Source organism: Phyllostomus discolor, chromosome 15 (assembly GCF_004126475.2).
Source record: "Phyllostomus discolor isolate MPI-MPIP mPhyDis1 chromosome 15, mPhyDis1.pri.v3, whole genome shotgun sequence".
NCBI lineage: Eukaryota > Metazoa > Chordata > Mammalia > Chiroptera > Phyllostomidae > Phyllostomus > Phyllostomus discolor.
Window position 1 is genome coordinate 25,124,681 of NC_040917.2, and position 71,115 is coordinate 25,195,795.

A 71,115-nucleotide genomic window follows, 5' to 3' on the forward strand; every position below is an offset into this window, starting at 1 on the left:
AGCAAAAGACTCCCAGACGATAAAGATACAAACGGGCAGAAGACCTGAGCATTCTCCCGAAGACCACACAGCCGGCCAGCCGGTGCAGGAAAGGGCGCCCGGCATCCTTAAGTACCAGGGAAATGCAAATTAAAACCACAGCGAGCTAACACCTCGCAGCTGCTAGCATGACTCATCAAAAAGGCAACACGTACCAAGGGTTGGTGAGACAAGGGAAAAAAGGGACCTTTTGCAATGTTCATAAGAATGTAAACTGGTGCAACTACTTAAAAAAAAAACAGTTTGGAGGGTCCTCAAAAAAACTAAAAATAGAAATGACCGTGTGATCCAGCCATTCCATTTCTGGGTATTTATCTAAAAAACAACAAACACAAAACCAAACCAGAAAGTCCTCTAATTTGAAGAGCTGTCTCCACCCCAGATTCATTACAGCATTACTTGCAGCAGCCAGGAAATGAAAACAACCTATCGACGAATGAATGGATAAAAAAAGAAGTGCTATAGATAAGCAATGAAATATTTCTCAGCCATGAAAAGAACGAAGTCTACCTGGCTGGTGTAGCTCAGTCAATTGAGCGCGGGCTGCGAACCAAAGTGTCGCAGGTTCGATTCCCAGTCAGGGTACATGCCTGGGTTGCAGGCCATGACCCCCAGCAACCACACATTGATGTTTCTCTCTCTCTCTTTCTCCCTCCTTCCCTCTCTAAAAATAAATAAATAAAATCTAAAAAAAAAAGAATGAAGTCTTTCCATTTGCAACAGCATAGTTGGACCTCAAGGATATTGTGTGAAGATAGTCAGCCAGAAAGAGAATACTGTACGATGTCTCTTTTATGTGGAATCTAAAAACAGAATCAAGTCCCAGCGCACAGGTGGAGGGTAGCAAGAAGCAGGGAGTGGGCGGGGGGTGGCAGGGAAGCACAGGACTGCTTCACAAGAAAACAAAGGAGGAGGATTCGATGTGGTAGATGGGCAGACCCGTGTCCGACGCCCACGACCCTGGCTGCAGAAACTGGGTGGGGGGTGCCACCATTCCCGGAGCCTCCCCCCCAGGACCTCGGACGTCAGAGCTCAGACGGGCATGACGACATGTGCATCACACCTCCCAGTGGGTCCACAGGCTGCCACATAAACGAGACTGGAACTCAGAGGTGGGGTTTGGGCTGGACCAAACCAGCAGCACCTCTACCACCGAGAAAACCATGAGACCCCCCACCCCCACCCGCGGGTTCACCAGGAGTCTGTGGCCAGGACGCCCTGCCCAGCCTCTCCCCCTCCCACTGCCTTCTCGCCCGAGTCCAGCTGGCGGTAAAAATAGGAATTTCTGAATTTTCCAGAGGCTGCCTCTGCCTCTGTCCCTGACCTTCGGTTGCTCTTCAAGGACGTGGCTGCTGCGGCCTCTGTCCCCAGGCAGCGCCTGGTGAGGATACAGCTCCAATTTCACATGTAGCACAGACTGAGTCTCGCTGCCCAAGGCTTGATCCGTTTTATCAGAGCGCAGTATTGGGAGAGGCCAGGCAGACGGAAATACGCCCAAGTCAGCAAAAGCTTACACTCAGCAGCCTGGAGCACTGACACTATAAACCACGTGTTCTCCCTTCCTGAAGCACTCCGTTAGCCTGGAAAGGGGGCCCAGGCCGACAGGGACCCCACCTGCCCGTCCTAAGAGGCACAGTGTGGGGGAGCTTCGTCCACCGAGCCCCCCGGCCACCACGGATGGGAATAAGTCTACCAAGATATGATCTGCTTGGGGAGGAAAGGTGGCTGATCTCTTGAAGGAGAAGGACCAGGAGCCTTTTCCTCAATGGCTTTTATTGGGTTCGTTTGCACAGGAATTCAGGTAAAGCTCATTACTCATTGCTGGGAAGTAAGGATCAAATAACAAGGAAGTCTGAGGGCCTATTTTGAGTCAGGGTCAAAGAGCTGTAAAAAACTTTAAGGAACAAACTTACTTCTTCCTTGGACCCTTATCATTTCATTGAGAGCATTCCAAACAAAGCAGGCTTCACAGGATTTTACATGTTCTTTCTTAGGCCTGATCACTGGGGAACCTGCCCTTTCCAGCACAGGGCTGCACCACCCTCCGTCATTGTTTCAGGTTTAAGGCATTGCTTTAGGATTAAGACAAGCAGGGGAAGTAAGGCAGTCAAGAGATTAGGAGATTTTCCCATAGACGACTCAGGCTATGTCAAAGACGAGGGGCGAGGGTCCATCACCCCCTTTTGCTGTAGCCCCCAAAGTCCTGCCCTAGGGCCTCCCATGTGACCATGCCTGTCTTAGGTCGTTCCCCCCTTGGGGAATTGTACCCGTCATTGGCTAGCCGACCAAGCATTGGGGGCCAGTTATGGATGAAGTAGCAGAAGCAGCGCTCCTGCCAGGGAGATAAGCCTGTCTCCTTGGTGGTTTGTGGTTCCAAGGTCATTCCCTCAGCCTTAGCCTTGGCAGGGGTTACGGCTTCTGATACCAGGCAGGGCAGTTCCCAACAGCACAGCCTTCCCGCCCTGGCCTTCTGGAGCCTCCAGGGCTGGCGACTCGGACCGTTCCAGACCCGGCTGGAACCCGAGCCCTCAGCGCCCGCCTCCGGGAGCCGGAGCCTCTGTCCCTCGCTCTTGCACCCACTCGCCTGCCTGGCTGTCGCCGCTGCCATTTCGCCTGTGGATGTGGGAAGTCACCTCCTAACCGCAGGGACCCTGGCCCCTTCCAGTCCACCCCGACCCACACTCTCATCTCTGGAAGACGGAGTTCCCATCAGGTCCAGATACGCCACCGGTCCCTCCCGGACCCGGGGCCGAGTCTCCAAGTGGTCACCACGGTCTGAAGTCATGAAACTCCTCCCTGACAGTTTCATCTCCCCTCCCTTCCCGGCCGCCCCCGGCTCCGCTCAGCCCTGCAAATGGGCTGTCCTCCCTGCCACCCGGGGCTTCCCTCCGCCGTCCTCTTTGTCTGGACCTCCCCCTCCGTCAGCCGTCCCCTGGGCGGCCTCCGTTGCCTCTCGGTGTCTCCGGCCAAAACCCTCACCCAGCCGAGCCTCGCCCTTGCAGGGCACTCACCACCTGCACACCGGCGTTTGATTGACAGGGTGAGGGGGAGGTGCCCGCCCCACAGTGGGTGCGTTTCCAGGAGCGGGGGAAATGCCCCGGATGTAGTGGCCACTTAACAGTATGTTTGGCTTGCAGCTATTGTCTGCAGTAGTCCCCATAGTGCTCAGGTTTCACGGTGACTATCTGTTCCCAGGAAGCGTCTGCTGAAGGATGACGATCAGCTGAAGGCGGGGGGGGGGGGGGGGGGGGGGGTCAGCAGGGAAAGTGAAGGGCGGGGAGGGAGATGAGGGTATTGGTGCGAGGAGCAGCAGCAGGAGCAAGCCAGTGAAAGGTGCCTGCACAAGACAGAACACTTAACAGAGGAGAAAGTGCAAGAAGGAATGCTGACCAGAAAGTGTGTGTGTGGGTGGGGGGAATCTAAAGAGCAAGAAAAATCCTTGGACACACGGACTAAATTCACCTTAGTGTCTCTTGCTTCCTCTGCCCAGGAACTGGCCCAGAAATCGGCTGGCGCTCCAGGCCGCTAACCAGAGCTGCCGGGGCTCGTGTCTGGCATTGCCCGACCCCCCAGGCTGGACGCCCAGGTCTGAGAAGCTCTCCCGGGCTGCTCCGAGGTTCATCGGGCGCGACACGTGGGCGGCTCTCTGGGGGTCTCCAGGCCAATGTGCACAGCAGCCCAGTCCAGCTGACAGGGTGCTCCTGGCTCGGTCGGCACGGTGGGCTCCGGCCCCACGTGGTCCCACAGGGGACCGTCCCTCTCACACGGGGTCTCTCAGTTCCCGTCGTGGTCTGTGGCACGCCTGTGTGTGGACTTGGGGACCTCAAGCCTGTACTAGGGGTTATGTGGGTGACCGCACGGGAAGACAGACAGCCCCGTTGTCTAGCGGGCCACAGTGCTCTGCCTGTCCCTTCCCACTGGGCCCGGGGTCTACTTCCACTGATTCCGCCCCAGCCCGGAGGCTCGGCGGGGCACACGGAAGTCCTTCTTGCCTTTGTTTTGTCAGAATAAGAAGCTGAGAGGCGGCAGTAGGAGGGGACTCGGTGGCTCAACGCTGTCCTGACCCAGGAGACTCTCGGTCCAACCAGCGAAGGGGGTCCAAACGGTGGCTCTTGTACTTCCCAACGGAAAACGGCAGCTCTGTGACCAGAAAGTGGGTTTATACGCAAGTATCACAAAGCAAGGCACAACAGAAAGAGACTCCCAGGCACAGAAAGCAAACGGATGTCGCCCGAGGGGAGGGGCGGGGGATGGACGGGACAGGTGAAGGGGAATCGGAGGGACGAGCCTCTCGTTATAAAAGAGATCAGTCACCGGGATGCAGTGTATGACATAGGAAATACAGTTAATAACAGTGTGACGACCGGCACAGTGGCAGATGGTGGCTACACTTAGCAAGGCGGCCACTTCGTAAGATACATAAAGGTTGTACCCCTGAAACTCATACAATCTTAAAGGTCAGGGCACTTTAATAAAAAAATAACAATTAGTAGAAACGGCATGTACAACTGACCCCTTGACCTCGAACCCGGGTGGCTCTCCCCAGGCCCTGCAAACGGAGGCCACGAGCCGCCCTTGTTAGAGCTGTGACAACGGCCGCCAACCCGAGCTCCGGGGGAAAAGCCCCTCCTTGCCCACCACACAGGAAGCTTAGGCCGACTTTGGGCCAGAAAAGCGAGAGCAATTCACGGATTTTGGGGAATGGCTTATTGGCGGTTCTCAATGCAAACACATTTGTGCTGTTGACGTTCTTTAAAATCATTTCTCGAGAGTGGTTTACTGATGACTCTGCTTAAAGTCGATGAAGATGCACTTTTAAGAACAGAGTTTGAGGAGCGGGGAAGGAACTAAGCCAAGTTCTCACTGACTGGCTCAGTAACAGCCATGTTTGGGTCTTAGTGGAAAGTAGCCATTGAGCAAACTCGGGGGAGAAGGTTTCTCATTTACAGGGAACCGTGACTTCACAGAGTCTAATAAAGCATTGCCCCCCCACACACACACACACATAGGAAAATCCTCAAGGCCCCACCCCCTGGCCTGCGAGTGGAACCCTGGGCCCTGGAGGGCCCCCACAGACCTCGAAGTCACGGGCTCCGGCCTAGGCACGAAACCTGGGCGCAAACACCACCCCGAGAGCCTCTCGGACTCACACTCCCTCCCTTCCGGTTTCCCACCGCTGCTTCCGAGGGCTTCAGGTCCCTCTAAGGGTGATCAACTGTCCGAGCCTCCCCACAGGCTAGGCTCCATGTTCATGTCAGACGGCCTGTATTTAACTTCGCCGCACCCCCCGGGGGTTAGCGCCAGCGCCGCCTGTTGTCCAGCAGAGTGCAAAGAGCTTGCACGAGTTTGCTGGAACTTGAGGCTGATACGGGAGCTCTAAGGGCTGACACCACTGTGTGTGTGTGGGGGAGGGAAGGGAGGACCCCCCACCTCCTGTGTCCTGGGACCCTTCTTTCTAAGGACCGTGGTCCTCTCCGCCCCGGGACCCTGCGCTCTATCTGGTGTTCCCCAGGCCCGGCAGCACACACACGGGCACCCGGACTCTCTCGGGTCCGCCTCCTTCCCTCCGGGCCTCCCCGTGACCACGCGGCTCATTGCAGAAACGTGTGGGAGGGCTCACACGCCGTTTGCAGGGGCGGGGCTCAGAACTCCCCGCTCTGCACGCACCTGCCCTCACACCGGAAGCGTCTTCACCTGAGCCAAGCGCTGGGAAACGTAGGCTCTGTAAGGGGATGGGTGGGGACTGAACCCAGGCCTGACTTGGCTGATCTCAAGCCTCATGCACCATTGGAAGGAGCATCCCTGCTACCTGCGAGGGGCACGTCCCGAAACACAACGTGAAAACCGCTCCGCTGATGTCCCCTGCGAGTCCACTGCCTTCCAGGGTGACGGGGATGTTTCCTGTATCCGCAGGGACCCGGCAGCACCTCCTCCCGCCTCTCTTCTGGACAACGGTCCTTCCCACGCTCCCAGTGGTGGGATTTCAGTGGAGCAGTCCTGGAGTTCCAGGACTCTGCCCCCTAGCCAATCAGCAGTCGTGGAGTTCCAGGATCTGTCTCCTAACCAATCAGCAGTCATGGATTCACAGGACTCTGCCCCCTAGCCAATCAGCAGTCGTGGAGTTCCAGGACTCTGTCCCCTGGCCAATCAGCAGTCATAGACTCACAGGACTCTGACTCCTTAGCCAATCAGGTTGTGATTGTTGATTGGCCTGTGAGGACTGATCCCACCAGGGTCCTGTCCGGAGACTTTGTTGGAATTTGGGCACATTGTGAGTCACTCCCAGTCCGGCTCTGTTTGCAGCGCTGGGACAGGTGTGTCCTGGCAGCTCCAAGGTCTTAACGCTCCCTGTGCAGAGGGCTCCTGGCTGTGCCAGCAAAGTCAGTGGGGGAAGGGACCCTGCCGCGGGGGACCCGCTGGGTTCTGACAGCTGGCAAACTCCCGGGCCGCCTCCCTCTCGCCACCCTGCGAGTGGGAAGCCAATGGGCAGCCAGGGCTCCACACGTGCCCCGGAGAGTGCCCTGCTGGACCCAGGACACTCCCTGGGTCTCTGGAACCCTCTCAGAAACGCCTGGGGAGGGGGAGGGGAGATTCCCGGAGCTGCAGCCCCACTGTGTGCAGCAGGTGAGCCCCCCCATGTGTTGTGTCTGCCCACAGAGCCTCCTGACTCGGTCGTCATCACACGTCACCAACGAGACGCTGAAAGGCCTTCCTCTCCTCATCTCCCCACGTGGAGCCCTCTCCGCTCCGTCTGGAGGAGCCTCTGCTCTGACAGGCACCACCGGGCTCTCACTGACAGTCACTGGACGTCAGTAAGACGGGAAGGGCACCGTCTAGGACTTGGAGTTTGTGTGTTCTGCAAAGGTCCCGAATTTGCCAAAGCGGCTACCCCCGCTGAGCCGTGAGTTGTCCACAAACACACCACGTCCTTATCCTTCGCTCCTCCGTCACCCTCAAGCCCACTCACACACACAAACCGTTCACGTGTCCCGGGATGCCCGTCGGCACACGGGTTTCTGCAGAAAGCAACACGTTGAGAAAACAGGCGGTGAGGACAGTGGAAAGGAGTGCACGCTGCACAAGTGTGAAGAGCGCGATGGGGTTTTTGTGTTTTGGAGTCCTAGTGACCTAGGAAGGGTGACCGGCTTCCCCAGCATGCTCCGCACGTCAGGCACGCACACCTGTGTCACTGGCCGCCCCGAACGTGAGCACCTGAAAAACCAGAGACTTCCTGCCTGGCGGTTGCTCTGGGGCTTGGCCGGGCTGCCCCTGGCTCAGCGTCTCCTGGGCCGCAAGCAACGTGCTGGTCGGCTCCACCTGCCGCTCAGAGGGGCTGTGGGCGGGCCCGAGTCCCTGTCCTTGTGCCCATTACACACAACTGACCTCGCGTGGCACGGCAGGGTTCCCCACACGGTGTGACGCAGGAGAGCACAAGAGAGAACCGCCAGGACTTGAAAACTTGGGCTTGCTCGAGTGACCGGGTCTTGGGGGGGCACTGTCACCTCGACCCCTCCAGTGTGTGAGAACCGCGCTGCCAGGTTCCGCCCTCACAGAGGAGGAGGAGGAGGCCGGACCAGTGTCCATCCAGGAGGACGTGGAGCCCGCCCATCAGGGAGGTGGCCAACCGCGGTCTCCAGGATGGAGAACTCCGGGCGGAGGGTACAGCGCAATGACCGACCAGCTGCTCCGGCATGTGGGTGGTCTCGTTACCCTCCCTCCCCACTCGGCCCCCGTGCTCATCCTGAAACCGCCCAGACTCGCAGGGGGGCCGCCTGCCTGTTGGTAACTCGGTCACCTCCGCTCTGACCAGCAAGCGCCTCCTGGACACTCCACTGCAGCTCAGCCTGCAAACGCCTCACTCCGTCCTGCACCGTCGTCGCCAAAGTGAGGTTTGGAGAACACAGAGCAGGACCCCCCTGCCCGCCAGCCCCCACTCCCACCTTCCGTTTTAAAGTCCTGCTGCGGGTTCCCACCGCTCCATGGGGCAGCAGACAACACTCTCAGCACGGCTCATCATCCGTTCTCACGCGACCTTGCACTGCAGCCACGCTGCGCGGTCCCCTCTCCTGTCCTCACACGGCCGTCCTCACCCCGGTTCTGGGGTCTGGTCACCGGGGTCCCTGTCCCCGGGCCGTCCTTGTCTCCTGCTCCCGCCCCCGTGTCCCCAACAACTTCACCGGTTACCATTTGCCTCTATAAATGGAAAATTCTCCGGCGCAGCCATGCTCGCCCAGACGGCACCAAAACTGAACTCCTCCAGCAGCTCTCCCCAGCCAAAGCGCATACAGACCTTGAACTTCAAGTGACTTCGGTGCACCCGACTCTCCCTGGATGCAACCACCAGACCCTCTACGGACCAACAGACTGAGTTTCACCCACCCGGGGGTAGGACTGGGACGCCCGATTGTCTCACCCAGAGCTACTTTTCCGTCCCCACAGAGCGCACCCCCAAGGACACCCCGTCTAGTACTAGACACCTGTCTCTCGTCCCCGCTGGGGGCCGGCTTAGCGAATTTGTCCACTGGTGTGTATCCCCTGGCCTTTCAAGCTGATACGACTCCTTTTGATTGTTTTTGTCATTTTTAAAGTTCTGGTGGTTTCTCTTTCCTTCTCTAGCCTTTCCCGTCTAATTACGCATCTGCGTGATGAACGTCTTCCTCCGCCGCCGGACTCCACGTTCCCGGGAGGCGGGGACGCCGCTCGCACGGTGCCCCCGGCACTTAGTGAACCCCAATAAATAAACAGGCTCCCGATGTATACTTGTCGAATGGAAGACTAAACTTTTCATTTTATTAGTTTATATTCCAAACCAAGAAAGGATGCATTGTGAGCTCCATCCCCCACTCCCCTCCCCCCACCCCCGGCTTCTGGCATCACCGGCCCGGCACTGGGCCAGCTGCGCGGTGCTGTCCGGGGCGCCGACGTGCCCTCCTGGAGCGCACAGGCGATCACGTCACACGCCGAAGCCTGAGATCCGCTCGCTGTTGCTATCGTCACCTGCAAAGTCACGCACGTCAATGGTGGCCATTGAGTTGCTGGACTTGGCTTTCCACAAGCCGCGGAGATCTGTCCCGGCTGCAAACCCCACGCGTTTTCACGGGGCTGCTCATCCTTCACCGGGTTCTGTGCGTCACGCTCGGAAAGGGAGTCTTGGCAGCACACGCAGACACGGAGCCCCAGGGCCCCGGGGGAGGGCCGTGCAAGTGCGAGGCTTGCGGCCGAGAGTGCGCGAGCATCGGCGAGCCCGGGCCGCCCCATCCGCCCCTCCTGCGCTCCGGCGTTTTTGCTGTGAGCCAGCAATTCCATTCTGCGCCTCGTGGGGGCCTCTACCCACACCCCTCCTGCCCTTGCAGCGCCCGCGTCAGCACATCCGGCGGGCGGGGCTGCCTGGGGTCAGGGCGCCCAGAGCACGGAGGCCAGGCATCTCGGAAACGGCTTCGCGTCACTTGGCGCCCTCGCTGGGGCTCCACGCGCGTGGTCCCCGCTGCCTGTCCAGGGCGTAGAGACTCCCGGCCGGTGAGCAGTGTGGAGTCTTTCAGTCTCATTACCTGGCGTGGATTTTCCAGGAAAATCTGCAAGTGGAAGAGCAGGTTGGAAGGACTCTGAGAGCACTCACGGTCTGCTTTCCTAGAGGGCGGGGGGGAGTGAGTGACCTTGTGCCCGGACGGGGAGTGACCTGGGCACCGTGGTGATTCAGATCCAGGACAGTTACGCTGGACCGTCCATGGCTCCATGAAAAGAGAAATGATTCGTGAAAACACATATTTGGCTGCTAAATGCATGGAGCCATTCTTACTGACCATAATTTACAATCTTAGGGAATAAGGAAAATCTGCTTATCGTGAGGAATTTTTCTTACCTTAAGGTTAGACTTCCAAGTCAGCATCTAAGACAAAACTTACAGCCCAAATCACCCCTGAACATCTTTCCAATGCTCGTGAGGTTCACACCGCACCTGCCCGCTGCGGTCCCTGGCAGGGACAAGAATTCAAGTCACCCCAAACCGTTCCATCGTTCCCCTCTGACGGGCATTACCTGTCCGGGTTGAACTGCATCCGTTGTTCACCACACGGCAGCGACCGGTCGCCGGCGGAGTTCCGGGAACAGATGCCGCGCCCGCCGACTCCGAGATGCCCCTTTCCTGCGTTCCCACATCCCCGACGCAGCAGTGCGTCTCGTCCGGACGGCACTGTAAGCTGGCCGCAGCCGGGGGTCCTGCTCTCATTCCTTCTCTTCTCACGGCTTCACGCAAGGATGGTCAGTCTCACCATTTAGGGTCCAGGAGACAGGAGCAAATATAGTCGTTGAAGTCCTACATGGTAAACATATATAAGTAAAAGTTAGGCTAGAAATAAATGCCACTGTGGTGCGTGTAGGTCTCTAAAAAGAAAACAAGAAAAACGGCACAAACGGAAAGCCTGCATTTGAAATAAGCCTCGACTGGGACTCAGAGCGCCTGGCCGGAAGCTCTGTTGCAGGGGTCAGGGGCTGGAGGTGCCCTGGCCGAGTGGACGCGCGTGCTCCGGACCCAGTCACTTGGCAGGTGCGCTGAGCTTGAACCGTGCTTTGGGCGTCACTCTCAGGGCCGGGCCCACGCTCCCGTCTTCAGAGGGCTGTCCCTGATCACAAAGGACAGGTTTCATTCACGTCACTGAACTCACACAGCCGTCCTTCTGAATGGGGAGACCGGGAGGGTGGATTTTGTCCCCAGACCATGTCTTTGTGTCTCACTGTGCTCCCGGGGAAAGTGAATTTGGACCGAGCTAATGTTTTGAAAAGAACATACCATTCTTCCTTTTCGTAGAAAGAGTTAACCAGTAAAGGCTAACTGCTCAGTTTGTGGACGTAAACGGGGCTGGATGGCTTGGGGCCATCAGCCCGTCCCTGCCGTAAAGGCAGCCCAGCCGACCTCCATCCGCATCCCCAAAACAGCTGTCCTTCCCCGGCGGCCCTTGGGAGGCCCCCAGGGGGCTGTGTCTACACCCCGTGCAAGTTTCACAAAGGAAATACCAATCCTACATACCTGTGTTTCTTTCTGCGGCCGAACAACAGCTAAGTATAATTCGGGGTGTGATTCCTTTTTTGAACCCAGACCTGGAGTCCTCTGGGACTGTAGGCGACTCTCGTCAGTTTGAAACAAAAACAAAGAAAAAGCAAACAAAAGAAGAAAACACTGACCAACATCCCAGCAACAAGGTAAACAGACACAGTAACTTTCACATCCCAGGATCCGGCCCAGGCCGGAGTTTACTACCACTGCTAAGTAGCTACAGAGTGTCAGGCATCACGGTCAAATGTGAATTGTTTCCCGAATCCTGGAAACAACAGTATCAAGTAGGGAATGTGACGCCAGCTGCAGGGGTGAGAAAACCGAAGGTTAGGAAGGTTAAACGTGTGTGTGGTAGACTCCACACAGACTCTACACACAAAGCATCATTCGCCTTTTCTTCGAAGCTTCTCTGTTTATAACACACAGACATGGAGAGCACTATCGTGCATGCCTGCTCACTCTATCGCCTCAAACCCACGCCACAGAGGGAGCCGATGAGCCTGGAAGACTAGAGGCCGGCATGTCGCTAGGAGCCAGGCTGGGGGGGCGGGGCAGAAGCCAGAGCGGGGCCACAGTGGCATTCATTGTTCAGCGAGCTTGTCCACACAGTTCAACCCACCGACAGCAATGAATGTTGATTGTGGCCTTCAAACAAACGCCCTCTCTGCTCGGGGAGGGCACGTCCCGGCCCGGCCGGCTCCGGGCTCCCGTCTCCAGCGCGCTCCGCAGTGGTGCCGTAGCTGGTGGTTAGCCACAGGGTACAATCAACGGTCGATGGTTTTGACTTTAATTCCAAACTCACCGACAGCGTTGAATGTTCACCGGAGCAACCTGGTTCTCGGAGTTCTGCCGACTGCATCGTCTCTGCAAGTGCCGGGAGGGGTTAGGGACAAACGACAGTACTTTCGGCTATATTTTTTTGTGCATTTTAAGCCATTTCTAAAAGCGTACGAATGGAGAAGCATGATTCTTCCAACCGAGAGCTTGGCAAACCTCCCTGTCACAATGTGGGGAAAGCAGGTCTGTTTCATTGAACTAAAAAAAAAAAAAGCTTCCCTTGGCTTGGTTCCAGAGCTGGAATTATCTCATGGTTAATGACAGAGAGAACGTGTTCTTCCGAGTAGCTGGAGGTACCCAATCAAAACAGTATCTTATCATTTAAATATTGCTATGCTTAGAGTAGGTAAACACGAAGCATTTAGAGACTACCAATTAAACAGAATTTTCTTAGATTTCCTAAAATCAAACGAATGTGAGTCGGTGTTACCCTCCAGTACTTGATATTTCTCTCTCAGAGAAGGTTATAGAGTGAGAATTTCCTAAGTATTCTTATTTAGAATCTCCTGAAAGCCAGTACGTGAAGGACCAGCCGGACACATTTTTCTTAGCTCACAGGGCAGAGGCGCCACGGGTGCTCGGAAAGGCAAAAGCCGTCTCTGAGTGTGACAGAGTCACATGAGCCCTGCTGTTTCGGATACAAACGCCCCTGCACCCGCCCCCCCATGCTTTGCCCATCCCCTTTCTCCCAGAGTGCTTCTCGACTGTTTATGTGTTAAATCATTACCAACTCGGTTGAACACATTTTGAGAACACTTGCAATAACTTCCTACCATGGATCCTAAACAAGTCACTTCGGATGTCCCCAAACCAAGACAGAAGGCCTCCCTCTCATACATGACCGGCATGCACTGGGGTCAGAACTGGGCTGCAGTAAGACCGCCCACAGCCACTCGGGACCCTGATCTGAAGGTGACCGTCACCTGTGCCAGCAAGGCAACTGTCCTCGATGTATGTATAAGGGACACTTTCACCTTCACAGGTTACGCATTCTAACATTCATTCAGAACATTTTTTATATCTGTATAATAATAAAATCTACGATTTTTAATGTGTTTTCAGTCACAATCTAGAAATTATTTAAGAAAGAAGTATCAAAATAGAAACAATAATTTTTTTTTCTTCCCAAAACACGAAATCAAGCATAGTGCTAAGAAACACAACCAAAAATTGTCTTTAACATTCACTAACCAGAATCTTCAGTAGCTGGCTTTGTAAAATGTTTGTAACAGTCACTGCGAATAATATTGCTACACTCAATAGGAACCTAATCAACAAAACAAACAAACAAGCAAAATATAACCAAAGACACTGAAACTGAGAACAGGCTGACAGCCACCAGAGGGGAGGGGATTACAGGGGAAAAGGTGAAGGGTTTGCAGGAACAACTATAAAGACACATGGACACTAACAAGCGGTGGGGGGGAAGAGGGGAGGGAGGCAGGCAGGGCTGGGGTGCGGGGAAGGGCAGAAAACTGTACTTGTGAACAATAAAAAATGTTAAGAAACGATATTACTAAATAAACATCTATGGCACTAAAAAAACCCAAAATGTGTCACTTATCAAAATACTTTTTTCAAGTGCTGTGAAGAGTATTTAAGCCTTGAGCATTCAGAATATTTTAACGTCACTAATTTTTAATGCTTTCTGGACACCGTTTACATGGAACCTGATTTTTTTTTTAAGGGAAAGACGTTTTAGGGGTCTACCGCGCATCCGCATGGAGTGCGGCGGCAAGTTGAGAATGCAGCTTCCTCTGCCTTTTGCTGCGTTTAAGTCTTTTGAACTGAGCGATTTTTCTCCCCCGCTGAATAGAACTCTCTAGAAGGCCCCCTTCTCCGTGGGCACTGCTGCGCCGCTGCCGGGGGAGCGTTACCCCGGACCGAGGACCGCGGAGGGCGCCTGGCGCCTGGCCGGCGTCCTGCCCACCGGGGGAGTGTCGGGTCGGCGCGCCGCCGCTTCCGGTCGTGCCCGCCCGCCGCCCGCCGCAGCTGCGAGCCTTGGCACGACCGGGCGCTGTGATGAGACACGAAACTGTGTATTGGCATCAACGCAAAGTAGGCATTTGGCCTCCTAACAGGCAAAGCGGGGGGGCACCGCAGAGCCGGGTTCCGATTTGTTCCCAAAATGCTTTCCTAGTTACGTCCTTTGCAGAACATGACTAACTGAAAGTTCTTGCGTATCAAAGGGTTCACTTAGGACAACAGGACAGCACGTTAACTGTCCCGGACGCGCCAAGTCGCAGCAGCCCGGACAGCGGCTCATTGCCGTCTCTCCTGGGACTGGACTGGGGGCGCGCTTCGCATAGGTGTCGTTCGTGGCAGGTAAACGCTCATCGATGGGCAGTTGAACCATTTTCCACAACGGAAATGCGTCCTCCGGGGCTCGGGCTTCTGCACACTCCAGGGTCAGGGAGCAGAGGCAACTGCAGGACCCCGTGTTCGCAAACACGGGTGTTCCGCCCACAGGAGTCCTTCTCCCGGCCGGGTCGGCTCGGGGTCCTGCCCATCCGTGTGCGCGCTTCCTCCCTCCGCATCCCGATCTCCGACTTCCGCCTCGGCGTTCCCAACCGACTCCCGGACCGCGAGCCGTGGGTCTCGGTGAGTGCCCAGTGCCGCGCGGTCCCGCTGGCCGCGAGGACGCGGGCGGGGCCGTTTTTAGGGACCGGCCCCGGTGCCAGGGGTCTAAGTCGATGGCAGCGGTCTTGCTCGCCGCATAGCTTCCGTGGAATGAGACGGGCCGCCAGCGAGAGGCCATTTAGGGATAGAGACCTCCCTCGCCCCGCCCTTCGCTTCGGAGGGGCGTGCCAGGAGGACGCCAGCAACTCGCGCCCCATCCAGATGCGTTTCGGCTTTGATTTCTCCTCCCTCGGCCGCGGAGCTCGGGCGGCATTTCGGCGTGGCTCATGGTTTGGGGATCATAAATAAACCCGAGTGATTTCTCCGCCTTGAGCGAGAGGGTCACAGATGCGCAAAAGCGCCTGCGTGAGCAGTGCCGCCAAGCTAACGGGGCCCGGCGCGGGCGCAAGGGGACATGGGGCGCGTGCCGCGTGAAAGGCCGCGGGGCTGCGGGCCGCGGGAGCGGTTTCCGGCACGATGTTCCGTCTGCTGACGACACGTGTTTACTTTAAGGGACGGCCTCCGCGGGGCAGGGGCATGAGCTGGGGCATCTGCGCGCCGCCCCCAGCCCCTCCCTCCGCCGGGCGCCTGGACCTACAGGGAGCGCATGGGCGCGGGCGTGGCCCGGCGAAAGGGGCTCAGCTGGAGGGGACCCTCCGCTCTGGTCAGTGCGAACATTTTAGGGGTGGCCAGAGCCGCGCATCTGTAGTTTAACCTGTGCCGTTTAATGTTGGTGGAAATGAGTCACGAGTCACGGAAAATAGCTGCCTTAGGAAAGGTGACCCGTGTGCGGGGTCCCAAGACCCCGTTTTGGCGTCCGTTTCTCCCTTCTCGAACGGTTTCTCCCGCTGCTCATGACGCAGACTCTCATGGAATGTTCCAGTGCCAGCCCGTTCCCCTACAGACGGTGTGGCTACCCCGCCTGTCGCAAAGGCCCATGCTGGGGCGTGGTCATGGCGAACGGGGGGACGCGCCACTCCAGCAGGAAGAGTAGGCGGTGGCGAGGACAGACCCTGCCCAGCCGTGCGGACATCTGAGGTGAATGGGGGCGTGCCCTTCCCTGAGCAGGCGGGGCCAGAGGACCCGGCCGCGGGTGCCAGACCCGACTACTCTGGGGCGACCGTCCCCATGGGCGGGGCCCTGAGCCGCGTCTTCGTGGGCACCCACAGGCTCGCTCCTGGGCGCAGCGAAGGGCCCGAAACACCGGGAACCAGTTGTGCGCAGCTCACTTTGGGAAAGGTCTCTGGGTTCGCTTTGGAGGGAGAACATTCCCAGCACGACCTTTGGACGATTTGGCCGTGGGGAAAACTGGCTGGTTTTTAATATGCGCATTAACTGGATTTAGACATAAAATCCATACCCTATATATTCCCCGAGAGACTGTGAGGGATTTGGAAGTATTTTTCGCAAACAAATCAGTCCAACTGGCACAGACTGAGCCCTTACGATTTTACAAGGAAATTGTATTTTCTGGAAAGATTTGGAAATCTACATTCTAGCCATCTTGGCGGGGTTTGTTCTTGGACATCGACACGCGTGTGCTGTTTGTTGAAAAACTATACAGTGCCCCCGATACTTAAGAGTTTATTCTAATGAAGGAGGGTTTTGTTTTCTTAAAAGAATCTTCGCAGGTCCAACATGAAGGTCGCTTTTAGGAAGAACCTGGCACCGCCGGTAGTGTGTTCGTGTATCCGCGATTTACTGTATCACAAGCTGAATGAACACTTTGGTTCTCCAGAGGGCGTCCGAACGAACTGGGACCACCCAGTGGGTGAAGGTTTCCGCGTGTGCGATTCGCAGCGGTTTCGAAGGCGCTGTTCTCCCGGGCCGCGCCGAGTAACAGCTAAACCAAGCAGCGGCGGCGGGCTGAGTCCGCGGACAGGACCACCACTCGCTGGCCGGGTTCCGCTCCCTCGCCCGTCCTCAATCTCCCGCATGACATGCGGGTCCTAAAACCACCCCCGCGGACACCCGTTTATCTTTCCCCTGAATAATCCTCCATAATGCGTATTCTGCCACGGACAGCATGAAACCCATTATGTAAGGGAGAGACTTAGGTCTCGAATCTAGGTAAAGTTAGATTTCTTTTCCAAAGTGCCTAGAAATATATCTTAAACCTAGAAAGAGAAACGCAGCAGCATCATGCTCCCAGGGAGTCCGGCGGCCCGCCGTGCCCTCTCTTACCTGGAGGGTGAACTGGCTGGCTGACTGACTGGCGGGCAGGCAGCTCTCTGGAAGTCAGGTGTGATGTCTCTACTCAGAAGGTGCAATGACTCCCCACCCCCTGAGCTCCGCAGCCCCCCTCCCCCATTACCTAAAGCAGCAACGCAGCCTTGGGGACTCTGGTGGACTCCGGACGGCTGTGGCTGATCCCCTTTCAAACCCGTTTCTCCTCCCTGAGCTTATGCCCTCAGTTATTTTAAATCAAACACCACGCCATTGGCTCGGCACAGAAGGAGACTAGTGTATCATCGCGTTCTTACACATCCATCAGCTCTCCATGTTTTTTTTTAATGTTGCAAGGGTTTGTCTACCAGAAAAACAGTTCGGTGTTCCTTTGCTTTCGAATTTAGACTTCTTCCTGAAGGAAAAAGAAAAGAAAATATATACATTACTACATCTTCCCCAAAGCCCACGGAGCTTATACTGAAGTTAAATGATATTGGTCTTTCAAAACCACTCCTTTATAAATAATCATTTAAAGAACCAATTTACAAGAAAAAGTCTGTTTTTTTTTATAAAAAAAGAAAAGAACCTTTTTGAATAGCAAAGGCCCCAAGGATAGCATGAAGTTTGGACTGAGGAAAATATAATGAAAAATTCAAGTCCTGGTTGGAGCTGGGTTTAAAAAAAAAACAACAAAAAGCACATTTTTCTACTGAAAAGCCACTCTGTCACCAGTGCTGCCACGGTGGCTTGCAGAAGCCGTGCCGGCCGCGGTCAGCAGGGTTTATTTTTAGGGAAGAAACGCAGCCTCCGCGCTCTGCGACTTCGCAGGAACGCCGGATCAGTCCCTCCGCGTGAGACGGACGGTCTCGCGGGCGGAGAGTCAAAACAGTTTCAGAACTAACCCACGGCACGGCTGCCACGTCGGTGCCGCAGCCGGCAGCCTTCTGCTGTGGTGATTAACCATGGACATGAACCTCGGACAATTAACAGTAACACGTGTGTAACAGAATATAGGCATTTTTTTTCCCTCAGAAAAAAATATATTTGTCTTTAAAACGACGGTAGAACTCTTGCTTACACAGACCTTAAAATCTGTCAGGGGGGAAGACCAGAAGTGCATCACAGAGAAACAGGGCTGGGGTCCTTCTAATTTTCACGTGAAACGATCAGCTGTGACTTTGTGATTACTGCATCACTCGCCATTACAGGCCGAGTGTCCTGGCCGTATTTTTAGAATATCGATAACATCTTTCAAACTTTCAACGCTCCATTCAAAATTCAGTCTCCAGCCCAGCTCTCCCGGGCCTTCGGACTTCATTCCCCACTAATGATGTCATTTGCATGCCTTGCTATTTTGGGGAGATGTTGTGAATGTGTATTCCTGGCCTCATAAATTATACAAGCATCTGTTCGTTCAGTCGACAGGACGGAATGTGTTTTGCACCAACCTGTGCGAAACAATGCATATAATGCAAGTTTATTTCCCCCGAGCTGTTCGTGAATACTGACTTGGTAATAAAACGAATGTCTGAGTGATCAGGATGGAGGAGGGAGGATGCAAAATAGCAAATAACGAGGGTGTTCCAAAGCCCCACCTGTAGGAATTTCAGGAAAAAACTTATGATACTGAGGCAGGTACGGTAACAGTCTAGGTTTCCAGTCCGCAGAGACGTTGCAAACCAGGTGAGAGCAGCGCAATGTGCCCAGTTTTTCTGAGGACGCAGCTGCGTGGCTCCCGAAAGCTCCTCCCTCCCGGCTTTACTCATATCAACCACTATTGCTGGAGGACAGGGAGGTTGCTAAGACCCCTGATACTGAGTTCCGCGGCCTGTTAGGTGGATGCTGGTTTCCTCCAGCCCAGTCCCCATTGGAAGGATGGACCTCGAAGTGAGTGTAATCTAAAAAGTGGGCTCAGCCAATCACGAGCCTTGCCTAGAGTGGGCGGGGTGGGGCCACGGTTCCCCCTACCCCGTGCTCCCTGCAGGAAACTGTGGGCTGAGATAGGGGTCCCAGACAAAATAGTCAAGGGGCCACTCCAGTTACGGACCACAGCACTCAGTACACCTCAGGGAAGGGAAATACTCCGGCATGCGGTCTTCATCCAACATGCACCGTGTGATGTGTATGGATTGTTTTAAGAATTTATGCATTGATTTTGAACCTTGATTAATGACCTTTACCAGACCCGAGAGTCTGTGATTTTTTTTAAAGTTTTCCTTCCTACGTTTAATTTCCTTAATCAAAGAGGATGATTCTATAGGGCTCAATTAGCATTTGCTTCATCCCTCATTCTAGCAAACACACAGGCCCAAACTCGGTACAACTGAGTTAGCAGCTCACGTGCGTTTTCTTTTATGCAATATTAATGGATCAGCTTGTTCCTTGAACAATAGGACCACGGGGCAACTCGATTCACTGAAATCATAATTGAGGAGAGAAAAACAAAGACTTCCTTCATCCAACGGTTACTCTGTGCCGACCTACGAGCGTTCCTCGTGAAATGTGTAGCAATAATCCAAACACTTCAGCAGCTTTAAACAACTCGTTGTGACTTTATGACTGTTTCTCTTCCAAAAAAGTCACACAGAAATATATATATAGAGAGAGAGAGATAGAGAGAGAGGAGGGAGGGTGGGGGAGGGGGAGAGGGCGGTGGGCAGGGAGAGAGAGAGAGAACACCCCTCCACACATTTGTCACACCTTCAGTCATGGGCTGCTTTCCTTTCCTTTTCCAATTTTCTTTTTCAATCACAGCGTATAAACTAGATGATTTTGTATTAGTTGTGTGTGTGAGGCCCAGCGGTCAGACAATTGTATACTTTACAAAATGGCCCCCCCCCCCCCCCACATTTCTGTGCCCACGTGGCCCCATACAGAGATGTCAGGATATTACAGACTCTGTTCCCTGCCAGGACCTCCGTGGCCCGGTGGCTGCGCTGTGACCACCATCTGACCTTCTCAGTCCCCTTCCTCTTGCCCACACAGCCCCCCAAACCCACCCCGCCCCACCAGCTGTCAGTCTGTTCCCCTTTGCTTGCTTGTTTGTTGCGTTCTTCAGATTCCGCATGCCGGTGAGATCATACGGTGTTTGTCTTTGTCTGGCTTATTTCCCTTGGCACAAAACCCCGTGGGCCCATCCATGCTGTGGCAATGGTAAGATTTAATTATTTTTGTGGCCAAGTGATATTCCACTGCATGTAGGTATGAAGACTCTGAAAAGGTGTGTAACGTCACTAGCCGTCAGAGAAATGCAAAATAAGACCACAGTGAGATATCACCACACACCTGTCAGAATGCCCACCATTGGTAAACCCACGCACAAGCGCGGGTGAGACTGCAGATCGGTGCAGTCCCTGGGGAAAGCAGTATGGAGTTTCCTCAAAAATAAATTAAAAAAAAAAAAGAAAAGAAAAAAAGAAAAGAAAAATGGAGCCAGTGATTCCGCTCCTGGGGATTCACCTGAAGAACCCGGAGACACGGATCCAAAAGAACACGGGCACCCCGAGTTCACGGCGGCGTTGCTTACAACAGCCGGGGGGTGGCCGCGGCCCACGTGCCCCATTACGAGTAGATAATGAGCTTCTATTTCTTTTAACACCTTTCTGGTTGTGAAATCATTAGCTTATGTTTTCCAAACTTACACGTAAGACAACAGAACGTGTACCCTGAGACCTCCAGGCCGCCTGAGCGACCCTGTCGGGCTTTAACATGAGGCAGACGGGGGACGTGCAACTGAAAAAGGACCCATGCACCCAGGGGAGACAGGGCCCAGCTCCCAGGGGGATGTGCAACTGAAAGAGGACCCGTGCACCCAGAGGGGACAGGGCCTCCGTGCACCCAGAGGGGACAGGGCCCAGCTCCCGCGCCGGGTCGCCCGCCCCGTGCCATGTCCTTTGGAAGCAAACAGATGCTGCAGCAGCTCCCTTTTAAGAGTGAGAGCTTTGCCTGGGTGCCTCCTTCTTAGCCCACTGCTCCCGCAGGACAGTGGGTCCCCGGGGCTGGGAACGATTTCCCGTTCCTCTCTGGGCGGAGCGCCTCCCTCTTTCCCTGGAGGCAGCAGGGGTTCGTAAGGGGCACCGCCTTTCCCCAAAATCTCTGGTGCGAGTCTCTGTCCAGCTGCCCAACGAGGCACAGCCTGTGCCCCCTCTACTATTTACCTGGCTTTCTGGGGAGCCGTGCGAGGGCTGCAGACTTCCAGGCGTGCGCCCCCGGCGGCTGGACGCTCTGGCGGCTGGACGCCGAGTCTCGGCAGGTGGTCGCCCTCCCAGGCGGCAGGAACACGTCACATGGGGAGAGGCACCTCGTAGACCTGACACAGAAACACCATTAAGTTAATGCATTCCAGAGCCTTCTTTCCCCAACACCTCCAGGTCTAAACAGTTGGCGACTATTTCACTGTCCCGTTTCCACGCGTGTGTCATGGTTCGGCACAGCCGTCTCTCTCCAGACACCGGTTTACACCGTGTCATCTGCGCTCGACACGTGTGCCCCAGGCGGCGACTCCTCACGCGACCGTGAATTCCTGCTTATCGCTCCAGACAAGGAAATTCTGACCCCAAAGCAACAAACTGCCTTATGACAGTTACCTGGAAGGCTGACCACCTTCAAAGAGTTCCAAACTCACCCGAGCAAATCAGTGAGACGCTGCCCTCACCCCTACCCCCACCCCAGGGGAGGCGGACTTCCCGTTAGGAGGGTTCCGGGGGGGCTCTGTCCTTCTGGATGGAGGGCTATAAAAATACTTGATGCTTCAGGCTATTTTCGGCTTTTATTTTCTGGCAATAACTGGGCAAAGAAAACTCCTCCGTTCTTTTTTTAGTGGTTTTGGGGGCAACAAAAATAGTTGGCTCACTGGAGTTGTTTGAGCTAAACATTCATCTTTAAAAAGTTTCTTTCACGTTCTCAGTTCTAAACAGCGCCCGGCTCTGTAAGATCACCTGAACGGCGCATCGTTTTGCTCACGTCCGCTGGTTTAAGAGCAATCACGGTAACACGTAGCTCTGTGGGCCCACACCACAAGGTTGCAGCCCCAATACACAAGACCAGCTCCACGCAGTATTTCGATGAGCACTCACGCGTTCCCAAGCTCTACCGGAGACCCTCAAGGGCATTCCAGACACATGTTATCATTTCTCTGTTATTAGAAACTAGTACGAAACGGTTAAAGATGTCTCTGGGAGACCAGCGGTACCGACCAATCAGCTTTCCTGTCCTAGCTGGGCAGCGCCCCAAGGTAGAAGGGACCCCGTTTCCCCTCCGTCTTTAAATAGAGCTCTTGACGTCCGTTGAAATCAGCATCCTATTGGAGGTGCAACTTCTGCAAACCTCTGTGGTTACTAAAGGTATTTTACCGGAATGGACAGTAAACTTTTAAGTTTGGAGGTGCATCCATTATCCCGAGTCTGGGATCCTTTAGGAGGAATAATGAAATAAAAACATGCACGGCATACTGAGAAACACAAAACAGATGTCTCCTAAACTTCAGCGCATTTATATACTTGTAAATAGTGTGTTTTTCCATAGCGCGGCATTTCTTCAGGGCAGTTCGCGGGCACCCGTGGGAGGGTGGGGGTGGCAGACGGAGCCCACATTTGTCCCGAGGTCTGCTCTCGAAACCGCCCAAGACGGTTACTCAGCTGCGCCAGAGCGGTTCCCTCTGATGAAGTCTTTGAGCGGAGGTAGACGGACCATCTGCGTGAAGGTGCTCGCAGCCCTGCTCTCATACACGTCCCACAGGTGACGTGCCGCCCCGCCCTCGTACACGTCCCACGGGTGACGTGCTCATCGCCCGCTCCCGGTTCCCGTGTCTTCTACAGGATCAGGCCGAAGGAGGAGGTGGCGTTCACGCCCCGGCTTGACGGTTGCACCGTCTGCCGGCAGAGTCTGTGCAGGGAGTCGGTGCGAGACCTTGGAAACGCGAGAAGAGTCTTCTGGAATCTGAAGTTCAAGTCCCCAAGCAGAAACCGTCTGTTGGATCAGGAAGGAGTGAGCCCCATCCCGCCTCCCGAGCTAGGTCAGCCACGGCGGCCCTCCAGAGCCCCCGATGCAGGAAAGAGCATGTCCGCCCACCCGAAGCTCCTGGGCCCGGAGTTGCTTCAGCCTCCACGGAGCGGCAGGGGAGACGCGGCGGGAGGGGGGGAGGGAAGGCGTCTACATGAGCAGGGCACCGTGTCACGGCGGTTTCGCCTTAACAAGTGGCGAAGAAACTGAAATCGCCTTTTCTTTGTTTTCCTTCAGGAAATTCAAAGTTTTGACCGTCTACAGTTTAGTTTTAGAGAGTATCAAATGAGGAACTGATACCAAATAGGGCATATGTTCTACTTTAAATAGATCTGTTCTGCTTCTTTGCTTATAGATTATTGATGGGAAGTGAGTATAAGTTTGAATTATTTCCCATTCGGCTAAGAGCTTAAACATACATTCTCGTAAAATGGAATCTTAAGAAGTAACTCCTAAATTAATGATTTATTTAAAAATGCTGACCAATTAATTGTTCAAAGTCATTCTATTTCCATTATTATTATAAAGCATATCCTAAGGTTATATTTCCTATCAAAATAGGTTAGCACCTAAATTTCCAGTCCCTCAGATTTTTTTTAACTCACCCAGTGTAAGTGAACCACTTTATCTCACAGGAGAGGAAATGGATACTTCCAGAATTTAAGTGAGTTTCCCTACGTTCTCGTGAGCACACAGACGAGGCCTGCGGCCTGTTCCCAATCAGGGCCCTTTCTGGGCTCACTTCCTCCTTGAGGCGCTCAGTCAAGTTCACGGTCAAGCTGAACCCTCTCGTCCCGGCTTTCAAAACCATCCTCCTTGCTCCAGCCCTCGTGTGGCTTTCGGTCCATCTCATGAGTTCGCTGTTCATGCTGTTCCAGTCAAAAGGTAACACCTACAGTTTTACACGACTTAGTGACATAGTTTACCCCTATTCTGGTTGGGGTGTTTGGGTGTTGCTGTTTTTCTCTCTCTCTTTTAAATGCATCTGAGAACCCAGCATTCGGCCGTCCCCTCCAATCAATGTCACGCGCTGGCGCCCCCCGGACAGCAGCGCTCTCCGGCCAGCGCCCCCCCCCGCCGCCGCGTCCCCAAAGCCACCGGCAAACACACTTGATCTCAAAATGTCATAACGCATAAACCTCCGCCTGTGTTTCCTCTGAAGAGCAGGAAGGCTTAATGGGTCTTTCCTTTGTTATTTTTCCCGAGGACGCGGAGTCGAGTGCCTTCTATTTTTGCAATAAATAAAACTTTTATATCGTTCTGAAACCTCTGGACACATCACTATCGCCCCCCCACCCCCAAGAGCAGCTACGTTCCGTTCCCACATTTGAAATTAAGGAGGACAGACCAAAACTTGGAAACAGGGACAAACGCTATCTGGAGAAGCACACAGCCCCCCACCCCTCACCACTGTACTGGCCCACGCTACTGGCTCACACTGGTCCGGCCCACGCACACCAGCCCCTCACACCGATGGATGAGCTGTGCCCTGTCGCCTGCTGAGAAAACCCCCAGAGAGCCGGAACGGGGTGTGGGAGTAAAACCGGTCGTTCTTTGCTGTGGCCGGATCCTCTGATTCTAATCCCCGTCTCCCGTGTTTACAATAAACGCATTCCATCCGTATTCAAGTGGCCAAAAGGCTTTCTGGCTTCGCGCCCCCTTGTGTCTAATGGGTCTGGAGAGAACGGACGACCGATTCGGCGAGGCCGGCGTTTTACGGCGCTGCCCAGGGAGCCCCTCACGACGACGCGCGACGCGCGAGCAGCACGCGAGTGGATGTGGCGTGCAGACCCTCCGGGTCTCTAAACGGAAAGGCCCGCACAGCCCGACAGTCTTTCGGGTCCCTCAGCGGAGCCTCTACGTCTCGCCTTGCGTGGAACGGCCCTCGGCGCCGCCACGGGGATGCAGACTCAGAAACTCCTGCTCTGGCACCCGCCCTTGAGCCAGCCTCAGACACTGAGACTCAGGAGTTCCCGGTCTAGGAGCCCCTTGGCGTGTTTCTGGCCCGTGGGTCCCAGAAGGCACCTCCCCCCGCAAGGAGCTTGGGAGCAACAGCCCGAGTGACTGCAAAGGAGGCGACCGCCCACCCAAAGGCCGAGAAGAGCTCACCGAGATGAAATGAGCGTGCGTACACACACCGCGCACGGTCACAGAGCAGTGCAGGAACTACACACAGAACTACACGCAGCAACGTCGGCCACACGCAGAAACCCAGCGCTGGGTGGGAAAAGCTGGTTCCAGCGGGACGCCGCAGAAAACCGTTTCTGCCAAGGTCCAAGGAGCAAAAGTAACCCCCTCCCCCCCCCACAGGAATGTACTGCCGAGGCAGCTCAGGCCACGGGCAAGGCCACGGTGAAAGCGTGCGTGGGTCATGCTGCACACACCCCGAGGGGCATCGTTCCGAGCAGGCCTGGGTGGGTGTGCGAGCAGGCAGCTCCTACGTCTGTGAAGGGCTCACCTGGCACACCCGGGTGGCGGCCTGGGTAGTGGGGGGCGTCTGCGGCGGGCAGGGAGGGCAGGGAGCGGCAGCACATCTCACTGTGCCGGTCCTCGGTGGGGGGTAGATGCCGGGTGTCCGTAACGCTGCACCTGACCCTTGGTGTTCACTGAAGAACAGACGCCCGGAATAATCCGGGCCTGTCGGCTGGGCCCTGGGCAGGGGAGGGTGCGGGTATGACACCAGCTGGGTCCCACCCAGGGAGGGTTTTCAATCTAGTCTAGTCTTTTGCCCCCAGAATCTCTCTCTCTCTCTCTCGTTTTTATTTTCTTGCCTCCAATACAAGGAAAACAGATACTTCAAGGCAAAATACTGCAGTGTATGGCCCCACTGAGCCACATCAGATTCTACCAATCGCGACTTTCTCCCAAATGTGAACTCAGCGTGGCGACCTCCGGTCCTGATTCTGTGGAAACGGGGTGCGTCCACTCGCGCCCACGCCACGCAGGCACCTCCGGCCGCTCCCCGGTGAGGGAAGCCCTCGAAGGGCCCGGGCGTCTCCGGGGACAGGGCGTGATCCCCAAACCTCCTGCCCGTCTGCCGATCCCTTCACTTCTACGCCACGGCAGCCCGTGGACAGTGGGATCTCCCTACCAACAACGCTCGGAATGAAGGCCGGCCACACCGTTCGGAGACTTGGCAACGGACGTGCGCACAATGGCTGCCTCGTTCCGGAGCGCACACATCCTAGTGACTCGCGCTCCCCGCTGACATCCTAGTGACGCGCGCTCCCCGCTGTCTCAGCCGGAGCAGCGTCATCTTAATTAAAAAATAAACGGAAACGCGTCCCAAGGGCGTGTTCAAGTCACTTATTCTCAACAAGCCTCTCGCACCTCAATCTCGGCATGATTTAAAAACTCATTAGATTTTCAAATTATTTAAATCTCCTGGAAAATACGTGAAGTCTCATGCTGTATTTCTGGAGCATGAAAACATGACATCCATCAGTTACTACTCTAACCCATGCTCCCAGACAGAACCCGTTTTGCTTTTTTAGTAGCTATATATATAAAAAACATTGGGTAGCATGAAGGTATAAAATCACTGATTACATGTTTCTGCCTATCTCTATTTGAGAAAATGCTCACTACTCCTGGAAGAATGGAACAACTCCCTTTTATATCTGCAGGAGCATTTTAAGTGTTAATTTTTAGGAGGTTTTTATCGTGAAGGCATTATAATAAACATTCTTTTTTAAAAGCAGGTCTTCCATTTTAAACTTTTCTCCCTGGTGACATTTGAAACACAATCGATATTGTGTGCTATAGAAGAATTCAGAGAACAATGTTCATTTATATATAATAATCACTCTATTATACATCAGTTTAACACAAACCACTTCACTCTGAAAGAAAAATATTTTGCCTGTAATTCTCTAATTGCTGACCGCCATTGAATGTGTGTCTATAATGCACCATCGTCACGTCACACATGAGTAAGGCAACAATCTTAAAATCAAACAAACAAAATGTGGAGGGGACACTGCAGAAAAAAGGGGGGAATCTATGAACTAGTAAAATTAATTAAGTGAACAAAAACCAAAATATGCCTTTTCCCCCCAGCTTGCTTAGGCCAACTCGTAAAGCAGGTCTGACAGATAATTTGCTCGATTTTTCTGGCAGAAGGGAGCAACAAGGACAAGCCCCGGAGGGAAGAGGGCGAAATGAGACGCCCTGACAGATCATAACAGGGTGTCCCCGCAGATGACGCGGTGTTTGCACGGCCTGGCTACCCAAGGCTGTAATTTAAATGCCATCGGAGGCACGTAAGCCCGGGCGTGGAGACAGGAACACTGTAAAACTTTCTGGGTCTGTAGCTGCAACACAGATACAATCGTTCCTTTGATCTCGCCACGCTGAGCCTGCTGTCCAGAAGGAAACGTCTTTGTGCTCCTGCCTTAAGCTGAGACAGACTTCAGTTTCCATCTAAATCATTTTGCTGACACCACATAAAAAGCCAAGTGTCCTGTATCAGCAGAGCGGAGTTTCCCCCCGTCGTTATTTTAGGTCACTTTGCGGCTGCGTGGTGCTCAAACACTGCGCCCCGAACACCCACATCTGGGTTTGGGTTCAGAGCGATGAGACATGAACTTCCAATGTCTCCGTGGGGCCGTCTAACTGAGTCTGTAGCTTACGAATGCAGAACACTGCCGTTCTCTTCTCTTTTGTGTCCATTCTTTTCTGGGAGAATGGGGGCAAACGTTTTGTTTCTGAGACTCGGCAGAACACACACACGCGTGTCTGACCCAGGAGGAAGCGCGGCAGCTCACCATCTGTAAACAGACACGTGCTACAGCGACGTGCACAATCGCCGTGACCGTGTCCCAAGCGTGACTCCCAGTTACTGGAACTCTGGTGCCTCGGGAACACGTGGGGGTTAAGTTAGGGTTTCCAAGGTGCGTGTCACACGTTCAGAGGCAGCCACGCTGTGGGGAGTTTTCCAGCAGGTTCGCTGCGTCTCAGTCTCTGAAAGCAGATGGAGGGCGGAGCCCGGGTCCCTCCGAGGTCTCTATAGGTGCCAGGGGACCCGCTGACATTTTTGTCGGGAGTGCACGGGGCACCTTGTTTCCGGACCCCAGAATGCCAGCATTTCCAGGTTACAGTGAACCTTAGGTCTTAAGCATTTATAGTTTGATTCTTTTCTTATATTAGAAACGAGAAATCATCGTTTTTAAAAAAGTAGACACTATGTGAGGACTATTTTCGCCAAGACTGCCTCTAATATTACAAACATCATTTCTATGCATCCCTTTCATCTCATTACACTTCAGGACAACCTCCAGTTTGTCTTCCAGGTGGAAATTCGGGGATGATTGAAAGCAGCCTGTCTCGTGGCCCAAAATGACACCTTCGCTCTGTCAAACCCATGCTTGGGGGCGGGGGAACCCTGGCAAGAAACGACTAGAGTCGGGCGTGAACAAAGGCAAGTGTCTCCTGCAAACCTCATCTGCCTCTTTTTCTCCCTTCTGCCTCGATATATTTTATCATATCACGGCATCATGCGTTCCTAAAAGTCTTCTTTCTGCCTGGGAATTCTCCGGAACGTGAGCAGTGATTTTAAAAGTGAATGAAAAAATTTAAAAGCTTAGTTGGTACGATTTCTGGAACAGATAGAAGGAAAACCACCCTATCGCTTCGGACATTTCCGCAAACGCCCATCAACAGGCAAAGCCGCGACCTCCGGGCGGCAGCCCCTTCCGCGCGGCCGAGTGCTCGGCACCAAATGGAAAGGCTTCCTTCCAGGTGGGCACCCAGGGGAGGCTCCCGGCGAGCGAGTCACCCACCTGCGGCGGACGGCGAAGGCTCCGGCGCAGCCCCCGCGAGTGCGTCCCCGGCATTGCTGCGCCTCCCCGAGCTCGGGACCGGGTCACGTGACGCCAGCCCCCACCTGGCGGCAGGTACGGCGCCGCCTCCCTTCTGCGGAGGGGTTCCTGGGCAGCGAAGAGTCCGCGACCGGCATTTCGCCCAAACCTCTGCAAAACATAAAAGATGTGTAAAAATGCCAGGGTACAAAAAAAACAAACCAAAACTCGGCTAGGGGCTCTAAAAAGAATCGACCTATCTACGGAAGTCCGGGGCAGCCCGAGACGGATGCAGAACTTCCCGTGGCCCGGGCACCAACGAGGAAAAGGGAGCGACAGCGAACGGGGCAAGAAACACGAGGGGTGTGTCCTTGGAGGCGAAAGACAGCCATGGACAAGACACTGGGTATCTCGGGTCTGCTTTCAAAATTGATTTTTAAAAAATCCGTGTCGACGTTTTTCTGGAATCCGTACTTGCTGATGGTTACAAGGATCAGCCCGAGGCTCACTTCCTAACAAGACCTGCTGGAGCAGGGAGCAGCGGAGGTAAGCAAATGGAAGGCTGTGCAAGCCCATGTCGCTTTATAAACACTCCGCGTGCACTGGGGTTTCACAGTACCCGCCGGCCGTCACAGGGGCAGCTCAGTGCACCCGACACAATGGGCGTGTGCAGGCAGGGTCAGCGGCATCGAGGACACGCGCAGAACAGAGTGAAACCACTTCTCATCAGGAGAAGATACCAGAGACCACAGGCACTGGAATGGAGGGCCCACGCAATTATTTAAAATCAACCATCACAGCCCTGGCTGGCGTAGCTCAGTGGATTGAGCACGGGCTGTGAACCGCAGGTTCGATTCCCAGTCAGGGCACATGCCTGGGTTGCAGGCCATGACCCCCAGCAACCACACATGGATGTTTCTCTCTCTCTCTCCCCCCCTTCCCTTCCCTCTCTAAAAATAAATAAATAAATCTTTTTAAAAAATCAACCATCAAATTATGAGAGCTTTAACCGCCAGGAGCGTAAAATTCCAGAAGAAATCATTAGAGAGAGACTGAATTAAGTCGGCAGTGAAGGCAGATAAAAATACGTAACGGGGAACGCTAATCCATTTTGGAAGTCGTGTGGGAAGGAGGCAATCTCCAGGACGTTTGTCAACTAAACGAAAGTCCCGTCGCAGCGTTTTCGCAGAGGCGCGTGCTGACTGGCGGGCCCCTCGCACCCCGGTCTGCAGCCAGCCAGCGCAGACTCGCTGGTAACAATCCTGATTAATAAGGTAATTGTGGGGTGTTGGGAAAATTCCTGTCATTCTTCATTTGATGGGTAAAAAAGCACCCGTGCTCTTACGATGAAGATAATAAGTATCTGTAGCCACTTGAAAGGCAGATTAATCCTGTTGCCATGCCCTTTTCAATGAAAAGCATCCCGAATTAACGATATATAGATGGTATCAGCTCAAAAACAGAAAACTGCTGTGGGCATTGAGGGAGCCCTGCATACAGTTGGTTTTGCTCAAATTTAATGATTCTGCAGGTCTTGTGGACATCCCTTGATTTTTAGCAAATCGATAGGTATCTGAAAATCTGATAAAGAGGGCAGTGTGTGAGCCAACCCAGGGCATACAGCTCTCACTGTACAAGGAGAGTCCGTCTCTAACTTACATTAATCAACTCTCTTCCAAGTATTTAGGGAGGAGCCTATCTCTGGGGCACTCTCTGGGGGAGGCTTCTTGTGCAACAAGCACTTGAGGAAATGAGAAGAGACAGAATCATAAATCAGCCACGGAGAGAACCATGGGTAGGAACAGAATCTGGTGGAAAGCTCGAAGAACACGCTCTCCACTCGACACGGGGAAACTGGGACTACATCCACAAGGCACGGAAGGGTGTCATCGAGGGCCATACCTGCAAGTGGCTCCCACTGTGACAAGTCACACTTCCGCGTCCGGGTCCGGAACGGGGTGGGTCCCCGGTGGCGTGTTCTCCAACATCCCAGCTTCCGGAGCTGCCAGAGAAAGATCCACACAATGAGGGCCCTTAGGAGTGTGTAACTAACTTCCTCCCCCAGGACAGACAGGAGTCAAGGCTGCTACTGTGACAGAGCCTCCCCAGATGTCAGGGCCCCACGGGCATTGAGGTCATTGCAGGCAGGAAGGAAGGGATACAATTTTATCACCAGTTCACCCTCCCCATGGAACTCCGTGGCTCCGGCACTGACGCCTGCGATTCGGGGACGCGCATGGGGACAGGAGGTCGTGGTGGGGAGGGGGTGGGGGTGGAGGTGGGACGCTGTCCCCGCAGGAAGGGACGGCCCCAAGCACTGAGGTGTGTAGGAGACAGCCTTGTTGGACTCTCAGGGCGTCTGTGAGTGGTGAGACGTGTCATCAGCTAAAGCCGGTCTTGCCAGGACAAGAACCAGATGATGAGGTTTATCTCTGAGGGCTCCAGAGCCACGGCGTGTCCGTCTCATGAAAAGGAGATAATGTTGAGACACAGATTTATTATTAAGCGGCAGCTCTCCGTGAGGCTGTCTTTGCTTATTAGTGTCCGAGAAGAGGAACAGGAGGCTGACCTCCCCGTATCAAACCAAGAAGAGCTTCTCTGTCAGCATCCCCACCGTTACCGAAAGTCAACAAGGGATCAAAGCCTCCCCAAGCCTGTCTGCCAAGGCTGGGATCAAGGTGCCGCCTTCTGTAGGGGAGTTTTCCAGACGACGTGACGTGGGCGTGTTTCACGGGCAGAACCAGGACACGTGTACGCACGGGGGACTGAGACCAACTGAGAAGACCCAACGGAACAATCCCTTGCTTCCCCGAGGTTTTCAATTCCTTGCTGCTGAGCCTGGGACATCGGTTTCCTGTTCTTTGTAGGTGAGCAGCACAGGGGGTGCCTGGGTTCACCCACGGACAAGGATGGTGTCCAAGAAACGCTCAGTTCTGGGTCCTGGGTCCATCTTGCCAACCCCGGAGACGGGGGCCTCCCCCCCTTCACCTCAGAAACCCCGCGCTGCCCCGCCCCGTCCAAACACTGGGCTGTTCCCGGGCTCCGGCTCCGGCAGCAGCGCAGGCCACTATTACCGACTCAGGCCGGGCTGACGGGGGACCGCTAAACAGCCACAGGTCACCGTGGGTGACCCCTGAGCCACGTCTCCCTCGTTCTGGCGGATTCTGGAGTTAGGACAAGAACGTTACGCCTGTCTTGTTAAATCCGGCCCGCTACCCCAGACTGAGGAGCTCCTGACGGCACAGTCCCAGAGAGCACCTGCCGCACCGTCATCTGTACCCACGGTGCCACCAGGAGATGTCCGGTGCGTGGCCCCATGGCCACAGGTGACAGCCTTGAAGACCTCTGAAGATACGTACATATGTTCTGAACCCTGAGTGATCTGTTCCATCTATTAGATGTTCTGTAGTTTACTGGCATCTTACAGTCCACAGGACCTCACCGAAGTTTAAGTGCTGAATTGGTAGGGCTCCGCGGCACTTTTAAAAGCCATAAAATCTATCAGGACGAGAGCTATTGCACACTTTGGGAGGGGGCCTCAAAGAGGGGGGATGATTAATGTTTTCCCTGGCAGGTGGACACAGGATGACTCAGAAACAGTGTGAACAAAATATTGACAGTTCGGGAAAATGACACATGGGCGTTTTTCTAACGGGGGAGGTGGGCTCCATCTTCCCAGGTCCTCACTGGGCGCCTGGCCACACTCCCGGGGCGTTTACCACGGCGAACCCAAACAGAAAACCCGCACGATTTAACGCATCAGAATCGTTCACGCAGCTTTTTCTGCTAAAGCCAAAGCAAGCTTAAGACTTCCCGGTTTAACAACATTCACAGGTAGAAGAATAATGTGGTCTATTTTTCCTAGGGGCTAAGTGTTGAAATGCCTTCATTCCTGGATTCCAAGGGTTTCTCCTGCCTCCCAGACTCCCTTGTGCCTGCTGTGTTTTCCCTTCCTTCCGATGTACTCACACACACACACACACACACCATTCCAAACACAGCAAGTTAATGTCTTCTCTAACATCTCCTTGTTGTTTCTTTAAAAATCATAGTGGACAGCCCGTAGTTTGGATGCACGGCTCTCAGCCGGTCCGCAGGCAGGCGGCCCGGGTTCTCTGCGGACTGCGGTCCTCCGGCCTCAGTGGTTCCTGGACCGTCCCCGAAGGGCTGTGCTCCCGAGCACAGGTAGCGCCGACGTCTGTGGGAAGCACCACAGCTAATCTCGTGCTCCACAACGAGTTCCACAAAAAATCGTCTCGTTGGGTCTGTCTTGTTCCCTGCTGCGAACGTTCCCCCTGGAAGCCGGCCGACATATTTAATGACCGCCTGCAGGAAAGCCGTTCCCGGCCACTCAGGGGCTAACTAACTAACACCTTCCGCCTTAACTGACCTGGTCTACGGCGCACGTTTCCAAACATCACACAAAATACGATGTCCGAGGACCCTTGACATTTGTGTAGTTCGGTGCAACGGGGAGTGTTTTAGGTGAGGGATCTCCACGGAGTGTGTTTCCTGCAGGAACATCTGCATCACGGAGCTGCTCTCCAGCTCACACAGCAGTCCTTCATGCAGAATACAAAACCCCGCGTGACACGGGCTTCTCACCCAGGGGCGGCGGCTGGGGGCAGCGGGGTGGGGGAGGGGAGGGACGCTACAGGCAGTGGTGAGTGGAAGCATGCTGAGAAAAGCCGCACGACACTCAGGAAGCCTGCCACACCCGAATGACCAGGTCCCAAGTGTCCACATGCACCTGCTGAGAAACGCCGACCTAGGCACCTCAATTAAATGGTGGTTACATGGCATCGCGTATATATTTTAGTGATTGTATCTCTTCTCAAACATCCCCAACCAGTTTCTGGGGAAGTATTTTCCCTGCCTAAGCACAGGCAAGGCCGAAAGCATGCACAAACAGGCAGAAGGACTCACAACAGGTTATTTTGTGGGCTCCCCCGCATCGTTTTGATGAGAGCCGAACTACAGAACTCTAGTGCTCCCCGTCAGCTGGGTGACTCTCCTCACTTTCTCGGAACCACAGGAAAGGCCCCAGACCATAGTGAACGTGATGGAAGCCGGACCGGCGCCCACGTCTCATCATTTCACTGGTGCTCCTGTCGCTGTGATTTGTCCCACAAGTCACCCCGTCCACACCTGGGGCTCTCCGACTCCCCCAGGGGCATCCCATTCTCTGAAGTCATTCTGGGCTGGGACTCCTTCTGGAAATCTCGGCTGCGGGTGAGGACAGCGGCCTGGTCCCCTGTTACAGTCTGAGGGACCTTGTCCCCAGACGCCACGGAGCGGCCACACCTTCCGCCGCCCGACTCCAGCCTCGGCTGCCGCCGCAGAAAGAGAAATTACAGCTTCCAACCCTTCATTTCCCCCCTTACCTATAATCCCCCAGTTCCAGTCTGTCTGACCACTCAGCAAAGCTGTGTTTTTTGTTTTTTTCAGGTTGTCTTTTTTTTTTTTGCTGTTTAAAAAACAGGAGTGCAGCATTGGGGGACCCCCCCCCCCCCCCACGCTCTGCACGCAGAAGGAAGCAGAAGCCACTCCTGGAACCCCTTGATGGGGAAAAACGCCCTGCCGGGACAGCACAGAAGACACACGGGACAGCTTCTCGCAGCGGCAACTGTCACGCGTGCCCCGAAAAGCCATCGCTTCCCGCAGGCCCCTCCTCCCACACCCGCCCAGATGCTCGCCAGGCCGCACGGAGGGCCGCGCCGAGGCCCGCTCGCCTATGGCGCATGCGCGCTGGGTGGCTGGGCCCCGCGGGGAGCTCCTCCGTTCACTCCTACGTATCAACGACTCGTGTGTTCAACGAGAGCGAAGATGAGAGCCACTTTCTGACACGGTGCGCTCAGCGGCACTGAAGCGCGTACTACAATGGCCCCGGCTCCCAGGGGTCCCCGAAGTGCATTTACGTGCCCGCCCGCCCGCAAGGCTGGCCTCAGCGACCCCGCCAGCACCCCGAGAAAAGGAAAAGGAAGACGGCCGGGGTGGGGCGGGGGTCTGCACGGAGGGAGCCACGCGTGTCAGCGGGACCAGGAGGGGGACCCACGCACCTGAGCCCAGCCCGCGTCTCAGGTGCGGCGCGCTCCTCTATGGAGACGAACCATCTCTCTCTCTCTCTCCAGTGTTTGCGGGACCGCCGTCCGAGATGCAGATCAAACCGTCATCGGGCTCCTCGACGCACTGGCTGTGATCTTGCCAATATCTCTGGGGGGGGGGCAGAAAAGGAGATGATATTACGTGAAACTGAGGCCACTCTAAGCAAATTAGCCATTCATAGAGGTTAAAATAGATTTTTATCCAAAAATCAATTAGCCAAAATTGATTTTTATCCGAAAGTCAATCAATTAGTCAAAATTGATTTTTATCCAAAAGTCAATCAATTAGCCAAAATGGATTTTTAGCCTCTTATGGAAATGTTTTCCGATGCAACCCATTCACAGAGGTCTGCCAACTTTCCACGTCCCGAATGTCTTCCTTTCCAGGGCTACTACTCCGGCCCCAGGAAACACTGTTTGGGTGCACCGCACACTGGACAGGTCCTGCAAAGCCACCGCCAGGGCCCGAGGAGAAGGCGAAACAGTTGGCTGCGTCACTGATTGTAAGAATCAGTGTTCACTTGGATGTATCTCCCATGGGGAAAAAGGTTTGAAGTTATTCAATCTTATTTGTAAATTTGTTAAATAAGTCTAGATTTCATTGCCAAACATATTAAGTGTATTTACTTTCCTTTTTTTTTATCATTTCTCTAAAGAGCCTAATTAATCTGTCTGAATTATACACCATGCTATCTTCGCATCATTTTCCTAGTCCATGATGATGGTTGAATTTTCAAGAAGGAAGTCTTGAATGGGGTTAAGCAACGTGCCTCCCTTTCAGTTAGGCTAAATGAAGGCAAGCGAATGTGTCTTTCCTTTTCTACTAATGAACTAGAGAATCCTGGAATTTTGCTTCAAAAATGCCGTCAGAGACACTGTTTAGAAAAAGGGTTAATATAAATAAATAGGTCAGGTGTACTTGAAGAAATGCAAAGTCCCAGGGACTCGGACTTGGTGGTGCAGAATGTTGAGACAGTCTGGCAAGGCCACGAGAACACCGACCAGCCGGCCGGCGTGGTGACGACCGCGTGGTGCTGAACGGACTCCCGTTGCCGACTTTCCCCAGGAGGGGGAGGGACTTCCTCACGCTCCCGGTGCCGCTGCCCCGAGCGCCGCGTTACAGTTGGAAGCCTCAGACCGCCACCCGAGTTTTATCCTCTCCTCCCGCACGGGCCACTTGCGTGTTGGAGACAACACTGCTTCCATAGACCAACGCTCAAGAACTTCCTAGGACTGGCAACACTCATTTCAGATGGGGAAACTGAGGCCCAGAGACTCGCAAAGGCGTGCAAAACGAGGTCCCCAAACTTCTCCACGGGCGCTTGGCCATGCCCCCCTTTGACAGCAAACAGATGAAGGCTTTGCTACACGTAGATTATTTTAAACGCCACGGGGGACGTGCCAGATTTATTAAGGAAGACTGGGATCTCTTGTTTAAAATGCCGGGCGGTGTCGGGAGCAGCCTGGGAAGGGTGGCCAGAACGGATCCCGGCGGGGATGTAGGGGTGGCAACAAGGAGCTTGTGCAGAGCTCCCGAGTGGTCCTGGGGTTCGCCTGAGTCTCCTCGTCCCCTGTCACCTTGCACTGGTGGACCACTGCTGTGTCATCCACCAGCTTCTGCCCCCCTCTGATATGCCCTTTGGCTAAAGAAGTTTAAGAATCTCAGGAGCTTGAAAGGCAGTAGTAGAGTCCAAACCTGTGTTCTTAATTAAAAAAAAAAAAAAAAAAAAAAAAAAAGATTTGTTGTAAGTTTTTTTAATTAAAATAGTCCCAGGGCACTCTCTCAGCCTATAAAGCTGGACGGCTACATGAACTCCATTTAAAGTGTTAATGATCTAGCACTTCCCGGCCTGCAGTAAGCCCATTCCGATTATTCTAGAAGCCTTGGGCCTGCGCACTCAGAACGGCACCGCTGCCTGAGTGGGACGGGAGGGCATCGGCGTGTTCGGAGATGGAGGACTGACTGAAGGTTTCGCCTGAGCCCTCAGTGCCGCGGGCTGAGGCCACCAGCCGCCATCACGCCACCCACCGAACACTTCGACAGAATTCTGCCGCTCACAAGTCCCTCCTCACAACCATCGGAATCTGCGTCACATCTGGATGAAATTAAAGAAATACAGGCGCACGAATCTCAGGGGGCAGCCGGGAGAAGACCCATCCTTTGCATAAAAAAAGATTATTGTAAATGAGTATTCCAAGCTTCCTCCCCTCCCCCGACCCCACTGCTCGTGGCTACGTTATGCGTTAACGACCAAACCCTTTTCCTCCTTTTTTCTTTCCCCACACATTTGCCTTTTCATCTCTGAAAGCCGTCCTGGCCTATGTGAGTTCAGGCAGCGAGAGCAGCCTGCCCTCCCGGGGTGAGTGATGGCTTTCCTTTGTCCCCGGGGCTGCCTTTGCACCCACTCGCCTGGCCTGGCGCGGAGGAGGCTGAGCAGACGGCCCTCCCTGCGAGATGCCAGAAGGGACCGTGGCAGCCAAGGGCTCAGGGCTCACAAGCTGCAGCCCGCCCGCTCGGGAGGGCGGGGGTGCTGAGGTCTGCGTCTCTAATAAACCCTCCTTGCCTCTCCAGCAACGACAGCCCGGGGCTGCTGGGAGGGGCGTCTTTTTATGGGAAACACACTCGCAAGGATGTAATATCTTGCTGAATCCTTTGATTCACTAGGGTTTCCTTTAGCTTCCTCCCTTTATTCTGCAGACCCTGTGAAGGGAGCCCAGGTTCATTTCTATGCAACTACGTCTCTCTGCTGAGCTCAAGATCTTTTTAACCATGTGCCTAAGAAAAAAAATATCTTGCCACTGAATGTCTTTTTACAGGCTGAAAAGACTTTTAGGTTCAACAACATTTGTTAGGCTTTGATGCAATCAGATGCAATTTCAGTCTCCTTGAAACGCGCGGCCCCGCCCCCCCACATCACACATGTGTGTCGGCTCACAGCTCTCCTCGCGGTGTCGTACACATGCAATCTATTTTCCCGGAGAAAAAGGGGATCTTTGTGTCTTTGTCTCTGGGCGCTGCTCTCCGGCGAGTCCTGGCAGAGCCAGGACTGTCGAGGCACAAAGTGGGGTGGGGGGGGCACCTGGCAGGCCCTCCCCAGCTTTTCTGTGCCTGTCATTCCCGGCCACTCAGCAGTGTTCGGGGGTCTCAGAGAGGGGCCCAGAGGGAGGGAGGGGGGCTTTTCACAGATGAAAGCCGGACTCCGAGGCCTGCCCCATGCTAATGACCTCGGAGAGAGGGGGGAGTCGCAGAAACTTTTACTGTGCTCTAATGAAAAAGACTCTTTGGAAATGGCTCATTTACAAAATTGCACATGGTGACATTTCCAGATCTCGGGGCAGAAAGCCCCTCGCCGTATCATGTTACGGGCTTCATGGCTCTCGGCCTGGCCCAGGCCCATGCAGCTAGTTTAATTTTCCACCGGCGGCTTCTGGTTCTTTCTGCCCTCATTTCCTCGTAACCTAACTGACAGCCCAATTCAACATCTGCATTTTTTAATCTGGAGTACCCCCCCCCCCCACAGAACTATTTTGGTTTCCTTCTAAAACTTCCAGATGTTCTGGCTCCTTCCTGATTTTAATGCATGCGAGTACATTTGCTGCCATTTCAAAGACAGAGCCAGACGAGCTGACCAGACATCTCTGCAGGAAGGGCTCTGTGACACACCGTAACGGGCCACCGTTTCTGTCTCTTTGGCGTGACCTTCACGTGACAATCTATCTCACTGCCCCGATGTTGGAGACATTGCTCTGGGCTATGTGAGAGGTCAAAACTGATACCATGGTCGGTCCCTTCACTGTTGCATCCAATGAAGAAAGTCTCCAACTCTGTTATCTCCATGTCCAGGAACAGGAAAAGAAGTTGCTGTTTTGTTTTGTTTTTTTATTTCTGCCTTTTTCATTTTTTTTTTTTTTTGCTGTGAGATAAGAAGTTGTAAGCTATGTGTGACGACAACGCATTTTAACGCGGTTTCCGGCTTCGTATACACACAAAGGGTTCATCCGTGTCTTTGCCTTGAAGTGTCTGGGTGAGTTAAAAGAATCTCGAATGTATTTCAAGAAAACCTGTTTCCCATAATTAATAACAGGAAGTGGGGTAAACACATCTGCTGACAACTGAAACTGAAAAGACACACACACACACACACACACACACACACGGGCGTGGGAGCGAGCCGGGCGGCACTGCGCACGGACCCACAAAGGGGCCCGGCCCCCAAGTCCGCAGGCAAAACTCACACAAAACGCCGTGGAGGGCGGTCACTCCTTTCGCACTTGGAGGTGACTTCTGACCACGTGAACACACGCTTGCACAACGCAGTCGTCTCTCCCGCCGGCCACTCCGTGAATTCGATCTCGGGCTGTTGGTGTGCGTCACACATTCAGGCAGAAAACCCTTAGTTCCTGGGCTAGAGCTTTTCCAGGCAGCCAAGCGAACATGGAAAAGGGCGATCTCTTCTTTATTAGAAGATTGTTAGATTTCTGAAGGCTGCTCTGGCCGCACACACTTCTCGAACTGGAAGGCCAGCGAGGATGGCCTTGGTGCGTGCACGTTGTGGCTTCAGGGGTGGGGGAAGCACGTGACATGCCAGTCATTAATTAGACGCACAGGATTGCGGGGCGGCTCGCCCCACTGTGCTTACAGCCCCAGACCCAGCTCCCGGGAGGGCGGGAGTCCTTACCCCGCCGTGGCACCCCGGAGGGGCCGGTCCGACCTCCAGCCCCGGGCGCAGCGGGCTGAGCTGCGGCACGGTTTCCCTCTTTCCTGGAAACACGGAGCTCAGTCTGACTTCGGAGCATTTTTCCCGTGTGCTGCTTGACATGAAGTTAAGTTTTAGGAACGCGCGTCTTGATCCTTTACGTGAAAAATACTTATTACGTCGAAGGACGATGAATGCAAAATGTTTCCGGTTTCGTGGGCGGAGCAGGCGATTTGGGGGTGGCAGCGATGGGAGGGTGTGCCTTTGCTTTGCCACGCCGGGGTCGCAAAGGGAGGGGGCGGCGCTTGATGATTCCAGGGCCCTGAGCAGAAACCTAAACCGACTCTGCGGCCCGAGAGAGCTCCTAGGGTGTTGTGACGTCTTAACGCGGGACCAGCGAGGAGGGCGGTGGGAGCTGCGAGCCGGGGCCAGAGGGTTTTGGTTGTACCTAATACGCTGGCTGTGGCACAAATAGCGCCCCCCTTTTTTATTATACACTCTTATTACAAAATCACAAGTATGTCATTCTGTAACATCAGAATGTCACACTCAAGTACACCACGTGACATCTCAGGTGCTCAAATTAAAACTATAATTATTGCCTTCATTGGTAATGACTGCCCCAGCAGCCACACTCAAGCAGTCCTGACTTCTGTCCGGCCCTGTCTAGCCACACGACTGACCTAGTTGCTGAAATGCAAATTTATCTTTTTTTTTTCTTTTAGCTAAATCTGCAGTAGACACAACTGAAGGCAGAGAGGGGTTATATTCAGAGCTGATTAGGTTCGATTAAAAACGCATTTACTGCTTTCTGTTTTGTACACACTTCCATGAAGAAATGTAAGCATGAAACACTCCAGCTCCAGAATCTTATATTTGTTGGGGAATTTGGAGCCTACCAAATAAATTAAAAAAAAACTTTATGGAAAACATTTCAGAGTGAGGCTTGTTAATCACAAGTGAAAGTAAAACGTGAGTTTTTAGAGAAGTAAGGGAAGCACGTAAAAACTTCAAGGGCTGAAGTTTCACGCGTGCGGATTCGGGCTTCTGCGGAAGCGAGGATGCACCTCCTATGGTGATTATCAGGGTTATATCAATCATTCGGAGCGGTGTTTGCTTAAAAAAAAAAAAAGACAAGTTAATGAATCCTAAATTACAAAAAAAAAAAAGTCCCCGGAGCTCTCCTTTGTTAGATCTCGCGGGAAGAAAAGCCCAGCAGGGCTAACACCATCATTACACCATTTGCAAACTGATGCTTTGGAAAATATAAACTATTTTTCTAAAATATTTAGGTAAAGATTCTTGGAAGACTTTTACATATCAACTATAGATGTGTAAGTATTAAACCTAAGTTTTTATGGAAACAATGAAGAGCAACCAACTTAAAAATAACCCTTTTCACAGGCAGATCCTCACGCTCTTTGAAGTTGCTCCTAAAGAGGTCGGTCGTAAAGACCCTGTGGGTCCCACCGGCGGCCCGTCCAGTGGAATGACATTCCCGCCCCCCCGGAACTGCTTCTGCTGCACGAAATCACCTGCCCCCCCCCCCCGGCCCCCCAGGTGCCAGCCCCTCCCTCCTCCGGCTCCCTCGGAGCCCCGGGGGGTGCGCCCTGGGGGGGGAGGGGGGGCGGGCTGCGGCATTAGCACCACCAGGAGCCCCCCACAGGACTGCGGGCTCAGCGCTTCATCCTGCGTGTGTGCAAAAGCACGCGCTAACACTCCTGTCTTAAAAATGAGATCTGAACCAAAAAGAAAAAAAAAATTATACCCTCGAACCTCAGCAGAACACCGGGCATGGTCCCACGTTTTGACCCGAGAGTGAGAACATGTAAAGCCAAGTCCCAGGTCGGCCTGTGTCGATTTGCTGAGCAGCACCACGTCTGCTGGGCGAGGTGGCGTGTGGACATTTCGCCGTCACGCCCACGGGTGCTGGGAGTTTCGTTGTCATCCCGTTTTCTGGCTTCTATTTGCCTTTCAGAGAACCCCCCTCCGGGGAAACAGAAAGTCAATTTCCTGACTTTTGCCTTTTATTTTTAAATTTTTGTGTGTGTCTTTTTTATCTTTTATCTCTATGAGGTATGTATCCACCTGTCCATTTAGTCCTTCGTAAGTATTCTCGAATGGGCACTTCAGAGAAATGAAGTGCGCGGACAGGAGTGGAAGCTGGAGCGTTCTTCCTGCCCCCTGCCCCTCCAGCGCCCCCTGCTGCCGAGCGAGGGTCCAGCCCTAGCCGAGTCTCCCAAATGGGACCCCCAGTTCCAAACCCTGCCCACCCCCGCCTGCCTGACTCTCGCCGCATGGTCACCCTCAGACACAGCTCTCAGACCAGTCCCCCTGCTCCTGGGAGTGGGGGCGCCCTTCCCGCCCCACGTGGGTCCCCGCGGGTCTCGGGAGTCCCTGGCGCTGCATCTCGGTCTCGGTGGACCACGCCCCCCCAAACACCGCCCTTCCCCCTGCGACACACCTCAGACCCAGCCGCGGGAACGTGTTATTGTGTTAATAACGTGCTGGCGGCGGGGCCGTGGGGATGCGAGGGCGGGGTGTGCGCCCCCACGCTCCAGTAAGTGGTGGTTGGGACGGGGCTGGCGTGGAAGCAACAATTAAGATTTTATTCACAGTGTAAGTACAGGTCAGGGTGGACAGGGGCGTGGTCCGAGAACGTCAGGGATGCTGACTCTTCTGCTGTAAACAGCAGATCGTGCAGACGATGTACAAGTCCTCTTTAAAAAACATTTTTTTTTTGCCTTCAGCTTTGGCTGGTGCAGCCCAGTGGATTGAGTGTGGGCCTGTGAACCAAAGGGTTGCAGGTTCGATTCCCAATCAGGACACATGCCTGGGTTGTGGACCAGGTCCCCAGTAGGGGGCAGCTGAGAGGCAACCACACGGTGATGTTTCTTTCCCTCTCTCTCTCCCTCATTTACCCTCTCTCTAAAAATAAATAAATAAAATCTTAAAAAAAAATAAATTTTTTTGCCTTCAGTAAAAGCGAAATAGTGAACTATTACTGCCAAGCAATTAATATTCTTCTTCCTTTCCCACCACTTCCACCTTCAAAAGAAACCCCATTTGCTTTGCTAGAAGGGAAATTATGCTTATAAATTTTCATTTTAGAAAGTAAAAGCAGGAGTTTGTTTGGGTGGTCTAACAGGGGGAGTGTGTTTTATCCCTAATATATTCAGCAGCTGATTTAGTTCTGCTTTACCAAACCTATAAATATTTAAGAATAAAGCCGTTTTTAAGTACACATAATATTTTCAGTTTAAATAAAACACGTTAATGATGTTGCTTAAAAGAATTCTCAACTTTTTAAAAAGAAACCGAATTTGCTCACAGGCCGCTCAGAAAAGCTATTCAGTACGCCCCACGAACGAGGTTGGATTTTACTTGCTTCCAGATAAAAGGGTCATTGAAACTTTCCAAACACGGGACGTGAACTCTCCCTGAAAGAAAACCAGGGCCACATGCACGCGTGGGACCTTTAGGCGTCGGGGAGGTCCCGTGCCACATTTCCAGTCTGCCCGGGGCCCACCCTCCCGGGAGGTGTCAGCAGCTGTCACTGAAGTGGGAGAAACAGGCACGTCAGAGTGTGCGCAGAAAACAGCACACCAACCGGCTCAGCTCACCCCTGTCACCCCCTCGCCCCCCCAGTGAGTGTCTCCTGTGAGCTGGGTGGGTGTCCTGTATGTGGGAGCTCGCGCCCTTTTATAAGGTTTTGGTTAAGGTCCCGTCTTCCCCGGCTCCCGCATTTCACAGGGTAGGGATGGCTCCCACTGCCGTCAACGTCTCTGGGGGAAAGACTCGTTAAACGGGAAAACCTCAGATTTTCCCTTTTGGGGTTATGTTTTGCAGTTTTTCTTGTAAATTCTATGTCAATAAACAGTAATCTAGCCAACTTTCTGTGAGTTTAAATTACAATTTCATATAATAAAAATTCTTCCTTTTAGAATGGTTGTTAAGCAAAACCATTCAATGTTTATTTTTCCTCCACCATAATACACAATTTTAATTATATATAATACAGCAAACTCTTTTTCTAATAATTGGCTCTTACTAAGCTAACTGTGCAGATTATAAAATTTATTGTCAAAACATTATAAATGGAGAACTTCCCTATTTTTTACATTATGTTACTATATTTCCATGTATAATTTCAAGCAGAGTTATTTGGTTATAGTCTTAAAGCTCTATAAGAAAATACTTCTAATACTAATTGTTAGTTTCATAAATGTAAATATTTGAGACATTTGTGGTTTTAAGGAGCAGTGTGTGTGTGTGTGTGTGTGTGTGTGTGTGTGGTAATGGGGTAGAAAACTTTGGATCCAGGAACCTAACAGAACTACCAAAGGGCCATGTCATCACACTCCCTAATACTTAGCGTATTTGCCGAAAACGGAACAAACAGTGCTAAATGGGAGACACAAAGGACAAGACACGCCAATTTCTACTCTTACATAACCTTGAAAACATCTCAGACATGCAATCAGGGTTTAAGCTGCCTTCCCCGAATCCAGTTTCCTTAACGGTGGGGCTGGGCACCAGTCACCCTGACACGATAAACCCCTGGACCTACAGCGAAACCACACGCACCCTCGCAGCCTCTTCCCAGACCAGAGAGGTTCCCCTTTAACGTCTGCATGGGGGCTTAAAAGGCTGCGCTGGAGGTGGCGCCGGAACCGTCTGCCCCGTGACGGTGCCGCCCTCCCAGACGCAGAGGACCCCTCGAGCGCCCTTGGTGCAATGAAGCTCTTGGCATACAGCCTCCTCCCTCCCGTTTTCGCGTGGCTTCCTCCGGCCCAGGTGCAAATAGCCCGGCCGGAAAACAGGTGACGTCCCTGTTTCCCAGTCCCTCCACCTGCGTCCTCCCCGGCCTCAAGAATTAGCACACTCAGAGGGGCAAATACCTTCACAGAGGTGACAGAACCCCTCTTTGATGAGACAGAAGAAAAGGCGGAAAATGTTCTTTGGACACTCGACAAACTCTTCTTTTCCTCCCTGGAGAACACGCCGTGGGTGGGAGCCCCCAAAAGCGGCTCCGTAGCCTCTCAAGGCCACTGGTGTGCACCCCTCAGACCCCTGGGCCTGCCTGCGGACCCCCCCAGGAGTCGGGGCTTCGGCAGGCAGGAGCTCCCGCCGGTTTTCTGCTATCCCCCCTATGTCCTGGCAAGATGTCAGGTGTTTTAGGGACCACCCCTAGAGATGCACAAAAGGCACAGAATTCTCTTTGGACTTCCAGGGAAGGGGAAGCGTAAGACACGGACACGTGACCCGAGAGACTGACGTGCACGAAGTCAGGTGTGGCCCGGGGGGAAGACGCAGACAAGATTCTCGCGGGGAGAAAGTGCCTCTCGGACACGCGAGGCGGCACTTCGGAATGCCCAGGTCCCCGCTTCCCGATTAAAGTACGGACATTTGCACCGCACGCTCGCACTCGGACACAACAGCAGCGGAGGCTCCCGGGATGAACGGCTACCCGAGAACAGAAGGGGAGGCGCTCCCTCCTCAGAACTGAGGTCCGGTGTGCGGAGCCGTCAAACGCAGCGGCATCGTCACCATAAGACCTGCTCGCCGGCCGGCTCGCGTCTTCGAGTGAATGCATGCAAAGGTGAGTTAGACATTTCTCCAAACTTGCAGGGTACACAGGGACCTGCCCAGTCAGGACTGAGAATAAACTTGCATTTTTTACCTTCAGGAATGTTGTTAAAAGGTATCTCCAGGTAGGCTTTTAATGACATTACATTTTAAACACATATAAAAAGGAAGGCAGCGCAGAACCTATCACTAAGGGGATGTAAGGATTCCTCCAATTGTGTGCTTCTTAAATTGTCCAAATGTGAACCACTGCATTATTGTTTGAGGCCCACGAAATTCAAAGGCTTGCTAAAAACCCCCACACTGATCTTTTGAATAGAAGCCGCTGATGACTTTTTTATGAAGCTAACTGCACACTCAGGCAACACAGGGCTTTCCCCTGCCACGGACCCTTCGTTCCCTCGGCTCTGACTCTCACGGGCTCTTACCCTTCCCCAGACACCCGCTACCACCTTCTTGCCCCAGGCCATTGGCACGTGCTGCGCCTGCCCGGAGAATCCTCCTTCGAGCATTTATGTTGCTCCAGCCTCCCTCCCACTTAGGGCTCTGCTCACCTACAGCCTTCTGCTAGAGGTCCGCCCTGATCGCCTTACAGAAAACGCCCTCGTTGACCTCCTTGCCCCGTCCGGATTCCATCTGTGCTCACTGTGGTCAGGGGACCTGTCTGTTTACCACTGTCTCCTCGAGGCGCCGGACGCCAGGCGGCGGAGCTCGCACACAGGTGTGAATGCAAGGCTGGACGGCAGTCGGTCTCCAAGGTGCAGGAGCACAAAACCGCGTGGGTTCCGCCCATCCCCGCGCCCTGCAGTCCTCGCCCCGCCCTGCCCCGCCCCGGAAGGGTATGTCTGTTTCACGTCACTCCTGTTTCTGGAGGGTTCTTCCTGATGAGCTCTTTCTCTGTGCTCTTTAATGACTAGTATCTGCACCTCGTTCACATTACGATCTATAAAAGCAGTCAGGGTCTTCGACACGGGCCGTGGAGAGGGCACCGATTTGTGAAGTCACAGGAAAGAGAGGAAATGCAGTTTATGCAATAAAATCAAACAACTCCTATCCGCTCTCCCTCAGTTCCCGAGGTTTTTGGAAAAAAAAATTGGGGCTGTTTGATTATTATTTGGGCATTTAGAGTGCAAATACCTCACGCTCCCAGAATTGCTAAAGCGATTTCCACCCCAGGACCGGCCCTCGGACTTCGGCAGGGTTTTCTGAGTCTTTACCCACTCATTCAACGTTTTGGCAGGCGCGCTTCCTACCTGCGGGGCTGAGCCTGTGTGCTGAGTGGGGGGACCGCCTTCAGGGACTGCTCTTCTGCAGGGGAAAGGCAGTCACCCAAGGGCCAGAGCAGGGCTACGAGAGGGGCGAGGAGGTCCGGCAGGAGTGGATGGGGGAGGCGCCGGGGAGAAGGTGGCGTTCAGGTTGGGCTCCACTGGGGCATTCCCCGAAGAGCGGGGGGAAATCGGCTCAATGGCAGGAAACAGCGCAGGCAACCCCGGGAGGTGTGAGGACAGCAGAACAATAGGTTCCCGGGATGATGGGGGGCCTCGGGCTCCCCCTGTTTACACACTTCAGCTGTCCGCACAGGCGCACACTGACGGGCACGTGGCCTCCCTGTCGGTGCATGTGCATGCACACCTGGTCATGTGCATGGGAAAAAATAAGAACTCTCTACTCTAACTGTGCAGCTTAAGAAATTCTCAATAACCACGGTGGATTAGGATATTCCATAAGTAACAGCTACATCCCGGCACTAGCTTTGAGCCTTTGCAGGAAAAGAAAGGGAAAAGTTGCATAAATGTTAAAATCTTCTTTAGAGTCCGTTTAATTAGCACCTGTGCCACTCACATTTGGCTACATTTTAAACGTGTTGAGAGGATCAGATCTTTGCTCCTACGGCCAGAGGTGTGCCACCCTGCACGGCCCACTCCTGAAAACAAATACTTGTCTTTCTCTCTCTCTCTCCACACACACACACACACACACACACAGTGCCGATCGTTTCCATGGAGAACCCCGACGGACACGGGAAGGTGGAAAGTCCTAAAACGTTGACGGACCACGACTTGGCCGTAAGAAAAGCGGAAGCACTGCCCTTTGTGACAACGTGGAGGGACCTTGAGAATACCGTGCCACGCAAAACGTGTCCGAGGGAAGAAGTCAGTAAGAGCCACAGTTCACTGGGTCGGGTGGGATGCACAACGGCAGCTCCCAGACAGACGACAGTGTGGAGGCGCCCGGAGGGGAGGGGTCCGTGAGGAGCGAAGGGGCCAAACACACCGTGACGGAAGACTTGCCTTTGGGTGGTGGGTGTGCCCTGCATACACAGATCACGTCCCTCAGGAATGCACATTTAAAACCTATGTAATCCAATTACTCAATGTCAACCCCATAGATTTAATTAAAAAATGTCTCTCTGAATACCGCCCAGCCCCTCGGGTGTGCTCTCCTGTGTAACTCCTCGGTACACCCTCACACACCGCCTCTCATCTCAGAGCAGGGCCGGCAGAGACCTGCCAGGTGGGCCGGCCTCCCCGGGGCACTGGCATTACTCCCACAGGTGGGAACGGATCCTCCCCGGGCTGCCTCCCCCGAAAGGGGCACTTCTGCAGGCTGCTTTGGCCGCGTGCCCGCCCGGGGGGGGCGGAGGGCAGAGGAGGAGACCCGCCCCCATCCACCTGGTGGGCGAAACTGTTTCCACCCTCTGCAAAAAAAAACCCCTAATGCATTCCACCTCGTGGGGCGACTTGGCTACAGAAGTCCTCCTCTTGAGGTTGTAATGCAGGACTTTTCGATGTTGGTAGAATAGGATGACTCTCAGGCAAGAGGATTCTTCACACAACAAAGTGTTTTTCCTAGACGTTTGTTATGTATTTATGTTAGTGAGTATCAATAGTAGTGAGGCAGTGTGAGAAGGGGCCGTTGTAGGCGTGCTGAATGGAACCCTACATTGCAAAGGACATGCTTAATTCGAGGGCGAAACCAGTGCTGAGCGGTCGGCAGAGGGGTGGGCGGAAGGTGGGCAGGGCCGCTAGGGGGCAGGGTTGGCGTCCCCACCCTTTACAGTTCGGAACCCTCCCCCGAGTCCTGGGGGGCGAGGGCACGTTCCTGGGGTGCCCCCCTCCCCGAGCTCTTCACCACGGCTCCCCGTGGAAATTTCTAGCCACCACACCAGCCTTCGCTCATGACTCTCCTCCGTGGGGAGCTCTCCCCACACCGCCCCGTCTGTACGGGTGATTTGTTAGCTCTCTCCGTGAGTATTTACTTAAAGAATCAAAGATGGGATTTTTTTTTTATTACTGTAAAGCTGTCTTTCCCTGTTTCATCTGCTTTACAGTCTACTGACTTCTACGCATATCCGCACGGAGAGAAGGTGCTGCTGCCCGAGACTTCTCCGTGCAGCGAGCCTACCGGCGTGATCCTCTCAGCCGCCGCGCTCCTCCCACCGCGGGCAGGCGCTCCGCCGGGAGGCCTGGAAGGAAGCCGTGGGTGTGCGGGCTGGCCGCCCTCGCCTCCCTGCTCGTCTCTCTCTCGGTCTGTCTGTTCCCTCCCTGTGCCTCTCGCTCTCCCCCTCCGCCACCGGAGAACTGCTCTGCCCGCACGCTCCGCGCAGCCCTGGCCCACCTTCCACACGTGGCCACGCGGCCTTCGTGCTCGGAGGTGCGAGCCTCACGCCCTGAAATGACCCGCAGCGACAGCAGTCAACACGGGTGACGTCGTCTCCACCTGCTCGACGTCTCGTCTCACTCCAGGACTTGGGCGGGGAGGAGGGAGGGAGCGAGCTACCGAACGCCGTGAGAACCGGAACCACCCGCCGCACAAACGCCTGTCTCCTGCGTGAACACAGAGTAGTACCGACACACTTCATCCACGTTTCACATTATGATGATACACCGTTTTCTCTTTTCTAATTGCGACTCGGAGCCACGTGCCACCCGGGGCCTGGCGTGACACGTGACACGCCGTATTCCCCCCTGAACCACCTGGACCAACTCCTGCGTGGAGTCGCGCTGACACTGCATTTTCTCTGCCCTCACACGGCGATCGGCGGCCAGACTGGGATAATCAATCAGATGAATACAGGTTAGGACTTTTGATGGGAAACACCTGTATCGCGATGCCTGCCTTTGCTCTGTGAGGGGACGTGCATCTGACCGAACACAGGGCAACGGGGGCTTTCACCACTTCCCCAAGCTTCAGCACCGAGACGGTGCCGTCCGCAGCCACTGCAAACCGCTAACTCACTCCTCCTGGTGTGCAGGCCCCCGAGGAGGGGCCGGGAGGAGGGGGCAGCTTCCCAGGTGCCGCGTTGCAGGTGCTTTCTTTCCCAGCCTGCCCGTTCATTCAGAGGTGGTGTCGCCCCCCCAAGTGAGAAAAACCACGAAACCCAAGAGCAAAACACAGCTCTCCCCCTCGTTCCCCGTCTCAGCCGATGAAACCTGGCTGCGCTCCAGACTCGCAGGGTTACCCAGCAAACACGACAGCGAGGGAGCGGGAACTCTGGACTCCGGTCCTCCTAGGGGGCGCAGGGACACAGGCCTGGACTAGAGGATGCCACCGAGACCACGCGTGGGCCACAGCCCGCACACTTCAGGGGTGGGCCCTGAAGACCCGTGTCCACACAGGAGGCCAGGAGGCTGGGGGGGGGGGAGCGGAGCGAGCAGGAAGCGGGGTCACTCACTCCCGGGGAGCATCAAGGAGGCATCAGGGCGGAACCCCACCTACACCGAAATGCCGCTTCCACGGAAGTGTGAGCAGAGCACGAAGTTCCTGGGGCGGCCCCTGGTGCCCCCCCCCACGTGTCTGAGGGAGCAGCACCGCGCACCTGGGGCTGTGGGGTCGGGCGGAGACACGCTGCTGTTCCTGAACGCCCGGCCAGCTCCATGCTGACCCCCACCGGCGCCCCCCTGGCCCCCACGGAGCTCCCGGAGGGGACCCCTGCTCCCTCCCTGCAGCGCTGTTCCCCCTAGAGAGGCGTTCCCAGCAGCTGTCTCGGGGCGGGTCCCCTCCCAGGCCCACCCCCACGAGGGCGCTCACTCCCAGCAATTTCCAGCAAGTGCGGTCCCCCCCCCCCCCCCCCCCCCGCCCATACCGTTCGGGTTCGTTGTGGACGAGCCCACGCCCCCAAAAGCCCCTCCCATTTCCCTGCGCAGAGAAAGGACCAGACAGGCGGTGACAGGGTGTCGCCGAGCGAGCGGAGGGGTTAACCTGAGAAAAAGAAAGCGTCCAAGACACATAAGCCCCGTCTTCAAGGTGGCAAGTGGCAAGCACTCACTTGGGTTAAACGGGACCGACGGCTCCAAACCCGACGATGCCCTGAGCTGCTGCCACCGCAGGACTCCAGGTCCTTCCGGAGGTCCCAGTGTGGGGGGCGCTGCGTCTCCGCCTGCCCCGCCCTTCAGGCCTCCAGGCGCCCCACCCCGCCCACTCCCCTGAACTGAATCTGGAGGCCGCTGCGCTCTGGTCCGCGGGTCTGCGGGAAAGGCTACGCGCCAGGGCGCTCTGAAGCCAGAAGCACAGCGCAGGCCCGGCACCAGCGTGCGCGCTGGAAGCAAACGCCGGGGCTGAGCGGAGCACGTGGTCAGCGCGCACCCTCACCTGCTCGAGGCCAGCGCCACCCCCACTCTCAGAGGCGGGCCCCGGGGCGCAGCAGATGCAGGGCCTCTCCGAAAGGTATCCGGGCCCCCCACCCCCACACCCCGTGCCTGCGGGCCGGCTGAGGCTTTCCTCCTGCAGCAGCGGGTACGCGTCCCTCTCTCGACACGCACGTGCCCCACGACCCCGGAGAACACGGTTGCAGCTGCGGGCCGGGACTGCCCTGCGTCCCTGTACCCCGGCTCCCGGTCCCCCCTGCCCCGCGGCGGTTCCCGGGGCCGAAGTGCTTGGGGTTCCAGCGAACAAGCAAGGTAAGTGCAGGCGCGTCTCCTTCTGAAAAGGAACTGACGTGTATTTATGGTTAATCCCTGGGTTCCCGTTCTTAAATACTCCAGGAATCAAAGAAAAAACGTGATCCCAAAGTGACACTGAACACAATCCAGTGTTTACTTCTCAGAATCCTGAGAGTTCAGTATATTTACAGGGGTGGGCAAAAGTAGGTTATGCGTGATAATAAATAACACGATAATGAATACACAAATAGTAACACAGAATACACCCCATGCTTCACGGACTCACAACTCTAAACCGCTTTCGCCCACCCTCTGCTTCTCTGGTCTTCACTGGGAAGACCCATCCTCCTTGAAAAATGACTGAGGAAGGGCAATTTTGAAAACGTAATTCCTTGAAATTTCTGCTCACTTTGCATTGTGAATGCTTTGTAAGTGGCTATCCTCAAATTAAAGATGTTTAGCATAAAATTTTCTTCACCCAGATAGTTTTATTTTTATCTTCAGCATCTATTTTGATAAAAAAAAAAAAGCTAATTACTTTGAGCAATTTAAATTTTATTTCATTCTGAGTCAACTTAATTATGAACAAACACCTCCGGGGTGGAGAAAGAGTTTTTTTCAAGTTTCGATACCTCCTTCCCACGCAGCCCTGGTGTTTGGAATAAACAAGAACTTCACCTTGGCCAGGAGCTCTGCGTCTCTTTTCCTTTCTACCCCTCAGAGACGTTGTGTTAGTTGAACTTTACTCTTTATATGTGGCAAAAAAAAATCTATGATAGATAACCCATGAATGTTTTGCTGAATGATTCCAAAATCACAGGTCTGTGAAGGCTGGACAGAAAACTGGGTACAAACTATGAACAAATAGTCAACTATAAAAACTTCCTAATGAAAGTTTCTTTAGTGGCTTTAACAGTAACTGTGCAAGTAGCATCTGGAAGACGGATCAGAGAACTTATTTTTTAGGGCTAAAATTTTTTCTGATAAATAGGAGGCCTTCTTCAGGAAGGCCAACATGACATTAGAGGTCAATTTCACGTTTATTGTAAACTTTCTCAGGTTTTAGAGCGAGCCTGCAGACAGGAAGCTGCCACAATAGCTTCCGGCCACTGGCTATTATGTTGCTCTTGACCTTCAACAAAAGTGTGTGCCCTAGGAGCGGAGACTGCACACTAGACTCGCTGGATGCATGTGTTTAAGTAGCGAACACCTTCCACGGTGTTCGTGATAAAAGTGCATGAAACACACACATGCAGCGGGAATTCCTTCCTGTGTGGCAGTTGAGATACAAACGCCTTCTGTTGTTTGTGGAATAGATGAGTTTCTGTCTCGAGTTTCACTACCTGACATAAAAGCAAGAACTTTTTTTTTTTTTGTAGAAAACTGAGAACCAACAAGAAAAATTTTTCTGGCAATGACTTAACACTTCTCCTCCAAGAAAGAAGTTGGTTTGAGTCAAGAGTTTCACATCTAGAAACGCCCAGTTGTTTCAAGAATCACGAGGGGGTCTCGTGAGCACAGCCAGGGCTCCAACTGGAACAGAGCTCAGTTGTGAACAGACACTGTGGGGGGTCGTGTCCGGGGGAAACAGAGAGGGGCGAGGCCGGGGGGCGGGGGCTGCTAGGCACCTAGCTGTAATTCTGCAAAGACCCGGGTCCAAGGTTAGGATGGTCTGTCCACAGAGTTATCTCTAAACCCTGAGAACACACACTAGGTTAATGTCCAACCTCAGGGGTAGCCTTCAACACACACTCAGGGGGATTAGGGAAGAGCTACATTGTAACGGTTTAGAGAATCTCTTAGATGCAACTTTGTCCCTTGCTCAAGACTAATTGGGGGCTGCATTCATTAGCATGGAGGCCATTACAGCCTGGACTTCTTTGCTACTCGGTCCAATTCTCTCACAGCCCCGTGCACTGCACTTATGAAAATGCCGTGAGGTTACTTTAGAAACTGGCAACCACTGCTGATATACTTTTGCAGGCCTGACTTCAGCTTAGATGGAAGAGCAGAATACAATACGCTGATTGGGTAAAGGAGCTAAAAAGAGGAGAGTGATGAGCCACAAGCAACTGTGACCGAGGACAAACTGATTTCAAAGAAGAAATACAACTGGAGTGGAAACGAAGGTGCATTATCCACGTGGCCAGATCTGACTATGTGACTTTCTCAGAGTTCAGTGCACAGAAGGTTTACGTAAATAAGGAAAACAAATGGGCGTCTGCCTGCTTGTGTCTTCATCTTCACACTAATGCAGCATCTTTTCTGAAATTAACGCTGTCTTACATTCATAAAACGCTTCATTGCATGTCCGTTTTCCCCGCCCATTTCACCCCGTATCTCAGCACAATAAGGGGAGAAACGCCATTCCGTGCACGGAAGGTGAGGCTGGCCTTCGGGTCCAAAAATTGGCCCCACCCCACAGGCGTCAGGGCACCCCTGAATCTGCTACTTAGCCACCCTGCTCCTAGGTTCCCTCGTCTCCAAAAACAGGGAGAAGAGGGGACGTGGGCCACCGGACTTTGGTATCTGTGGATCAGCTGCTGCGTGTACCGCCTGGGCTTGGACGCACCCAGTCAAAACGCCCCTGGCGGCAGGAGACAGCAGGGCGTGTGCTGGCAGGCAGGCGGACCCGGGAGGCAGCTGCGCACCAGAGGGGGTAAGTGCTTCCGCAGGCGGTTTGATGTTCCTTATCAAAACAAGTGGCTCTGTTTCATCTGGGGCTGGACTTTTATCAGGACTAATGTGATTCACCAAAGGCTCCGCTGCGCTTTGATCTCTGTCCGTCCCCCTTTATCCCGTCATTTGTAAAGAGCGATGGAAAGAATCCCGCCCTGTCATTCCAGATAACTGACCCCCGGGGGATTCGGACTGCTGGGCTCTCCTTGCGGGCTGCCTCAGTTTCTCTGTCTGCTGGTGAGCGGGAAGGCCCTGTTCTGCTTGAAAATAGTACGATTTCAGTGACTGGGGTGATGGAACCCTGGAGCTCTGGGGTGTGATGCTTAATAAATAAATGTCCTAAATTAAAAGAACTTTCATTTTGATCATAAAAAACGTTGGTGAGCTTTACTTTGTGCATTTTATTGAGGCTCTGCTGTTTGCTTGGTCTGTTCATCCCGAGTTTACCATCCCATTGAAAAGAAAAATTGTCATGAAAATTCAGATGCATAAATTCAATTTAACCTCGACGGCACTTAGGAATGAAAGTTCTTCCCACCAAGGCCACATGTCCCCGTGAATAACACCCCGTAGTGACTGGGGCCTGTGTACAATGCATCGCAGCTTCCCACAAGGACAGGCGACGCCCAGACCTGAAACTATTTCTGAAAGTCCACGTGATTGTCATGAAATGATTTCACATTTTCAGTGAAGAGACTGCTTTCTAGATTCCATAGGATCTGCTGTTCCATCTTGTTATTTTTCTCCTTCCTTTCCCATCTCGTGGGTAAGCTTATATGACTATTTGAACAAAATGATGTATTTTTTAAAGAAGGATGGAGAAAATTACAGACATCTCTTCTATTTCACGTTACAGCTATTTTGAAGACTGGATTTCTGTGAGCTGGGGATATCGACGAAAGCAGTTTTAATTTGCATCCATTCTTTGTTTATCCAGTATTCTAGAGGCAGAGATAATTTTGGCGGACAAATAAGTTTAGGAAATTAGTTTCTAATTGTCTGCTTTATTGACATGATCTGAATAGTTTTTGATTACAATTTCTTAAAAGAAATTAAATCTTTTGTGCAGACTTTAGTAGGAAAAAATCTCAACGTAGTTATAACTTCATATAGAAAGTGCGTCTTTAGAAACTCATTTTCTATTTATTATTCCTTCCTGGCTGCCTATTACCAGGCTGCGCTCTTGATTTTTGGATTTTTAGCATTATCCCTGCTCCTGACATTTGAAACAGCATGTTCAGTGCATACACGCACTCCCTGTGGGTGTTCTGTACACACACACCACTACAGACCAGCTTCAACCTCAGGCGCAGCCTGAATTAGAGAGAGGATTTATGGCGCATCCAGGTGGCTCATGAAGCAGACACCTGAGGAACTTTGCATCGCTAAGATGCAGGGTAGAAACGCGGGCAAGATTCCTCAGCAGTCTCTCTGGGGTCAACTTCCCTATCAGGAAAATGGTGCAGTGTTCCCTCGCCAGAGAATTGCCCTGCTCACATCCCTGGGAAGTGTGTTTTGTGACTGGTGGCATTCACGCCCAAATCAGCACTTGGGAAACCCCCGGGCCAGCCACACGGCCGAGGCAGTGGCCGGTCAGGTCTGTCCCGCAGTGAATCCCTTTGTGCTGGGCGCCCGGTGGCCCCAGACTGTCACAGCGTTTGCCCAGGACACCCGAGTCAGAAGGGGCCTTTGCAGAGACGCGACCGCGCTGTCCCCTGACCTCACCTGGCTCCTCAGGGACGCACACCGCTGGGGTGAGCCACGTCCTCCTGCAGCCGTGCGCCACACTCGGAAGATACCTGGCAGGAAGTCAGACTCACCTGGGAAATGCGCTCCAGCGAGCACACGTGGAACCGAGGTTTACATACAGAGGAATTGATGCGCAAGGTGAAAACGCAATCCTGGAAAGGACTTGTCTGGAATCAGCATCAGCGTGACCATGGGTCCCCGGGATGGACCGCTGTGTGTGTGTGTGTGTGTGTGTGTGACACGGGGCTGCTCTGAGACCTCAGGACGCGTGGACCCACGACTCCTCTCAACTGCAGTGCACCCCGGGGAGGCGTGTCCCAGGACCCGGGAGGCCCAGCAGTGTCCCCAGGGACTGAGCCCCATGTCCTCTGGCTCCTTACCCAGTGCGGTGCTTACCTGCGGTGGGGCCACCATGAGACACGGACGCGTCAACCTCAGGTCATCTGGGAGCGGCACGGCCCGTGGCAGAGATGGCAGTGGAGGCAGACGGGGGGACCCCGGGAGCGTGTGGCGGCCAAGTTCGCGTGTCTTCCACGCCCCTCAACGTGTCGTGGGTGAAAGTGCGATGGCTCTGAACGGACGACGTTGTGCACGGCCCTGAGAGGAGAAAGCAGATCTAGAGGCTGCATCCCAACAGTCTTTTAGGAAGCGGCGGCGGGGTCACGGCCACGGAACCATCTTTACTCGCGCCCAACACAGAAGGTCAGACGCCACATCAGTGGAGGGCACACGCTGCTCAGGTGTGAACCTGGAGAAGAGGGTCCCGCACACCTGTCTGTCTCCACCTTTCGACGACGTCGTCTGCCTAGATGTTGCCTGGAGCAAGCACTTCCTGGTGGTGACCCACCGTCCACTCCCGAAATAACCTCTAGCCCACGAACGTGGGCTGGGAGCAGCTCCGGTGCTGAGCAATCTCAGGCGCCTGCTCTAGGGACCCTGGTGGCACCTTTTCCCTTTAAGGAGGCACCAAGACCTCGACTTGGTCCTCGATGGCCGGCCGGCGCCTCTTCCTGTAGCACAGGGCAGCGAGCTGCCCACGCCGCCTGCTGCCCCCGGCTCCCTGGGGCCGCCGCACACGACCACGCGGCTGACGCAGACCCACAGCGGTACCGCATCCACGCACGGCCCCGGGTTTCCGTCCGCCGCGTCAGACACGCATATTTGCCCCTTCTCGAAAGCGACCTGGCTCCATGTGACGGGGCAAAGGCCAGCCCCGCCGTCGGTGCTCACCACTCCTTCACCTGGGGTACCCCGGCACCTTCTCAGCGCGCCCGGCCAAAGGGGGCTCTGCTGGCCTCTCGGAACATTTTAAAAGAAGCATCCTCCCAAGATACCAGGAGAGTACAAGATATAAAATTTAATATGCAGGCACGCAGCTACCTGTAACACGAGCTCATTTATGAAACGGATACAAGGGGAGCCATGGAGATAATGTTACAGTGTAATGATTTAACCATATCACCAATCCTCCGTTCATGTGAACACAGGTAACATTTAAAAGAATCCTAAAGAATTTTAGTAAGAGGGAGGGAGGGGGTCTATTTTCTTGATTTCTGCCACCAAGGAGGTTAACGGAAGCAGGACAAATACATGTTTTTGGTGTGGTTTGAAATCTTTGTAAGTTGAAAATAATATTTCCTACTTTTTATTGTAGCCGAAAGGACACATTTACATAGGACCCTTTTGTTGAAATTTTGAAGCCCTTATTTCCCTCCTAAGTTAGAGATTTCATTTTCTTCAGAGTTCAAAAATGTGTGTTTAAAACGAGCCAATTTATGTAATTTAGAGAACTGCTAAAGAAAGCATTCAGCAGAAAGATAAAATCAAAGTTTTACTACATTTCAGGGTAAAATACTAGAGCACTTTGTGTTTTCTTCTCTTAGTTAATGCAATTTTTAAAGTAAAATTCATTTTCAAAGCTAGAACATGAGACACTCATGTGTACCTTACTAAGAGTGTGTCTGTGAAAATTCGGGAAAAAAAATCACCGAGTATGCTTTTGTGAATTCACGTCAAAGAGAATCTGTTTAGACAGAAATCACCACCATAAACATTCCTGCAAAGGTTCATCATAGCAGCCACCTTGCGTGGCTGTTTAAATGTAATTTGCACTCGAACAGCCTCAGTTCTAACCCGAACTGCCTTCGCCGTTTATTAATTATTATAAAAGGACATGGATGGAAGTTTCCGGATCCTAACTTTCTGCAAACTCGGGCACCCTCTCTGCCGGCTGGTGTGCAGCCCAGCGCCCTCTGTCCCTTCACTGAGTCCGGTGAAGCCACAGCATTTGCAGAAGTGCTGCCCCTGGTTTGGGGGGGGGGGGTGGGCAGGGGGGCAGGGGGGCAGCAGGGAAGAGATGGTCAAAGGGGGGCCTTAAGAAGCATCGACTGTGCGGCCTGGAGACTTGGAGAAGGGTCCCCAGGACCCCCTGCCGCATCACCTCCCAGCCCTGACTTCTCCTTTTCAAGATGTGGATAATCCATAAATGCAACCAAATCACCGGCAGCTTAGCCTTTGCCTTGGTTTTTATCTTCTGCCCCCAGCCCGCCCCTCCTCACAGAGGTTTGAAACATTAACCCCTTGCTGCCCTCCACCTCCCCCCAGTGCCCGCTGCCAGCTGGAACCTTCAAGTCCTTCCAGGGCAAGAGGCACCTGGGAAAGGGGCCAAGGGTCTCATTTCTTCCCAACACACCCTGAGTAACACCCCGACAGGGGACCAGTGGTGGCAGGGCCACCAGGCAACTGTCCCCACCAGAGAGCTCTGTCTCATCCACGAATGTTCCCAAGCAGCTAACTTCGGCACTCAAGGCCTTGGAGGGGACCTCTGTTCCCACCTGGCTCCCCCCCCATGAGAACACTCTCGTCTTCTCATGGACGCCATCTGTTCGGGTACTTGCGGTTTTCTTCCCCTCTGGGCCAGCAGCTCCAGACAGAGAAGTCAGGCCCTTTACACTGAAACAGCCATTTCCCTGCAGGAAATCGGCCGAGCCGGCCTCCCCCGGGCCCCACCCGAGGTGGCCCCGGTCCGCAGACACCAGGGGGAGCTGTCCGGTCCGGCCCGGTCCAGCTCGGTGTGAGCTCACTGCCCCATCCGCAGGCTGCAGGACACCGCCCGCCCCTTACCCCCAGGCCACGTCTGCTCCGTCAGCGCCACCTCCTTCGAGGTCTAAAAATACAGACCTTGGGGAAAAACGCAGCCCCGACTGTGAAGGCTGCACACTTAAGGCGAGGTGACCCCCCACGCAGGCGGCCGCGGCTGAGAACCCAGCGCCCAGGGTGGGACGCCTCGAGGGGCAGATGTGCGCTCCGGTGGGAGCAGATTCCTTCAGAAGGGGCCGGGGGACAGACAGGGTGTCCTGGGGGAGGGGCCGGGGGCCTGCAGGTGTCACGGACCCCGTCTCCGACTGATCGCACAGCCCCACGGGACAGGAGGGGGTGCGGGAGGGGCAGGCACCGCACACAGCTGCGGAGCCCACCCCACAGTGCTGGCCACCCAAGGGACCAGGATAAACAGGGAGACACAGCGACTCCCCAGTGGGACCCCAGACGGACGAACACATCACAGCCCCCTCGGTATCTGGGATGATCTGTGGCCCTACAGAACCAAGATGCCAAGCAGGGAAAACTGGAGAAGCTCGGAGCTCTCTCCCGTTTATGCCCGTGTGTTTGCGCTTAGCTGCAATCACAAGGCCAACACAACTTCTGTCATTTTCCCCGAGACCCCATGATCCGTCACCTCCTACGCCCAGGGCTAGATTCATCGCTAATTAATATCTGTTGCTACAAGAGTAAAACCAAGCTAAAAATATGTGTAACTGAATGAATACCTGAGACTCGGCATTATGCTTAGGTTTTCTGTTTATATTTTGATTTCTTTGAGAAATCTGCTTTGTGTATTTGAGGCAGTAGAACAAGACCAAATCAGTGCCACGGATCCACTTTTCTAGTGGATTTTTATCACTCATAAATCAGGGGAAAAGAATCAAATATGAGGTGTGTTCACCAACACATTCTCAATGGCACGAGGAGAGCTCTTCTATTTTGGTAACACAGTTGGCACATGTGTGTATGTGTACACGCACATAGGTACATATAAATGACCGAGTCAGAAAGTTAAATTTTACAAGAGTCTTAAAGAACTGACTTCGTATCATCACAAGGTGGTGACTGAGCCGTCACATGTTCATTTTGTGCAGTTGGGGTGCAGAGACACCTCATCGACCCTGGCCACCGGATGCCTGTCTCAAGCATTTGCACCAGCGTGGCCCTTGGTGGGCCGCCCCGTGTGTGGCGACCAGCAGGTTTTCCTGAGCCGGGAAGTGGGCGAGGAGGGGGGGGAGGCAAGAATTCCACCCCGGGGCAAGGCCACCGGGAGGCCCAGCCGGCTCCAGGATGCTGACACATGACTTGAAGGTTTTTCTTATCTCTGTCACACAGTTTTAAACCAGGCAGCTTCGGCGCGGGTTTCTGTCTTGATCAGTAAAAATAATATCGGTATCAGAAGGGTAACTAACTTGTTTTCATCCCACGGCTTTACGTTTCTGCAGTGAAATGTTTAAAGAGGGAGCATCTTTGGAGTCTCTGCAGTGGCCAAAAAGGGGGGAGGTGATCCGAGTCAGGAACTCGTGGGAAAGCGAAAACGGCTAAAAAGGCGCAGGCCCGTCACACTGCAGGGGCCACTCGCTAAGCTGCCGTGTTTATCACCTCAAAGCCTTGACATTTTTCACTAATCCGAGTCCAAATAAAACCCCCAGCCAGAAACATTTTTGTTTATATAACGACTATACAAGTAATGGACCAAGAATTTTAGGTAGTGGCTGTTTTCGTTGTGTATGTAAAAGTGTGTGTGTATTCCAAAAATGATGATTTATTCAAGTGACAAGGAAACTAAATGTGGCATCATATCAGGCTTTTGTCCTGATTCAATCACGATGCCAATATGTTCATGCGCTTTTAGCCAACGACTTGCTTACTATCTAGTTGAGAGGTGGTGGAAGTGTATGACTTTTTTTTTTTTTGATGACTTGTGATTATATATGGGAGAAACAGCCAACTCAAATAGTTTGCATGGGGGGGATCACTCTCACAGCTCTATTAATATGAACACAAATGAACTGCAGTCTGTGAGCTTAGGCCGGCCAGCAGGGGAAGCACGCAGGGTCACCACTGGAGCCACCGGCCTCACAATGCGGCCACTGAGCTCGCCCCCCTGCCCCCCTGCACACGGCCAATTAGCATTGAAAATCCTGGGCTGATTTCATTCGCTGGAATTTTTAAGCAGGTCAAGAAGAAAGATGTTATTGAAAGGAAGCGTCTCATCTAAATAAGAAAGGCGCACGTGGCCACTTGGAGCTGTACAGAGAAGTTGTTTCAGGCGAACTGCAGGCTGGAATCGAAAAAGATGGGCCCCAAATCCACGGAAGGGGAAATAGCCTAAATGTTTCTTTTTTAGCCTCTAAATACGCAATGCCCAGTCCACGCCCGGTCTGGGGTGCAGGGGCCCACAGGAACCCAGCTGAAGGTCCCACCGCTGCTCAAACCCGTGGGCTTCCTGGCACCCCCAGGGCCCTGGGCCTCTGGAGACCGTGAGAATAACCTGACAGTTTTCACGGACGCGCATGACTCGGGAGGCGACCACTGGAGGCAGGAAGCGACCAAACCAGCTCACCGCCTTTTCTCATCGAGGCCAGGGGGGCCCCCCACCCCCTGCTCAGCCTGGAAGAACCTACCGCACTCACAGTAATTCCAGGCCCTGTGCCCACAGGCGAAGTGTTGAGAAACCCTAATCTCTCTCTCCACAAAGAGAAAATGGGCGTGTGAGTTTACTTTTAGAAATCAGCTTCATCCTGGTAAGAAAGAGATTTTAATGAAAAGAACATTTTACATTCTTTGCCAAATTAGAGTCATGTCTTTTGATAGGATTTAATTTTTTTTTCTGATTCGAGGCGCTTGCCATGATTACATCGTGCCTACGTGAATCTAGGCAGTATGTGAACAGGGCCTGCCTCGGGCGGACACACAGCTAGCCAAGGGCGGCTCCCAAGCGCCACCGTACCGAAACGTGCTGGTATCCTAACTCCAGAGCATTTAAAAAGACTCCGGTCATAATACAACACCAATGATCACGTTGTCCATGTGGCTATATTCAAATACACATGTGTACACACTGCACATGCTACACCCAGGTACAAGGATACGTGACTCTATTAACGTAGGCTGAGCAAGGGTGTAGTTTTAACTAAAGTCTTTGGATAAATAAATAATTGGACGAAGAGTATTCTAACATATGAAACACGAGAATCTTGATAGGCCCCTGACGGAACACATCACTGGCTGTTTTTGTGTGTATTTACTTTGTTTGTTCTGCCATTTCCAATAAATCGTTACTATTGTGTGGGCAGAAGGGCCTGGACTGTAGCAAATTGTCCTTCCTCGTGGGGCTCTGAGAAACCATTTGTTCCGAACGGCATTACGTCGCTGGACTGTTTCGGTCAGGGCCGGGAGCTTGTTTTCCTTGAAAGATACCCTTTGAGTAACGAGTGTGCGCAGTGGGCAGCACCAAGGCGTGTTTTCAGAAAGTAGGTGAAACTGCAGCCCAACTCTTCCCTCGTTTCTGATCTCTGATGAAACAATTGCGTAACTCGCCCCCAGGCGGGAGCGCCACTCCAGGAGGAGGAGAGCTGTGTTGTGAGCACATGGCGCCAGGCCCCAGGGTTTCTCCAAGTTACTTGTCCGTCCACACGGCCATCTCACCCCCCGAGAATGTCACCTAACTCGTGTAGCCTGCTTCCCCTCCCCCAAGGACAAAATGTGTCCGTTCTTCAAGCTCTAGACTCTTCTCAACAATAGGAACACGACAGCAGAAAAAAAAGAACAAAACATTCTTCGCTTGTTTGAAAACAATCGCAAAATTAATCTCATTACAGCGTGCAGTAAAAATTGTGCTGCTGCTATCTGCGTGCCCCGTAATCCTTTCCAAATTAATCCCTTTGTAAATATGCGGGAAAGAAGTATTGGCCCGCAAAATTGCAACAGGGGGAAAACAATGTATCAGATACTTGGTATGTGAGAACTGGTAAGTATACCCAGTGACCCTTTCCGCGTGAGGATTAATTTATTTACACATTGAAACTTGGTAATTAAGAGACATTATGTATGCATAGTCGTTTTATATTTAGACCTCAGACATAGCAATATGTTTTGGTAAAATTACTAAACTTTTTCTATTTAAGTAAAATAAAATAATGTCCTTAAATCTACATTTCTTAAAATGGGACACTTGTTTTGTAGAGAACTGTTTCGTTCCAGACCCACAGAACAGACCTGGAAATAAATCCAAACGCTGTCCCAGCAGGTACCATTGTAGCCCAGCCACCATGGAGACAGAGTCCATGCAGCCAGCATTACTTTTAAATCATTTGTATATAACCTCTCCTTCAGCAGCGAGTTAATAGTCAAAAAGCTTTCATGGCTGCAAGAATTTAAATGGCAAGTAAGAATCACCAAGTCCTCACACCCGTCGTCCGTCCTGGAGCATTTTTTATCCAAGTGATTTCAAAAGTGCTCACCATTCCCGCACCCCATGCGTGCCATTGAAATTCAGCCCCTCTCCCATCTTCCACCTGCATGTTAATGAGGCTTCCTAGAACCAGCAAACTCTGCCGATGAGGCACATCTTGAAAAACATGCCCACACTGCCCCGCAAACGCATCTTCAGGAAAGAGAGCGCTACAAACAAAACAGTCCCTTCCTGTGGGGGTCGGGTGGCCCCACAGCCCCGTGAGGTTCCTTTGGGCGCGCACCCAACAGACCCTGGCGAGAAGGGGGTTGCGAGCGGTGCCCACAAAGGCGAAGTGTTCTGGTGACATCACCAGCAAACCTGGTTTCTCTGTGATACCATGATAGGGTTGCCTGGCTGAGTGTCTCTTGAGTGTGTGTGTGTGTGTGTGTGTCTGTGTGTGAGAAGGGGGGGGTTGATTAAAGAACAGCACCATCAGAAATAGCACAACCTTCTGCAAGGTTTGCAAAAATCTTGCCACAGATCTCTGACTTGTTCCAGATTTTCAGGCAGCTCAAGTTCACCAAGAACGCGCCTCCCCGCACAAGCCGACGAGGCTCGGGCTCGCGGGCACACACACCGCAGAGCCTGCGATGCCTGGGGTGGGTCCGTGCCGCCGAGCCGCTCTGCCCAGGGAGGCGCGCGCCTCCACCGCGGCGCAGGGTCCCCTGAGAGCCGCCTGGAGCGGGGAAGGAGTCTCGCTTTTCAAGGCCATGAAAGGGTTAAGCGCCCAGGCTGTCTGGGGTAAGAGAAAGGGGATATTGTCTTTAATCTTTCCGCAGCCGCAGTCGGGCTCCCAGCCCCTCTGCACCGAGCAGGGAGCAGGGGCGAGGGCTGGGCGGGCACTGCGTGCAGGCTGCTGGCTGCGGGGTGGGGGGCGGGGGTGGGGGACCTGGCTGGAGGCCAGGCTGGCTGGAGCTCTGCGGGTCATTACGTCCTGCCTTCAGGTGTCCCCCCGCATGCGGGGGGAGGGGGGTGGCCAGGGGTGGGGTGGGGATAACGTGAGAGCAGACAAAGAAAAAAAAATGGTGTATTTCACAAAGATTATGTGCAAATGTGTGTCCGGGTCCTCTTTAAGAAAAAAAAAAAAAGAGAACCCTAACGTCTTGGACTTTTATAATTAGAGTACACAGGCTCTGCTCTGGCAGAGCTCACGAAGCCATAATTAGTTATGTCTGGAGCCTGCAAATAATTCCTTTCAATAATTGATGGAGTTAATATTCTCCTTTTAAAAACGAGGAGGGCAACAGCTCCTCCCCAACTCTCTTTCTCTCGGAGCTTTGTTGTCCAAAACCTTCATCAGTCAAAATCACGTCCATCTGATCCGCCTGTTAATTTCTCACCAGACTTAGGCGACAACTTTCACGGGCTGCGGCTGATTCCGGGAGTAAAGGCACAAACATGGCTAGATCACGCTGGCTGGGCGTAAAAGGGAAGCAGTGGCGCGCCTTCCCCCACCCCATTTGTTCCCAAATATTTTATAAATTAAAAAAAAAAAACCTGCTTTGGAGGTTGCTTCTGTTTGAAACTCCACCGAAAAATCTTACCGTGCATGCAACTTGGAGGCTAACCTTTTGCCTGCTTGTAAGAAGAGATCCCGAATTATTTTCTCCTTCCAGCATTCTTCTGTGAAGGAGCTTCCGCATGCTTCCTCCCCACCCCCACATCCTCACTCCACCCTATTAGGAATTTCAAAAAAAAAAAAAAAAAAACAACACCCTTTCTACATGGAAGGCTGGGTCCCGAGACGGAAGCTGCCTTCTCCCCCCCCCCCCCCCCCGGTCTCCACGCTGGCCCCCGGGGACCTGCCCTTCCCTTCGGCCAGGACCTGAGTGTGCATTTTGTGGGCAAAGACGTTCTGCCTCCATCGCTTACTACGAAGGGCCAAGTGGTGGTTAAAAAAATAAAAGGAGGCCCTGGCTTGAAGCCATTGTTCTGCATTTAAGAGCTCTTTGCCCCAAGTGCCTCGGCCGTCTTTCGTCGCTAATTATAATAACTGTCAGATGGCGGGGGAGCACTCGAGGGGGCTCTGGCCAGTGGCGTCAGCAAAGTTTGCCTTTTATTCTCCCAGGGGCCAGGGCAGAGCTGGCCAGACGGCGGGAGCGCGGGAGCGCAGGGGCGCGGAGGGAGGGCGGGCGTGCGTGTGCGCCCTCGCCTCTCCTGGCGAACAAAGCAGCACGCCGCCGGGCGCCGTTCCGGGACGGAGGCTCCCGCGGCTACGCGCGCAGGGCCCGACTTTCTTCCCCATTCTCCGTCTCTGCCCGCGGGAAGCAACAATTGTGCCCCAGAGAGGTCCCCGCCGCCCGAATACCCTCCCAACCCCGCGCGGAGAGGGGGCGCCTTCGACCCCCCCCCCCCAGTGTCTGGTGCGGATGGCCTCAAGCTGCTGGAGCAGCCAGCGCGCTGGACGGAGAGGGAGGCACACTTACCATCTCCAGATGGTGCTCGGCGCGGGCCCCTCGCGCCCAGGGGCGGCGCGGGGGCTGGAGCCAGGCGGCGGCCGCCGCCGCAGGTGCAGGGCCCCGCTCGCTCGGGGCGGGAGGACGGGGGGAGAGCGCGGCCCGGCCCGGGCCCGGGGACGCGGCCCCGGCGCTCCGGCGCTCCGGCGCCCGCTCCCGCGAGGGCTGTACGCTCCGCAGTTCTGAATCGAACTAGCTCGCCGCCCGTGTGAAAGGCAGGGGCGGCGCGTCACGTGGGGCCCACGCCGCCCGCCCATTGGCCCGCCAGCCAGCTCGGGCCCGCAGCCCTCGCCCCCCATTGGACAGGAGTTGAAACTGAAAGCACGGAGGTCCTCCCCTCGGGCTCGTTCGTCCTTTATGTGTGGAAGAATGACTGGAGGCTTCCGCAGGCTCGGGCTCGGCGGGGGGGAGGGCGGCCGCCCCGCACCGAGACGGTGGGGGAGGGGGCTGGGGCTGAGCCTTTGCAAGGCTTTTCCCCCCTTCCTGTGCCCTCGGCCCTGCATTTGGACTGTGATTGCCCCCCGTTTGCCTCTCGGGAAAAAAGACACAGTTGTGGGTTTGGGTTTTGTTCTGTTTTCCCCTTCCCTGCTTAACTTTGTAGGCGACACGAAGCAAAACTCCCGTCCCATTCCTCGGCGGGACTCGGTCACGTTTTCAGGCACAAAGGAAATTCTTTCCCGAGGGATGCGTGTTCAGCTCTGATTTGGATGTTTGCGGGAGCTTTATTTCAGTTCCAACCCGGCAGGCTAAATGGTTCACTAGTGACACTAGAAACGGCATCAACTTTTTCCAGTGGCAATTACATTTTGGGAAAGGCAGGGGGAAAATAATGGGAGAATATCAAAAGGCAGCGATATCAAGTAAATCAAAGCAAGGGCTTCGGCTAAGAAGAGATGGGGAGGAAATACGGTTTTCCCAAAGTCACTCTTAGTTTATCTCGTTGGGAAATGCAGAATGTCCGCAAAACTGGCAGCCAGGAGGTGTTGTTTTCAGCGATTTCCACATTATTTTATTCACTTGAGTCCGAGCCATCTCTGGCCACGTGGAAGGGTTAGAGGCGTAAATCACCTCGGTGGCCATCAGCCCCGCCCTCCCCGGGTCAAAAGGGAGCCCTCCGGCTCTGTCGAGTGAAACTGTGCTCACCTGCACGTCTCCACAGTTACTAAAGGTAACTCCGCGACCCAAAATTGATGGAAGGGGGGTCGAACTGCCAGGTCGTTGGCTCTCTCCTGCACGCCTACCGGGAGCTGGATTAAACCATCACAGCCACCCCTGGGCTCAGTGCGATTGCTTCCATTTCCCGGAGGCACCCACAGGCATGGACCCTGTGCTGTTACAGCAGAGCCTAACGTGAATGCATGCGGCACTGACCTCACGCCCGAGTTTTTCACGGGCACGGCCCCTTCCCAAACAGTAATGCGTGTCTCCCGCAGCTGCCCTCCTGCTGTGCGTGCCAGGTGAGGGAGCACCTTCCATTACCCGGCCCCAGCCACCCCCCCAGGCTGCTGGGTCTGCTCTCCCGTGAGCCCCGATGCAGAGGGGGCAATGGGGTTTGTAGCCCCAGCTCTCTGGGAGCTGGTGGCGCTCGCTCAAACCAACTCTCTCCCTCTTTACACTCCATATGGGTTCTCACTGTGGCATGGAGTTAGGATTTGTGTTTGGGTTTTTTTTTTTTTTCTGGTGTAACACATTGGAATATTTCAGCCTAAATGAGAATATCACTCTAGTTGTGTAAGCGTGTTTGCTTCAGACCCAGATCACACCACGGAGTGACCCACATTGGACAGTAAACAGGTGTTAGAGGGACAGTCAAAGACCCATATTTTGGGGGTCCCCCGGCACGTTCGTCTGGGGCTAACAGGTCCTCCCACCAGCTGAGGCTGGAAACCACCCATCGGCGGACACACAAGCTCGGGCTCTTCCCCAGCTGGCACCAACCGTCCCGTGTCAGGCCTGGGAGCACAGGCGGCCCTCAGGGAGCTGCCTGGGCGCCCCCTGCCCCCACCCCCACCCCCGCGGCCAACCTTGTGCAAAGCAGAGGAACCTCCCTTCCTTCCACCCTCCAGCGGTCTGACCACTGTGGGCGTCACTGCAGGGAGGGCGAGCCGGGGCAGGTCGGGCAAGTCCTGGGGGAATTAGAAGCACATGTGTAGTCCTTGCTTTTTTTTTTTTTTTTTTATTCTTTCCTCTCTTTCACTGCACGGTGCTTAGCCCCCCCAGCAACCTCAGATGTGCACATGACCGTGTCTCCCCGGTGGAAGGCAGCGACGATCTGAAATGATTCTGATGAAAGCGAAGGCGGGAAGGGCTGGGGCAGGGCTGCGTCTCGACACCGAGGAGACACAGACGGCCACGGAAGAAACACCCAGCTTCAGCACGGGTGACGAAGACCTGGAAATTGGAGCTTCGTGGCAGGTTCAAACGGAGACTCGGCCAAGAGCTGGAGGGACGGTGGAGACCCAGAAGGGCGGCGGCAGGGGAGTCCGGAAAGGTCACCGCGAGCACAGATGTGCCAGCAGAGACCGAGGCTGAGGCCGCCACACGCTCCTATTCCACCCACAAGTGAATGTGGCGGGAGCTTATCTGCAAAATGGACCTTAAAAGCGATCGCCTCTCGCCAGGCCCTCTGCTGCCGTGCGAGGCCAAACCACCAGCCTCTCCCGTGCACCACTGCACTCAGCTCTCGGGGCACTCTGGCCCTGCACGCTGCTCACGCCCACCGCGCACTTCGAGGAGCGGCGAGCACTTAAAGCATTAACACACCCTGGCGGTGGCGAGCCTGGAGTCCTCCAGGTACCTTCCCCTCTGTTTACGCCAGCCTCCCGACTACTGCCTGCCGTCAGGGTCGCAACGGGACTGTGTCCCGAGAAATGTGTCCTGAGAAGTGTCCTTCGGCGATTTGGTCTCTGCACGAACAGCACGGAGGGCACTTCACACACCCAGGGGGGCCAGTCTGTGGCCCCGCCCCCCCAATCTGTAAGGCACGGCCTGCTGCTCCCAGGCCACACGCCTGTGCCGCGGGCCGCTCCACCGAATACCGCAGGCGACTGTAACACCACGGTGCCTGCGCCCCTAAACGTGGCTCCACGTGGACGGGGTGCAGCGGAGAGGCGCCGTGAGACAGAGAAGTGGTGCGCCTGCGCGGGGCGCTGCCCCGGACGGGGCCTGCGGGGCAGGGCGGACAGCCGCTCCGGGGGAGCGTGAGTGGGGGGGGGGGGGGATGGCAGGAGGGTCTGGGACGGGACCGCGCGTGACGTGGACCCTATAATCACTACACACGTAGGCCGCGCCACGTCTGTAAAACAACACGGGGAAACCCAGCCCGGGAGAAAACGGTGCCATCAAGAGGGGCGGTAAATAAACACGAGGAGGGTGTGGCTGCTTTCAGCCCTCTGCAGAAGGGTCTCCTCAAGAAGAACCTCACTGCGCGCAGGATCGGACTCCCCGAAGGGCGAGTTATTAAATAAGCCTGGGGCACGTACCGGATCACATAAACACTAAAATGTTTATGAAAGTCTGTTTCTTAAAGAAGAAAACAGACTTGCCAATAACAATCTCTTGTGTCTCTACAGGATTTGACACATCTCAACACTCCCCAGCGCCCACGAGTATCTCTGGATATTTACGAGAACACGATGAGGAAGCTGGAGAAAGACTCATTACCCCCTTTGCCACGTACAGGGACAGTGACATACGGGAAATCATAGGATTTGAGGAAGGCACAACACAACACAGGGGCAGCGCCCTGTCGCCGGCTCCCAACGCGCAGGACTGCGACGGCAGGGGCCACGCTGAGTTCTGTGACTTGGGCACGTGATCACGTGAAGCACGTGATTCACCGGACGATGTTAAGACTCCTGACTCGGCCTTGATCTTGAATTCTAAAAGGAAGGATGCATGGAAATGCCTGCTTTTCACATTATAAACTTAGCTCTTGGTAGTCATTTGGCTTGTGTGTCATGGGTGGTCTGAGACTTGGGTGGGAAAATTGGAATCAGATGAACACGGGCGCTATCTGGGCAGGAAGCGCCTTGGCTGCGCTGAGTGTATAATGGGCCCAGATCGGGGCGTGCGGTCAGGCCTTGGGAGGCTGAGCCAAACATGCTAAAGGAGTCTCTCTCTTCGGGTTTTTTTTTTTTTTTTTTGAACTCCATAAGAGACAAACCTTTTTATGAAGTTAAGTTTTTACATTTAAGTAACCAAAGTGCTTTAGGTTTTTCTTGGTTTATTTTCCTGTCTTGAGTATGTAGACCACATTTCCTACAAGTAAGTAAAAGTTAAACATTTCAGCATAAAGGATTTTCCAAGTAGGCATGTGATTTATGGAGAAGAAAGTAAAAAAACTCACTATTTTGTTTTTCACTTTCTATGTGAAAAAGGGAAAAAAATAATTGAGCTACTATTGTCTTAAATCTCCCAATTTCCAATGCCTTCGTTGATGAAAGGCAAAATCATATGTTCTGTTTTCTTCCAATCACGGGGGGTCATCTGGGTAGACAGCCTGAACCTATGTGGACAGAGACTTGAATATTGAGAATTAAATTTACCAAAATGAAGTACCACTATTAGTTAGCCCCAAGTTAAAATAACACAGTTCTATTGATCTGGGCTAGATAATTTTATTAGAGCCCTAATTTCACTGACCAGTACCTCCTTTGAGGGTTTTTGTCTACATACCAAACAGCAACGCTCTTCCAGCACTAACGTGGGTGGGAAACACCTCCATTGCCCGCACTTTGTTCAAAGGCAGAGACTGGCTCTGTGGGGGGGGGGGGGAGCAGGGTCTCCGAGTCTGTCCGACTCTCGAACCCTCTCCCTGGCGGTGGCGCGGACATGGAGGCCACTCAGAAGCAGTAGGTTAGGACAGAACGTGAGAGCAACCACCCGGTCGGCTTCCCTGGTCATCTGCAATGAGTCAGTCCCCCCGCCCACCGCCCCAGGACCTGTTCCTGCTTCTCGTCTAGCCTGGACACCCTCAGCCTCAGGCCCCGTCCTCATACCTTGCTGTCACCTGACAGCATGAGGTGTCGCAGGCACTTGCCCAACCCAGGGTCACGAGGATGCTTATGTGATGCGCTGAGAGGCCACGCGGAGCAGAACAGAACCTGCAGGCGCTCCGCCGGGCGGCCCCGCGGCCCGTCCCCCCGCTTGTGCCGCCGCCCGTGCCTCTCGGAGCCCCGGCCTTCCTCTTCCATCTGCAGCGTGAACTCCGGCCGGCTTTCACTCGGCTCCGCGTTTTCATTTTATTTTCTTGGCTCAGATATATAACGTATTTTTGCTTTGTTCCCATGCCAAAGTGAGTTTGAGAATAACCTACGGTTGTCCTGAAGTGTCTGCTCAGCCCTCTCTGGGCTGATCTCGGTAGAGCGCATCTCCCGGCGGTGGCGTTCCGCCCGACAGCACCGATGCGGATACGTGCGTCCCCCTGGCTGTCCGGTGGTGCAAATTCTAGGCAGTGACCCCCGGGAGGGAAACGCTTGGGTGAAAGAATCCCATCGGAGCATCACGAAAGAATCTTGCCAAGTGACTCTCCACTGCGTTCCGGTTCTCGCATTGATATATTTCTCCTGATGCCACGCCTGTGATGAACGGACGCTGCTCCGGCCCCTCGGCACACACCGAGCATCCGGGTGGCTGTGGCATCACGCCATGTCGAGGTTAGAGCACTTCTAACCCTGTCTGGAGAGTCATACCTGTGCATGGCAACTCCTGCTGAACATTCTTTTGCTCTTCCTGGGCCGTCTTCTGGCAAAGGTGTCTGTGCTTCCTTACTTAGCTTCAGAACTGTCCTTCAGGCCGTGAGAATGGCTGGAGACTTTATTTCACGGAGGCCAGCCCCTCCGAGGCCATTCACTCTCAGAAAGGGTCGCACTGGCCCGAGAAGAG

At 53.9% G+C, this 71,115-nt stretch overlaps 2 long non-coding RNA genes across 2 annotated transcripts; both read right to left on the reverse strand.

Annotated features, from left to right (window-relative positions):
• Positions 1-15,980: 15,980 nt before the first annotated feature.
• Positions 15,981-28,527, reverse strand: LOC118498357. Its single transcript, XR_004900859.1, has 3 exons — positions 28,495-28,527; positions 20,872-21,023; positions 15,981-17,126 (listed from the first exon to the last, which is right to left on the reverse strand). It is a non-coding gene; the product is annotated as an uncharacterized LOC118498357 (long non-coding RNA).
• Position 28,528: 1 nt separating this feature from the next.
• Positions 28,529-34,722, reverse strand: LOC118498356. The gene is made up of 3 exons (XR_004900858.1): positions 34,572-34,722; positions 30,415-30,514; positions 28,529-28,683 (listed from the first exon to the last, which is right to left on the reverse strand). It is a non-coding gene; the product is annotated as an uncharacterized LOC118498356 (long non-coding RNA).
• Between the last annotated feature and the right edge of the window lie 36,393 nt (positions 34,723-71,115).